This window comes from Biomphalaria glabrata, chromosome 3 (assembly GCF_947242115.1).
Source record: "Biomphalaria glabrata chromosome 3, xgBioGlab47.1, whole genome shotgun sequence".
NCBI classification, from domain to species: Eukaryota; Metazoa; Mollusca; class Gastropoda; family Planorbidae; genus Biomphalaria; species Biomphalaria glabrata.
The window spans coordinates 8837603-8909691 of NC_074713.1; the positions used below are offsets into that span (position 1 = coordinate 8837603).

General features: G+C 35.2%; 2 protein-coding genes across 2 annotated transcripts in view; both read left to right on the top strand.

Annotated features, from left to right (window-relative positions):
* Positions 1-459, top strand: part of LOC106065045 (EH domain-containing protein 3-like) — a 15331-nt gene extending 14872 nt beyond the window's left edge. Inside the window, exon 3 of the mRNA XM_013223800.2 lies at positions 1-459. This exon is cut by the window's left edge and continues 4766 nt beyond it. The gene's annotated coding sequence lies outside the window, so the exon portion shown is untranslated.
* A 3151-nt stretch (positions 460-3610) lies between these two features.
* On the top strand, positions 3611-35333 carry LOC106065049 (symplekin-like). The gene is made up of 33 exons (XM_056023243.1): positions 3611-3953; positions 4665-4733; positions 6661-6714; positions 6926-6999; positions 7569-7695; positions 7808-7914; positions 8535-8598; positions 9607-9758; positions 11689-11786; positions 12283-12437; positions 12874-12972; positions 13113-13274; positions 13874-14032; positions 14131-14212; positions 14942-14997; positions 15542-15662; positions 16048-16134; positions 16624-16822; positions 17058-17139; positions 17555-17668; positions 17808-17946; positions 18080-18170; positions 19002-19071; positions 19296-19404; positions 19765-19865; positions 20926-21013; positions 21218-21325; positions 26578-26765; positions 27677-27853; positions 27988-28074; positions 30141-30262; positions 31336-31531; positions 32293-35333. Exons 1-33 carry the CDS (start codon positions 3786-3788, stop codon positions 32404-32406), a joined length of 3819 nt encoding a protein of 1272 aa, XP_055879218.1. The 5' UTR covers positions 3611-3785; the 3' UTR covers positions 32407-35333.
* Positions 35334-72089: the final 36756 nt, after the last annotated feature.

Genomic DNA, 72089 nt, shown 5'->3' on the forward strand with positions numbered 1-72089 from the left:
TTTTTTTGTGTGCTCTAAAGAAGTATTTTCTTTCTTGTCTGAATACTTTAAGTCAAACTGTCATTAACTTCTGAAGATGCAGGACCCTTCAGGAACTATGTACTCTTTTTTTTTTGTTTGTGTGTGCCCCCAATTTTAAGACTTTTTTTTTTTTCTGTCTTAAAAACTGTCAAGCTGTTGACATAAATGGGAATACAACTATGTAGGATTTGGTCTATGCCAAAAGTCACTGGGAATTTTGTTAATTCATTACAGACATGTTTGTAGTGTGAGATGTACAATTCTAGATAGATCCTTATTAAATAATATCACATCTCCCCTGATTGGTGCCAACTTGAAATTCTACTGTAGCAATATTTCATTGCTTGTGCTTTCTTTGGTTATGACTGTTTATCATTGGATGGTAAACATTGCCTGTATATACTCATACAAATAATAAAATACAATAATAAAAAAAAAGTTTTGATTTCGTTGTATATTTGAATGTATTTTTAACAATAGATCAAGTCACATCGTTCAAACAATGAAACATGAAATACTGGTCTTTTCCCTTTGAAAAGGTTTTGGGAGTTAATCTCAAAAACCACTAAGACACTTGGATTCGAATGCAGTGCATTTCTATTTAGAGTAGAGAAAGAACCAAACAGAATTAAATACGACGATTACTTATAACGTTTTAGGAAAGTGACATGATACACTAATGGGCCTAGATGTTTGATTTCATTAGAAATGAAGTGGGTTGCCTGAATCAGCCAGGAAAACCAATGACTTTGCATAGCTTAAGGCTCATAAATTATCTTCTCTTCATAGAATATATTAGGCCTATTTGGTGCTGGATTTATAACGCCCCCGCCCCCTCCTGTGATATAGTAAGTGTATGTGTTTTGAGTGGCCGGTAGAGCAGTGTGTGTGCCTGTGTATGAGATGACCAGTTGATCTTCATTGTACATGGTTGAGTGAACAGCATGGAAAGTGTGTAAGTTAGGACTGTGTGTAAAATGGTGGGTGAGATTCATAACAAGATGGAGTGATGAGACCAACAAGAGACTAATAAAAATCAATGTGTTATTTGAGACTAATTGCTTTCCAATAGGCAACTTAATCTAGAGCTTAGGCCCCAAAGCGGCAAGCCCCCAAAAATGGTTCCAGTGATATTTTCAATCATTCTTAAAAAAGATCAAAGGAAAAATTACCTATATCGAAAAAAAAAAAAAAACTTAGGGCCTTATCAAGCCTAAAGCTGGTCCTGTGCCTATATTATAAGATACGATAAATCGAGAGCAACTTTAATGTGTTGATAAAACAATTCAACTTTAATGCCGGTTAGTTCCCATATGCTATATTTCTAAAGGCCTACTAAAGAAATATGGGAAAAAATGTTATCTAATTATAAGTCCTATAATATGTTTCTTCATTTCTTTGAAATTGCATTTTTGAACACATTTTGTCAATAGTAGAAGATACTTCAAGAGACTGATATTTTGTCCCGAATAAGCCTACTTTGTTGTATGGAATATTACAGCAATGTTGTGCACAAAATACAGGTATGATTCAGCACAAGGGTTTCGAAAGAAGTTTTTGATTGTTGTGGGGCGCTTCTCTTGAGATGAGAAATATGATTTCAAAGCAATATTCAATTAAGTAATATTTCCATTGCAAGATCCATATTTTACATCGACATATTCGCAAAATTATTTTAAAGATTCCACGCGAACGGTGTAGGAGCAGAAGCAATAATAAAATTTCACGGACATTGTCTCCAAATCTATCGGAAGACAATCTGCAGTATTTTTATGACATTGTGTACGAGCAGCACAGCCAATACTTATAGGTCTCTTGCCGAATATTGGCACATATAATTGTATCATTAGGGAAACAATTTCACGTCTTTGTGGCTCAAAACCTCCGTGAACATTGTCACAAACTATAAGCTATCACTAACCTGCTTCTTTACTTCGTTCATTATAAAACGGGCAAAAGACGTCTGTTACATTTCCCTCACATTTGGTTCTTACCATGTGAGTTTTGGGTCATTCATTTTTCGAAGCGATTTCAGCATATGCCTACAAAAAAAAAATTGATCTAAAACTGTGATTAGACCTATGGAAAACTGAGAAAAGCGATAAAAACTTCTGTGGCTGCTAGCTTGAACTTCTTTATCAGCTATTTCAATGTTGGAGAAGTAGGCCTACTTTGTGAAAGGCGTTAAAAGCTTCCAACTGCTAAGCGTTTTTATGACGATCTGCATTCAGGTGTTTGGTTCTATCTGCTCGTCCACCACGCATCAAAGGAGCACGAGAAGCGTCGAAATAAGGATCAAGACAGAGACACTGTAAGGCCTTAAATTTGAAGTTATAGTCATCAAAAGGCGATGCGCTAAATCAGATTTTTTGAAAATAAAAGCTTGAAATTGATCGACTTTTTAGCATTGACTGTTCCGCCCGGACATTTTCATTTATAAAAAGCGTGACATAAGCGGTCCGTCTTAATCGGGACATCTGTGTAGAATATTCGTATTACACAAATAACAATTTAACTAGTGTTTAAGATGGAAGACACCGCTTCTGTTTACCTAATAAATGGAGTTCCTAATATGTCTTACTAATTCCCTCTTAAACACTAGTTTGTTATTTGTGTAACACGAATATTCTACAATCTGGTCATGTGCACTTACGCTAACATTCGTGTGGAAGGCTCCCCAAAACACACGCGCATACTTTTCAACAGTAAATTTGAGTAGGCCTATATTATCACTTTTAAAATATTTTCCTCTTAAAATTCCCCCACCCTCGCCCTGATGCAAACAAATTTGATATCGATATCAAATATGTATGCTGCTTTTCGACGGGTACCCCCTACCGACCACCACTTTCACTTTTCCGGCCCTTTTTATTATACCTACAATGACAAAATTAACCCTTATCAAATATAATCATTACATATTAAACAGATAGAATTTTTTTTTCGAAACAGCATAGATCTTTATTTATTTTTTTCGTTCCATAAATGTGCTAGGACAAATGTGTACAAATGCTCCTTCTTCCATAGTGCTACTTGGAAAGGGTTGACTGAGCCAGCCAGGAAAACCAATTTTAATGACTTGGCAGAATTTCAGTTAATTTAGTTAATTATATATAGAACTAGCTCTAACTATAGATAATATAATATTGGCCTCGATCTACTAGGCCTACATCTAGTCTAAATCTATATCTTGATATAGGATAGATCTAATATGGATCTAGATATAAGTCGATTTGGGTTTTGCTAGCAGATCCAGGCAACAATTTAGATCTAAATCTATATATATCTATAGACCTTTATATCCCATCTAGAGATCTAGAATTGCGCGCTTTGTTAGTTATTGTATTTGTGTGTTATGATTTATAAATTAGGGCATGAATGGCAATTTATTTATTTTTTAAAATTATGCAGCGAATTTAAAAAAAATATGTATATATATATATATATATATATATCTTGGATCTAAATTTAAATGTCTCAAGAAGATTTAACAAAAATTTGTACTTATAAGAAAATATTTGTACATCGAGATAGTTATGTATCTTACATTTGGCCTTTCTTGTTTTTAATATGATTCTGTTTTGGAAGACAAATTAACTGGGTCAAAATTTCAAGATGGCTGAATAGCTAGATGTCTCACATCAGCATGGCAGTTGTTATTTTTATCTAAATGTCCCATGAGCAGTACCCTTGCCCCACATGTTAATAGATTAATTCGATGCCAATAGAGTTAAATCATACTGTAATCTATCTAGTTGTCTTAAATGGCGTTTACTAGTGGTAATTCTAGTTCTAAACCAGATCTCGATTCTGGTACATCTACATCGAAGTCTGTAGAAGCAAAACAAGATATGAAACGATCGACAGCAGCACAGTTCTTTAATAAAGATGACGAACAGGACAAGATGGCAAACACAAATACTTATGATATAGTGAGGATTTTATTTTCAAATTTTGACTTTTACATATAGAATGTTTATAAGTTTATAGATCTATGAGCTAAGTCTAAGTAGATTATTTATAAATCTATTTATAGATTCTGCTATGAATGAATGATGAATGAGAGTGTAGCTTCTAAAATGAGTGGCTTTTCATCTAGATTCTAGGTCTAGAGTCTAGATCCACTGATCATTGATGCAGATTTACTCTAGAATCTACTTTCAATATAATTTAATTAAAGAAAAAAATCTTAATTTTAATAATTTTATTTTTGAAATAATGTCAGTTTTGATTTGGAACTAATTTAGAATAGCTCTATGAGTCCATCTCTTCTAGATTTAGATGATGTAATATAGATATAGAGAGTCAGTCTAGTAATAGTTTAGAGATGACAGTATGTATATATATATATAAAATGCATAAATTCATTTAATTCATAAGTATTGATTTAATTGATTATAATACTGTTATAAATAAAAATAAAGCATTAATAGATCTACATCTAGATTTATTTACTATTATAATTTTTATATTTAAATCACATTTTTTTAGAAATCACCGGCCAAATAAAAAAAAAACTCAGTTCTAAAGTTTATCATAGACTTTTTATATAAATAAAATTATTTGATGTCTAAGACAAAATGTAGTTTATCCATTTTTATCTCATTAAGCTCTGTATTTAAAATTTTAATATCTTTTTCCAGGTGGTTGAATTGTTGAACAATGCTGCTGTTATGCAGAAGTCTGCAGATAAAATTGCTAATTTGCGCAAAGTAAGTCCATCAATTTAAAGCAGTAAATCCTAGATGGACTCTTTCAGTGGTGAAGCAACACAGGTCATCTCATAGAAACATAGAAATGAAATGAAAGCCTGGGCATTAGCTAATGTTGGAACAAAGTAGTCCACACCGCAGTTCCCCCTCTCTACAGCAGGTGCTGATACAATTTGGGATAAGAACCATCGCAGGTTCTGCCAGGGTGTATCACTGTGTGCTGCAAGCTGCCTAAGGGTCACCAACTCCTTATTTACCTCATAGTTAACGCTCCTGATTCCTTTCCCAGGTTTGGGTATAGCTGGAATGCAACAGAGGTTAAAGTTCAGATATTTTTTCTCTTGGGTGGTAACCAATGCTAACAATTCCGCTGCCCAATGCTTACTGATCCTTATCCTCGATAGTTGCCTGGTTGTGTGGTATGTGTGCTGGACTGTCGTTCGGTTGTCTCGATGGTCCCGAACTCATACCCTGCCCACTGCAATCCCCCAGGTTAGGAAGCAAATTATCTTAAACTCTGAAGGAACGTCCGAATTATGTAAAACAAACAAAATAGTGATAGCATTTACACTGGACAGAGCCAATATCTGAGCCACATGTGAAGGCTGGGAGTTTGTTCACTAGGGTTCTTATTGCCAGAAGTGGTAATAGATATAAGTACTCCACTATCTATAAAATGCTTCCAATTGCATGTGTCTCAATTAGCCCCTGACAAAAAAGTAATTAAAAAAAAATTGACACTAAAATATGTTTATATGCTACTTAAAAGGCCTAATAAATTATGATTTTCTTAAGTAAAAAATATTGAAATATTTTTACAAGCCTATTCCCCTTGATATAGCTGTACTTGCAAACAAACCGCATAGACTGCCATGTTTGCAAGTATGAAGGTAGATTGTCACACAAGAATGAAGTTTTATTGCTGAAAATTTACTGCTTCTAAGGATTTCTCATCTGGCTGTCTCAGTAGTCATGCAAGATTTCTCGTAGTTGTCTGTTTAAACATATTTGTGGACTCTCTGGAGTACATTTTCATTCATCAACAGTTCAATAACTACTGGAAAAAAACAAAAAAACAGAAATGTAGGTCATACTTCTTTAGCATTTCAACAAGTCAATCATATTTTGATTTCAAAAGGGCAAAATTTCTTTATAGTTGTTAGTAAGACTTGTTGCAACAATACCAGTTAAAAAAGTAATCTTTATTTGGGTCACCACTATATTCCAGTTCACGAAGTGGGTGTTGAAAATTTCTTGAAAGTCTTTTCTTATCATAGAACTAAAAATATTTTTTTTTTTAGGACACCAATTTGCTTTCATCACTAACACTATGGAATCAAACCACAGCATAACCAGTTGTTAGTTGATATTATTTTGTTTATTGGGCATACCTTTGTTCTTTACATAGCTTGGCCTGTGTTTCTATGACCTATACTTCTCTGTGGCTAAGTCTTGACTTGATAAAAAAGGGTTGCAGTTTCTCTAGTTGTTCCATTGAAAAATGCTCTAACTTTTACCCCTTTCACTTCTATTTTACATTGCTTGGATTGTCAACTGTTGCAATACAAATTCAATTAGAGTATGTCTTTAGATCCCCCTGTTCAGGTGCTCGCAGGAGTAATGAATAGCCACTTCTGCACAATGCCAACCCTTAATCTCCAGAATGTCTCAGAGATGCACATCTAAACCTGTAGCATCGCTTCTGCAGAATTCACTCAAAATCAAGAGGGGCTAAAATAATTATTGTAATAGGGAGGCCTGATAAATGTAGCATATGAGAATTAAAAATATATTGGACAAATTGGACTTGTACCATCTATTTCTATTGTTGTTGCAAATTTAAGGTATGTAACTTATGACAAGTCTTGGTTAACTTGAGAAGTAGGCTAATTAAAAATTATGTTGTTTGATTTTTCTTTTTTTTTAGGTTCAGGAACTGATATTGCATAAATCACCAGATCTACTTGACAACTTTCTGGATGTAAGCAAATTTTTTTTTCATTCAAAATATTTATTTTCTTTCTCCTTATTTAAGTTTAGACCTGTTTATGAAACTTTTTATTTTCTTCATGTGTACATTTGCTACTTTTCTACAAATATTTATTGGGCCAAAAGTTCATTTATCAATTTTACTTTCTGTTTTTGTTTCTTGTTTATGAATACTGTTGAAAGTTTTTCAATTATTTTTGCAGGAAATGTTGGCATTTCAATCGGATGTGTACAAAGATGTAAAAAAATTTGTTATTGGTTTCATGGAGGAAGCTTGGTAAAATTATTTTCTTTTTAAATGAGAATGAATCAAATATTATTAGATTGAGATGAACAAAAATTATGCTTGCAGTTTTATCTAATCCTTTGCATGATTTAAATTTTATGACAATTTAATTGTAATACTTGAATCAAAGTCTGGAGATGCGTGTCTGAGGGGTAAAGCTCTTGGCTTCTGAAGCAGTGTCATGAGTTTGAATCCTGATGAAGACTGGGATTTTTTATTTCGGGATCTTTAGGGCGCCTTTGAGTCCACACAAATCTAATGGGTACCTGACATTAGTTGAGGAAAAGTAAAGGCGTTTGGTCATTGTGCTGGCCATGACACCTTCGTTAACTAAACATGGGCCACAGAAACATGACCTTTACATCATCTGCCCTATAGATCGCAAGGTCTGAAAGGGGAACTTTACTTTTTACTAAACTTAAGTCTAAATCTTTGTTAGTGGCATATATATTGTTTAATACTGCTTGTTATTAGTTTTGTATTTTTGTATATTTGTACTTTTGATATTTAAAGAAGAGAAACTTTTAAGTTATTGAAATTATTTTAAAAATATTTTTCAGTAAAAAAGATTATGAATGTTTGCCAAAGGTTATGGCATGTATGTTAATGCTACTTGGTGACGACGATGTAAATGTTCAGAAGAAAGTTATTCTCACAGTCTCCAGCATGTTCAAATTCGCTTTAGCGGTAATATACAAATTAAAAAAAAAAAGTTATTTTTCTTTTATTAAATTTATAAATTTTTTTTTTCACTAAAAGATGTCATTGTGGGTAAAAATTCATGTCTACTTAATTGCAGTGGATTGGTAAAACAAGAAAAACCAGGCCAGAGATGAAAGCTGTTTGGCAACATTTGACTGAGCTGAAATCCTTACTCTTTGAGTCCCTAGAATCAACAAATGACGGGTGAATACATGCTACATTTTATTTTCTAATTATTGACTGAATATTGACTGTTGCTTTTTAAGATTATGTTACCATTATGAAGGTTGGGTTATATTTACATTATTCAACATGGACTCTGCCATCTGGGGGATGGAAGCAAATTATAGAGCCTTGTAACACTATGCTGTGAGAACTTAAAATCATTGAGGACAAGATAGAAGAAAAAGAAAAGCAGAAGAAAAGTGCCAGAGTAGAAAATCAAGGCAATTTTTAAAAGCACATAAGTGTCATGACTTTTGTTTCAGAGTTGTATTATTCGCACTAGCAGTTTCCTTCCTAATGTTTCCATTGACCTAACACACAAAAATTGACCAATATTTTGACCAGGCTCTACACACTCAGTTACCAAAATGTGCAGTTGAGCATTATTATGAGAAGACCAAAAACCACAGTACAAAGCCCTCAGCCCCCTTAATGACAATAGTAGTCATCATCATATTAGGATTGATGGATGAACTATGTTTATGTTTCTTCTTCATTTTCTGAAAAACAATTCTTCATTGATTTACTTCACATTTCTATTATTGACTGAATTGTTTTGTTGAAAAATAATAATCTTTTGTTTGTTGTTTATGTTATAGCATCAGAACTCATGTCGTCAAGTTTTTAGAAGGGCTGTGTCTTGTTTTCTCTAAAAAGACAATGGTAAGCTCATTTTTGTGTACATAACTTTCCAGCTTTGGCTACATTTCTGCTTATGTAAGCTTCTTCTTAACCAATGCAAGTTTTAAAAACTGTGCACACATACATACAGACACAAATTATTAATTGTTGAAATTCAAAAGATAATATTTGATATTATTAAATTATTATATTAAAAGACAGTGATGCACCCCGAGGAATTACTGGTGTTGGTTTCTTCTTTAATTGGTGCAGAATTTTCTCAGGCTAAACAAGCAGATACTAGAGCAGCCAACTTTGGTGCAGCTTATGCAAACAAATTCTACTTTTGAATAGGGCAGCCATTTCCTTTATCTAAGGTTGAGGCTCATAAAAGCTTGCACAGTCTGTATCCATGCTGTCCGATGTTGGGCAATATTCTATCACATACTTTCCTTGATATCTGTAGTTCTTTGATCTCTTAGCTGACATTTCTGAAGGCTAGTCTCCTGCATCCCTTGGGTCTGACTCCTTCAAAAGCTCAGCATCATTTAGGATTTTCTTCAGAATTCTTCCCTCTGGTATGCTGGTGATATGTCAGACAACATAGTTTCTTTGCAGGGTGCTTTCCTGGGCCTAAGATAGGTGGTCCATAATCATGCTAATAAAAAGATATTGTATTAACATTACTTGTAAATTTATTCAAATTTATAAAATTAATTTTGAAAAGTTTATCTAAAAAGCATTTGACCAATTCAATTTAGTATTTAATGAAGTTATGAAACAATTCTAGACCTCTCATTGCTGATTTGCTCACACATTGTTATACACACCTGATGAAATAAAGTGGTATTGTTTAGTTTACTAAACCTATACATTGTGCAACTCTTAAACCTTCATCTAACTTTCTGTTATATCATTGAATAAAGTAATTGATAAAAAATAATTTAGAGTAAATATTGAAATAATAAAAAATGTTATCCTTTTTTGTTTGGTTGATAATTCATTTTTTTTAAAATAATGTGAAGTATGTTGGTTTCATATTTTTTGTAGGATTCTGAAATACCAAAGAAAAATGAGGCTGATATGTCTTTAGATCAAGTGCCAGAGAGCAATGAAATTATTAAAATTGCAGATCTGGAAATAGAAGGAGTCAAAGCATTCAATAGTCTTTTACAGTTTCAAAGTTCCCCCCACATATCAAGGTGAGTTATAAATATCTCAGGAGTAGGGTCTGTTGACCTATCATAAAGCTTTGGTAAAATATTGTAATCAATATTGATAAAAAAAAAACAACCTGTTCTCTTGTAATGTTAATTTTTTTTTTTACAATTCATCTTATTAGCTTGCAAAATTTATCGGTGGGTCTACATAGATCTAAAAAATGGCTGTAACGATTTTCCTTGAAATTTTACAGTTTTGTATATCTTTAGGAAAAAAATTACTAGCTAATTGGCCTCAGAGTCTAGACTACTGTCTTTTAATGTTTCCAAGTCTGGATCTATACACACCTAACTAGAATTTTATATACTCTGAGTAGATTTATATATAGGCGTAACCTGAATTTTTTTGTTTGCGGGGAGGGTACAAAATGTTCCTTTTTTTGTTTCATCTAAAATTATTATTATTATTAGTCTATTGCAATCCATTTGTGTATGTTTGCTGACTTGATAAAAGTTTAAAGGGTCTAAGATGTGGAATGTGAGGCTGAGTGACATTAAACCTCTTGGCTATCTGAGGGGGCTTGAGTTAGAATGTCGATATTGACTAGGGATTTCTAATTTGGGATTTAAGTCAAGCATAGTTGTATTTGTTGAGTGTCTAAAGCCTGCAAGGAAAAATTCTTTCAGATCAGATACTACCCACATGTCCACAATAGAGGTTGGACCAGAGTGCACCGAGCTTACAGGAGAATGGAAGACATGCTATACAAAAGCAATAATATCATTGTTAATGAATCAAATTGGAGCATGTCTTTCCACCCAGAAAAATGTCAGTTGTTAAGAGTAACAAAAAAACTAAAACAAATTAATTCCACTTATCTTATTCATGGCAAACCAGTAACACAGACTAAAAACGCAAAATACCTAGGTGTTATAATAAATGAAAAACTGTCATGGAATCCACATATTGATGAAACTACAAAAAAATCAAACAAAGCATTAGGATTTATTAAAAGAAATTTCTATAAATCAAATAAGAACATAAAACTAAAATGTTATTTAACCTTGGTTAGGCCAATAATAGAATATGCATCCTCTGTTTGGGACCCCTCAACTCAAGAAAACATTAAGAAACTAGAACAGACACAAAATAGAGCACTGCGATTCAGAACAAACGAATATTCACATTTGACTAGAGTAACACCTTTAGTAAAATCACTAAATTTAGAAAGCCTTCAGGACAGAAGGCTCAAAAGTAAAGTAGCAATAATACATAAAACACTGAACCATAATCTTCAAATACAAAAACAAAATTTAATAAAATACTCTGAAAGACACAAAGATAAAGGCACATTCCTCGTCCCATATGCTAGGACAAATTTGTACAAATACTCCTTCTTCCCTAGTGCTATTAGAGCATGGAATGGGTTGCCTGAGCTAGCCAGGAAAACCAGTGACTTGGCAGAATTTAAGTCATTGGTTAATATGCATCACTAAATGCATGACGCGTAGGACGTAATCATCTTCTTTTTTGAAGTAACGTCTGTATTATATAAGATAAGATAAGAGAGGATCATTTTTCATCCAATAGTCAAAATTGACACATTGTGAAACTTCTGACATTCTAAAGCTACAAGTTACTGTGTCTTCATCTGAGTTCTAAAATCTAATATAGAAATGAGGAATAGCATGTGGTTAAAGTCAGATAATACTATAAGTCTTTATTAGAAGGTAAAAAGGACATATTTGTTACAAGAGGTTATTTTGTTTTGGACTCCTGAAATGAATCAGACCCCCCAAAAATGGGTTTATTAATGGGAAAGGCTAGTTCTTGTGTATATATGTATAGAAATAAAATGAATTATGGTAAAAATAAATGTAGAATTTGTTGCATTATAATATATAAATGAATACATCATTATGTGTGTGTGTGTGAAACTAAAATCTCTTGTATTTCTTCTTTTACTTTCAGTATCAATCTTATGACTGTGATGAATGCTTTATCCAACATTGCCAAACAAAGACCCGGTTTCTTTGATCAAGTTGTTCAGAGCTTTGAAGCTTTACATGGTAAATGTCATTATCTAAGCACTTCTATATAAACTCTTTGTATGAAGTGCCATATGAAACAGAACATTCACTAGAAATTCTGTAGAAATTAATAGATTTTCAAACTATTACAATCTGTAATAGTATTAATGATTAAAATATTATTATAATTATTACATTTTTTAAATTTATGTAATTAACTAAGCAAGGCAGTAGAATCATAGATCTAAATTAAATTGTCCATTTTTACCTTGTATATCTTTGATAGCCACTATATTCCCATTCATAATGTTGATATTATATTTTTTTATTATTTTTTTTTCTGATATTTATTTGCTCGATATTAAATCAAACTGGAATTCATAAAACCTTTACATATATATTTATATTTATAGTCTGTTTTGAGACCTGTAATTTCCTTTGATATTTATAATATACTTATTTCTTGAAAATAAAAAATTAAGAAGCATTTTATTTTCTTTTTGTCAAAATACTATTTTTTTACATTTTTCTTTAGTCAATCTTCCACCAACTTTGGCCAAATCCCAAGTTAGCAGTGTTAGGAAAAACTTAAAAACTCAAATGATGACCTTATTAAAGCATCCTGCCTCTGTAGACTTCATGCCACAAATCACAACTTTGTTGACAGATCTGGGCGCTACACAGTCAGAGGTAAGAGAGGAAGTATAGTTTTAATGTATACTTGATATTCTTATTCCTAATGTTTAAGTAAATCAATCTTCAGTTCTTTAAAACCAGTTTTGATGGTTTGATGACACACATTCACTTAGATTTTATCCACACCAACCAAGAACAAACTCTGGCATCTTACCTCTCTTTGCTGGTTAATTGAAATAATAATTTAATTCTCTCTATTTACTTTAAGACATGGATTGCCTGAGTTACATTTTTTTTTCCAATTCAGATAAATGCATACAAAATATTTTAAAAAAATGATACTTCAGATTGATTCAATATCTTCAATCAAAATTTTTCATTCTCTTTACAGCTTTAAAGATTCAACTTTTTTTTCCCATAATAGTTTTGGTTTACCTGCTACTTTGAGTGAATATCACTCTTCAGACTAACATGTCATGTTTATATCCAGATAATAAAGAGCACTCCAAGAGATGCTGAAAGCCGTAAAAGGAAAGCCTTGCCTGATGTTACTAGTGGTTCAGCCAGCAAAAAGTCCAAACTTTTAGAGGTCAGCTTATTGACACTGTACATCTTTAATTATTTGATCATATTTTAAAAATAAAATCATTCAGGAAATGGTTGTTTATAACAGAAAACTGTTTTAATAAACTTCAATTAATGAAGTGTCTTTATTTCTTCTTTTGCTAGGTGGATGATGATGATGATGGTCAAACACCCTGGGTTGACAGAAGCAGTAAGAAGCCTAAACCAGAACATTCACAGAAACAAACAGCTATAGATGTGACGGCTGAAGATATTCTCCCTCGTTTAACACCACAAAATGTGGCTGATTTGGTGCTTTTGAGTATGGTAAGATATTTAAAAATGAAAATCACATTTTAAATGTGTGAAACATGGAAAGGACTCAGCTTTTGACAATTTACCCAATTAATTTGCCAGAAGCTTCTATTTTTAAAAGTGGCATGTTTTCATCCCTTCGTCTGTCAATAATAACATATTTATCTGGCTTTTGTGTCTACGTCATATACGTAGGCCAGATGTTGAACTTAGTTATCAGAGGCTGTTGAGATGCATGCCTTTTAGGAGAATTTTATGGACAATGAGTGCTTGTCCCCAATGGCCTTTCTTGAAACTTAGTGTTTATTTACAATAAATATGTTTAGAATCTCAGGTTTATTAGTTACTTAATTCCTGATTTATTTTTTTTTTATTACTAAACTGTTAGATAAAATGATGATAATGAAAAAAAAAAAAACATTTCTTGATTGTGAAACATTTAAAAAATAAAAAATTCTTGAATCATCAAGTAATACAGAACAAGCACTGAAAACTTAGTGTTTTCAAAATATAATTTTTTTTGTTTTAATTTTGTGAATGGATTCAGGAGCTAGCAATCTTAGTGTTAAAGCATTAGGTTTTGATTTACCAATGTTGCTTGATCTCTTCAGGTGATGCTGCCAGATGCAATGCCAGCACTATTTCAGTCTACGTACACACCTATAGCTGCTGCTGGCACCCAGGCTCAGATAAGTCATATTGCTAGGTTGCTAGCTACGCAGTTGACTATGGCTGGCATGGGCAAAGGTCTAGGTGAACTTCAGTTGCAGGTAAACTTGAAACAATGAGTTCTGCTTTTAAGAGTTCTTTGTTTGTTATTCTGTTACAACATATTATGTTTCAACTACTGTTCATGTTCTTGTTGTAGGCACTAAAAGAGGAAGCAGCTGAAGCCAAAGCTAGTGATGATGAACCGGCCTCACCTAAACAGCTTATTCAAACTATAGTTGGTCAGTCTAGGACATTTCTATCTCTTATTCTTATTTGTCATGCTCACCTATAAGAATGGCAGTCTAAATCTGAATTATAGCTTGATTTAAAGTCATCATGAAGAGAGAAAAAAAACTGTCTTTTAGCAATACTATTTTACAAAATAAAAGTTAAGAAAAACAACAACACTGTAAGTAAATTAAGATATAAGTGACTTATGATCTACTTACTGGGTAAGATAGTAACTACTGTTCCTACCATTGGAAAAAAATCCCACTCAGTTATTAATTACAATTTACTTTAGAGAAATATTTTTTAAATTTTCAAACTTCATTTCCATTTAATCACATTTAAACAATCTTTTTTTAAATCTATAGTTAGATACTTTCTTTTATTAATGTAAGTGTATTAGTCTGAGCTATATAAAAAAAATGATTTATTCACTTCAAAAATTTGTCTTCTGGGATTGTTACTTTTCATTAATTAAATTAAAATGCAATATTTTATACAAATATAAATGTAATTATTTATGTATTTATAAAAGTGCTCTAAGAGGTTTCAATGTAAATGGGTAAAGTAAGCATTTTACTTTTTTTTTTAATTGTGGGACTCAATGTTAGGCATCACTCCCATTGTTTTTATATAATGTTTGTTGCTCAAGGAAGCTAGTTCATAATTAATTAAAGTTTTTGATTTATTCATGACATTTACTCAGTTTTTGAACAATTATTTATTTTTTCTCTGGTTAGGTCGACAGATTGATGAGGATACCATAACCAAAAAACCCAAAATCAACCAACTTCCTGTAAGTTATGGAGAAAGCTTAAACAATCTATTATCTCAGTAACGTCCAACCTTGTTTGGCCTGGCCATCTTATAAATTCCCTATTCATATGTCACAGACCATATCAGTGACAAATCCATTTATTCCAACAAAATTAATTCTCTTCCACTGCGGAAGTTTTTGGAGGCTGGGTAGCTCAGTGTCACAGGCATACTTTGGGCATCATTGCATTATCTGATTGTATATCAACCAGTTGTACATTGAATTACACTTGATCTTGTAGTTGTACATTGAATTACACTTGATCTTGTTTTTTTTTTTGGGGGGGAAAGCTTGTCATTTCAAATTAGTTTGAGACTTGTGCTCTTAAGCAAAGATAGTTATTAACAGCTACATTTGAGAGAATTCCTTTTTCTGTTCAAAACTTATTAAGATTAGTTTTCTATTTTAACTCTCATTTTTATGTTTCTTGTGTTCTCATAGTGGCTTGAACCTACATTATGTTTTTTAACAGCGCTATATAAAGTTAAGTATTATTATTATTTCTTTGTCAATTTATCAACAGCTCCCGCCAATGGTGAAAAAAATCAAACAATTTCAACTGTCTAGTATTACCAAAAAACTCAACGATAACACCACTTTAATTCTTATCACTCAAGCCATTGACAGAATTCTGCAGGCTGAGAGTAAGTGCAAATATATTATTAGTCTTATTGTGCAGTTGGAACCATAGTGTTTAGTGCCCCGCTTTATCCTTTTTATCTTTATTATCTAGCAACCTTTGTAGAAAAGTAACATTACTTTACCCTCTCATTTTGATGCAGTTTGAGTGAATGTTAAAGTGGATGTTTTAAAAAGTAGTATACTTCAAATAAAAACAACTGTTTCTGTTTAATATATTAAGCTGTTTGTTTATTTTCCATAAATAAAGATAAGCTTATTTCATAAATTGGTTTGTAATTTCAAAGTGTTTTCTTTTCTTTTTTTTTTATTGTAACACTTAAATTCCAGTCATAAATAGAATTCCATTGGATGAAGTTCTAACATTTATTTCATGTGTTTATATTACAGAGGTAGCACTGACAAATCATGTTGATCATCACAGAACTAAGTTACTGGCCACATTAACTACACTTCTAGGAGACAGCAGCAAAAACAGTCAGTCTTGATTTCATTCTAGTCATTGAACTATTGCCTCAATAATTTCATTGGAACAAAGACAGCTAGATAACATTTGTTATAATTCTCTTATTATTAAAGTTAATTAAAATAAAACTTTATATAATTATTTAAAGTTAAGAAATGGTTCAAAACCGTTCAGTAAAACTGTTACTTTTTATAACAGTTTATCAAAATAAATAAATAAAACTCTTTAAATATATGGTCCTATATAATTAAATTAAAAATTAAAAAAATATTAAATACAAAATTATTAAAATACTATTTAGAAAAAAATGAAATGTTTTTGAATAGATCAAAGAAGTATCTTGAATTTTTTGTTTGTGAAAATATTAATCTTCCGTAAATGTAAACTTGTAAAGTTTGTTTTGTTTAAATCGTCTGAGCTGAGAGTTATTTACAGTGAAGATATAACCATTTTATTAATTGGTTTGGTTTGCACTGGAGCCTGCTCATTTCTTTCAACAGATTTACTTGGCTATATTTTCAATGACCTGAGAATGCGTCAAGATCTGGCCTTTGCCTGGTTATATCAAGAATATGCTCATTGTCAAGGCTACAGTGCTAACCAAAGGACTACAAAGACCATTGCTAAGAGTGGTTATGATGATTGCTTGCTGAAGCTCCTTGACGGTTTGATAGAGCTGGAGGATCATCATGGAGACAGGTGAGAACATTTTGTCTTGTTAGTTTGACTTGTATTCTGCTGATGTTCTATATTGGTGTGTCTGTATGTGTTCTATTATTTTTACTAACACAAACAACAAAGAAAAAAATATACACACAGGTAACAACTAGTATTGCCTAAAAACATTTCATCTCTTCCCATGAAAGAACAAATGTAATTAATTTAAAAAAAAAAAATTATCTGTAAACTAACCATCAACTTGTTTGATTTTCAGCTTATTTCATAGGATACTATTGGAAGCCCCACTGATCACAGATAATGCTCTGGGCATTGTCAAGAAGTATTGCTCTATGCCTGTAAGTTTGTTAACCAATTGCAATAAAAAGGAAATGGATCCAGGCAATGATAATAGTTTATGTCGTAGTTCTTTGTTCGATTTTAACCTGTCAGTTTACATGTTTAGAGATGATTGAATGATATGGTCTGGATAAGCTATGAAACATTATATTACATTACATGTTCTTTTTGGTTTATAAATTAGATACTTTGGTTCACAATGGAAACATTCTTAAAACATTTCAACAGTCAATTCCAGTTAGTCAGTTGACATCATTTTGTTACTAGATGGTTTAGCAGTTTAAAGATTCAGTTCAGCTGGTTGGATTAAAGGAAGTTTACTGAAGGAACTAAAAATGAAATACCTATGTGATTGTGTGATTGAACTTTACAAATTTTAAATCAAAATATTTCTTTCAATTTTTTTAAAATTAGGCCCACACAGAGGCTGGCTTGAAGACATTATCTCAACTAATCATTCACAGACCAGCTCACAGACTCAAGTTTCTTGACCTTCTTCTAGACTTCACAGCCAGTGATAAATTAGAAGTAAAAATGATATCTTTACACAGCTAGCATAAACTTACTTATGAGAATACTAATTATATATCTCATTCAGTCCTTTTTTTTTTTAACTGTCAAACCTTGACAATATAAGAAATGTTTTTAAACTTTTTAAACTATCTAGGTGAGAAACATTGCAATCAAGTCAGCCCAAAAACTTCATGCCAGTGGTAGAATGCAGACAGAGATTGAGAGATACGCCAACTTCCAACTCAAGAGACTGTTGCAACCAAAGCCACCAGCCAATGCTTTAAAACAAGATGGTCAGTCAAATGTTTAGATTTGATGACAAACATTGTTCTTCCTTTATGTTACAACACTTGGTTATACTTTTTAATTGTTTGACATTTTGATTTGAATTCAATTGAAACATTACTGAACTGATTTTTCAACCAGATGTTCCTGACACTTGGACAGAGGAACTTATTAAAGCACACCTTTATTTACATTTGGGTCTTTTGCCATCCAATCACAAACTTATCCATGAGTAAGTAGCTCTTCAATGATACTTTCACACTTATTTGTCTCAATTGTATTTTGATTTAAGAAGACTTAAGGCTAAACTGTTCCTTTCTTAACATGTATTGCATTTGTACAAAGTAGAGTTGCTGCATTAAATTTGCTATAATTTGAAAAAAAAAAATACATTTAACAGTTCTGAAAATGGTTATGTAAAAATAATTAGATTTATGGCATTTCAAATTTCAAAGTATTAAGTTGATTTTGTGACCTTGAGAGCATTATCTCTGTACCAAGAATATTTACTGAATAGTGCACCACAGGCTTGTTTGATACTTACAACAAACTTTTAATTTAAAATAATCATGAGAATAACATCTTTTCTACCAAATTCATATCAGCTTTGACATATTTCAATACATTTACATTTATTTGCACCATTCAATTTCAAATGAAATTGTTTAGAACTATTCTGAATGAAGCTATAAATTAAAAATATAATTGAAGAAGTCAAGACCATATCTTGGACATTGGCATAACTAAGTATTAAAAATATAATTGAAGAAGTCTAGACCATACCTTGGACATTGACATAACTAAGTATTTTACACAGTTGCACTGGAAAGGGAAAAAAAAAGGATTGAAGAAATTTCTCTAATGGTTGTGCTTACCGCAATGAGAAGTGAAAGTTTTTGTTCCACTGGGAGGTGAAAAAAAAAGATGGATGTTTATAGTTTGTGCTTGAAGTGGTGAAGTTTTGTTTTCCACTGAGAGGTGATGAAAAGTCTGCTAAATTAAAGTATGTGCAATTTATTTTCTATCATCTTGAATTGAACTTTGTTATTCATTGTATATTTAGGTTAGCTAACATTTACACAGCTACTAGTGCAGATATCAAGCGGACCATACTGAGAGTACTGGAAGCACCAGTAAGTTGTTTTTCTTTTCAAAATGCTGCTTGCTACTTATAAATAAATCAATATCTTATCTGTACACAGCTAGCAAAAACTTTACTTAATCATGATAGTACAAATAGCCAGTGATCAAGTATAAGTGCCCAATGTTTCATTTTTTGTGTGTCTTGTAATCATTCATGTGAAATTCTGTGTCCATTATTGATTGCTGTTATTGAGTTTGTTTTCTCTCTCTCCAGGTGAAAGGAATGGGCATGGATTCGCCTGAATTACTGACTTTGGTAGAAAACTGTCCCAAAGGTTCTGAGACTCTAGTAATGAGGGTCATCCATATACTCACAGATAAAGGTTATTTTTTTAACTATAATTTATATATAAATATATATTAAACATAGACTAATAAACTGTGTTTTTTTTTTTATTTATTTATTTTGTGGCCAAAAGTGATAATTGTATATTTTCGTATATCCTATGATTTCACCTTTATAAATATTGCTATTGACTGGTATGAAAAAAGAAATTCCAATTCCAAACCTAATATAATATTCTCTATTTTTTTTTTTATGCAATTTTCAAATAATGAAGTTTAATAAAGTTTGTTATTTAAATTAATATAGTTTATTTGAACTATCATCTCAATAGCTGCAATTAAACTAAAGCTACACACATTTTAATGCCTTTCAATATGTCTATATTTTTCTCTTTTAGCTGTCCCATCTCCAGAACTTGTTGACAGGATTAGAGATCTCTATCACAAGAGAGTGCCAGATGTCAGATTTCTTATTCCAGTTCTGAATGGTCTGTCTAAGGTGAGTGGGGGCCTGACTGGTGCAGCACTTTACTTTCTGAACCCAGGGGTCTCGGGCTCAAGTCATAGGGAAGATTTTACATGCCCCTGAGTCCCCACCCAACTCCAACAGGTGCCTGACATTAGTTGGGGAGAGTAATGACACCTTATTAACTGTCAGCCATAGAAACAAATGACTTTTACATTGTGATCCCTATAGATTGCAATGTCTGAAAGAACAACTTACTTTTTAAATTTATTTTACTAAGGTGATTAATAACATCTAATGTAATCTATCAGGGATCCTTCCATTTATTTGGCTTTACTAGGATTTTGATTAGCTGCATCACACCCTTTTTTTTTCCTCATTTCATCTTGGTAATTTTATTGTAGGTTTGTCTTTACATTATGTATCCCTGTAAGTCTTGAGCTAGTCTTTACATTATGTATCCCTCTAAGTCTTGGGCTAGTCTTTACATTATGTATTCCTCTAAGTCTTGGGCTAATTTCCTCTAAGTCTTGGGCTAGTCTTTACATTATGTATCAAAGTCTTGCGCTAGTCTTTACATTATGTATCCCAAGTCTTGGGCTAGTCTTTACATTATGTATTCCTATAAGTCTTGGGCTAGTCTTTACATTATGTATCCCTTGAAGTCTTGGGCTAGTCTTTACATTATGTATCCCAAGTCTTGGGCTAGTCTTTACATTATGTATTCCTATAAGTCTTGGGCTAGTCTTTACATTATGTATCCCTTGAAGTCTTGGGCTAGTCTTTACATTATGTATTCCTCTAAGTCTTGGGCTAACTTTAAGCCATTTCCCTTTGGACTTTATGTAACTCAATAGCATATGTAAAAAATTAAAAAAAAATATTTTTCCTTGATGTACATGGTACAATGAATAATTTGTATGTTTATACAATTGAAAATAGGATTTATTATGGATTAAAATTAATGCCAACTTCAGATACAAATAAAGACTTTTTTTTATGGCAGTAATATTCTGTTTAAAATTCTATTGAAAACCCTTTCTTGGGGACTAATGTTTTGGATTGTTTTTACTGACTCTGCAATATTTCACAGAATGAAGTCATTGAGGCCCTGCCTAAATTGATCAAACTGAATCCAATGGTTGTCAAGGAAGTGTTTAACCGACTCATGGGTAGCCATGGTTAGTGCATTTAGGATGCTAATCATTTTACAAAATTAAAAAAAAATAAACATGTAACATTTAAAGATTAGTAAAGTAAAAATTATGACCTGTTAAGATCAAATACTTACTTAATGTGAGACATGTAAAAATATCCTACCTCTAGTAGTAAACATTGAGACATAGAGATGATATGCCTCACATTTTTGTTTTGTTCTTCTGAAGTTGTGAACAATGAGTCTGTGTATCATTCACCTCTTACACCTGTTGAACTTTTGGTGGCACTGCACAATATTGACCCTGCCAAGTGTGATATTAAAACTACTATTAAAGGTGATGCCTTTTTTTCTTTGTTTTGTTTTATGATGTACACAAATTTCAGGTTTAAACAATAATAGTGTCCAAGATGTAATCATTGTTGGTACTTAATTGGTAATTTTTTTCTGTGCCTAAAATAAAGGCATTACTACCAGCTTTATAATTGTGTCTTTTAATTGTTATATTTTTGACTATTTCTAGCTTTTAGTTTAATATGTCTACTTGTGTACATGATAGATACATCCTATTACAGTCTTGACTAACAAATAGTTTAATATGTCTACTAGTGTACATGATGGATACATCCTATTATAGTCTTGGATAGCAAATAGTTTAATATGTCTACTTGTGTACTTGATGGATACATCCTATTATAGTCTTGGATATCAAATAGTTTAATATGTCTACTTGTGTACATATTGGATACATCCTATTATAGTCTTGGATAACAAATAGTTTAATATGTCTACTCGTGTACATGATGGATACATCCTATTATAGTCTTGGATATCAAATAGTTTAATATGTCTACTTGTGTACATGATGGATACATCCTATTATAGTCTTGGATATCAAATAGTTTAATATGTCTACTTGTGTACATGATGGATACATCCTATTATAGTCTTGGATATCAAATAGTTTAATATGTCTACTTGTGAACATGATTGATACATCCTATTATAGTCTTGGATATCAAATAGTCTAATATGCCTACTTGTGTACATGATGGATACATCCTATTATAGTCTTGGATATCAAATAGTTTAATATGTCTACTTGTGAACATGATTGATACATCCTATTATAGTCTTGGATATCAAATAGTCTAATATGCCTACTTGTGTACATGATGGATACATCCTATTATAGTCTTGGATATCAAATAGTTTAATATGTCTACTTGTGTACATGATGGATACATCCTATTATAGTCTTGGATATCAAATAGTTTAATATGTCTACTTGTGAACATGATTGATACATCCTATTATAGTCTTGGATATCAAATAGTCTAATATGCCTACTTGTGTACATGATGGATACATCCTATTATAGTCTTGGATATCAAATAGTTTAATATGTCTACTTGTGTACATATTGGATACATCCTATTATAGTCTTGGATATCAAATAGTTTAATATGTCTACTTGTGTACATGATGGATACATCCTATTATAGTCTTGGATATCAAATAGTTTAATATGTCTACTTGTGAACATGATTGATACATCCTATTATAGTCTTGGATATCAAATAGTCTAATATGCCTACTTGTGTACATGATGGATACATCCTATTATAGTCTTGGATATCAAATAGTTTAATATGTCTACTTGTGTACATGATGGATACATCATATTATAGTCTTGGATATCAAATAGTCTAATATGCCTACTTGTGTACATGATGGATACATCCTATTATAGTCTTGGATATCAAATAGTTTAATATGTCTACTTGTGAACATGATTGATACATCCTATTATAGTCTTGGATATCAAATAGTCTAATATGCCTACTTGTGTACATGATGGATACATCCTATTATAGTCTTGGATATCAAATAGTTTAATATGTCTACTTGTGTACATGATGGATACATCCTATTATAGTCTTGGATATCAAATAGTTTAATATGTCTACTTGTGAACATGATTGATACATCCTATTATAGTCTTGGATATCAAATAGTCTAATATGTCTACTTGTGTACATATTGGATACATCCTATTATAGTCTTGGATATCAAATAGTTTAATATGTCTACTTGTGAACATGATGGATACATCCTATTATAGTCTTGGATATCAAATAGTTTAATATGTCTACTTGTGTACATGATGGATACATCCTATTATAGTCTTGGATATCAAATAGTTTAATATGTCTACTTGTGTACATGATGGATACATCCTATTATAGTCTTGGATAACAAATAGTTTAATATGTCTACTTGTGAACATGATTGATACATCCTATTATAGTCTTGGATATCAAATAGTCTAATATGCCTACTTGTGTACATGATGGATACATCCTATTAGAGTCTTGGATATCAAATAGTTTAATATGTCTACTTGTGAACATGATTGATACATCCTATTATAGTCTTGGATATCAAATAGTTTAATATGTCTACTTGTGTACATGATGGATACATCCTATTATAGTCTTGGATATCAAATAGTTTAATATGTCTACTTGTGAACATGATTGATACATCCTATTATAGTCTTGGATATCAAATAGTCTAATATGCCTACTTGTGTACATGATGGATACATCCTATTATAGTCTTGGATATCAAATAGTTTAATATGTCTACTTGTGTACATGATGGATACATCCTATTATAGTCTTGGATATCAAATAGTTTAATATGTCTACTTGTGAACATGATTGATACATCCTATTATAGTCTTGGATATCAAATAGTCTAATATGCCTACTTGTGTACATGATGGATACATCCTATTATAGTCTTGGATATCAAATAGTTTAATATGTCTACTTGTGTACATGATGGATACATCCTATTATAGTCTTGGATAACAAATCGTTTAATATGTCTACTTGTGTACTTGATAGATACATCCTATTATAGTCTTGGATATCAAATAGTTTAATATGTCTACTTGTGTACATATTGGATACATCCTATTATAGTCTTGGATAACAAATAGTTTAATATGTCTACTCGTGTACATGATGGATACATCCTATTATAGTCTTGGATATCAAATAGTTTAATATGTCTACTTGTGTACTTGACAGATACATCCTATTATAGTCTTGGATATCAAATAGTTTAATATGTCTACTTGTGTACATGATGGATACATCCTATTATAGTCTTGGATATCAAATAGTCTAATATGCCTACTTGTGTACATGATTGATACATCCTATTATAGTCTTGGATATCAAATAGTTTAATATGTCTACTTGTGAACATGATTGATACATCCTATTATAGTCTTGGATATCAAATAGTCTAATATGCCTACTTGTGTACATGATGGATACATCCTATTATAGTCTTGGATATCAAATAGTCTAATATGTCTACTTGTGTACATGATGGATACATCCTATTATAGTCTTGGATATCAAATAGTTTAATATGTCTACTTGTGTACATATTGGATACATCCTATTATAGTCTTGGATATCAAATAGTCTAATATGTCTACTTGTGTACATATTGGATACATCCTATTATAGTCTTGGATATCAAATAGTTTAATATGTCTACTTGTGAACATGATGGATACATCCTATTATAGTCTTGGATATCAAATAGTTTAATATGTCTACTTGTGTACATGATGGATACATCCTATTATAGTCTTGGATATCAAATAGTTTAATATGTCTACTTGTGTACATGATGGATACATCCTATTATAGTCTTGGATAACAAATAGTTTAATATGTCTACTTGTGAACATGATTGATACATCCTATTATAGTCTTGGATATCAAATAGTCTAATATGCCTACTTGTGTACATGATGGATACATCCTATTATAGTCTTGGATATCAAATAGTCTACTTGTGAACATGATTGATACATCCTATTATAGTCTTGGATATCAAATAGTCTAATATGCCTACTTGTGTACATGATGGATACATCCTATTATAGTCTTGGATATCAAATAGTTTAATATGTCTACTTGTGTACATGATGGATACATCCTATTATAGTCTTGGATAACAAATAGTTTAATATGTCTACTTGTGTACATGATAGATATATCCTATTATAGTCTTGGATATCAAATAGTTTAATATGTCTACTTGTGTACATGATGGATACATCCTATTATAGTCTTGGATAACAAATAGTTTAATATGTCTACTTGTGTACATGATGGATACATCCTATTATAGTCTTGGATAGCAAATAGTTTAATATGTCTACTTGTGTACATGATGGATACATCCTATTATAGTCTTGGATATCAAATAGTTTAATATGTCTACTTGTGTACTTGATAGATACATCCTATTATAGTCTTGGATATCAAATAGTTTAATATGTCTACTTGTGTACATGATAGATACATCCTATTATAGTCTTGGATATCAAATAGTTTAATGTGTCTACTTGTGTACTTGTTAGATACATCCTTTTATAGTCTTGGATATCAAATAGTTTAATATGTCTACTTGTGTACATGATAGATACATCCTATTATAGTCTTTGATAACAAATAGTTTAATATGTCTACTTGTGTACTTGATAGATACATCCTATTATAGTCTTGGATATCAAATAGTTTAATATGTCTACTTGTGTACTTGATAGATACATCCTATTATAGTCTTGGATATCAAATAGTTTAATATGTCTACTTGTGTACTTGATAGATACATCCTATTATAGTCTTGGATATCAAATAGTTTAATATGTCTACTTGTGTACTTGATAGATACATCCTATTATAGTCTTGGATATCAAATAGTTTAATATGTCTACTTGTGTACTTGATAGATACATCCTATTATAGTCTTGGATATCAAATAGTTTAATATGTCTACTTGTGTACATGATGGATACATCCTATTATAGTCTTGGATATCAAATAGTTTAATATGTCTACTTGTGTACATGATGGATACATCCTATTATAGTCTTGGATATCAAATAGTTTAATATGTCTACTTGTGTACTTGATAGATACATCCTATTATAGTCTTGGATATCAAAGTTTAATATGTCTACTTGTGTACATGATGGATACATCCTATTATAGTCTTGGATATCAAATAGTTTAATATGTCTACTTGTGTACTTGATAGATACATCCTATTATAGTCTTGGATATCAAATAGTTTAATATGTCTACTAGTGTACATGATGGATACATCCTATTATAGTCTTGTATATCAAATAGTTTAATTTCTACTAGTGTACATGATAGATACATCCTATTATAGTCTTGGATATCAAATAGTTTAATATGTCTACTTGTGTACATGATGGATACATCCTATTATAGTCTTGGATAGCAAATAGTTTAATGTGTCTACTTGTGTACATGATGGATACATCCTATTATAGTCTTGGATATCAAATAGTTTAATATGTCTACTTGTGTACCTGATGGATACATCCTATTATAGTCTTGGATATCAAATAGTTTAATATGTCTACTTGTGTACCTGATGGATACAGCCTATTATAGTCTTGGATAGCAAATACTTCTTATTATCATGCAGAATCCCTCAATGAACACCTTCTCTTCTTTTTAGCTGCCAGCTTGTGTTTTAGTGAAAGGAACATCTACACACAAGAGGTGCTGGCCATTGTCCTGCAACAGTTGATGGAGCAGGACCCTCTGCCAACATTGCTCATGAGAACTGTCATCCAGTCAATGTCCTTGTATCCCAGGCTGATGGGTTTTGTCCTCAACATCCTGCAGAGACTCATAGTCAAGAAGGTCAGTCGTGTTCCATGATACAATATTGTTCCAGAAATGTAGACCTTGTTCTCCCAAACTGTAGTGTAAAAAATTATGGTCTTAATAGAAAAGTATCTTGATTTGTCAGTTTTTATTTGACTAAATACAGAGATCTGTGAATGTTTGTAATTTAGAATCTACTTGAACTATATTTACTTGGACATTTTTATTCTCCATCCTTTATCAGTTTCTTAAGTTTTAGCATTGCTGGAAGTGGTGATGGAAATAAGCTTTCCACTACCTTTAAAAGGCTTCTAATGGCATGGGTCTCCAATAGCCTCTGACAGCCAGTCAAACTCTTGACCTTGTGGCTCAGATATTGGGTATGGCAGAACTGTTATTTTTAACAGGGGGAAGACAAGCAACTGGCACCTAAAACATTAAGCTCTAATAGGATGGGCTTGTTAGCCTTTACTCGCTACCCACCTAGGAGAAGGAAAACTGAATTAAAACCTCTGCTGCCTTGCAGCTATCTGTGAGTCAACCCTGAGAATAAATCCGAAGCCAGTGATCCTTAGGCAGCTTTGCAGCAGACAGTGCTACACCTGGCAGAGCCTGCTATTCTGCTGATCCCAAACTGGGTTGGTACTTACTGTTCCTTTAAATAGATCAGCTGCGTGGAGAGGGGGAACTGCTGTGTGGGCAACATTATTCCGACCACATCTAATGTCCAGACATTTATCTTATTTCCCTGATCCATAGTCATTTTGCAATTGAAGGAGGTTATATACATATAGACTTAATTGTATGTGAATAGAAATAATTTTTTTGTCTCGTAATGAAACAGACTTGGTTTTTTTTTTTTTTACTGTCTCGACCAAATCTAATTTTTAGCTATATGTATGTGAATGTAACTAATAAACTTTTCAACTTTTGTTATCCATTTCCAGGTGTGGAAGCAGAAGAAAGTCTGGGAAGGTTTTATCCGTTGCTGCCAGAGAGCCAAACCTCAGTCTTTTCAAGTTCTTCTCCAGCTCCCTGCTGCACAGCTGAAGGATGTATTTGAGGTTTGTCCAGACCTGAAAGAACCTCTGCTGCAACATGTTCAAACATTTACTGAGAATCAAGTAGGTCTTTTTGCTAAGATACATTGGAAACTACAGTTAATTAGTTTATTAGAAGGATGACTTAATAAAACATAAAAAAAAGTTATTTTGAAAACTCCTGATGACCCTAACTGACAATGCTCATTACTCTTCAGAAAGCTCACATTCCCAAATCAGTATTGGCTGTTTTAGAAGAAGAAACTGATCTGTTATCTGAAGGAGGGATAGACAGAGGAGACAAGGTAATAAACATTGTTCATTCTAGTGCTTACACCTGTTGTTCACTGGAAATGGTATTCCACTTTATTAGCCTATTATTAATATCTATATAATCTTAATGTATTTGAATAGATGTTTTCTTTTCTGGCTTAGCATTGCTACATTGCTAGCCCATCGTCTAGAAATCATATCTGTTGTTTAATTGGTGCCATTAGGAAGTTAAAGAAAATGTTTCCATCATTTTTACTTCCGTGGGTTGAACCACCACTGTAACCTTTGGCCAGACTTCAGACATTGTTATTTAAAAGAGTAGACGTAACAAAAGCTTGTGGACCAGACAAAATTAGTGGCAAGCTGATCAAGCTATGTGCGGAGCAAATTTCTTCTATCTTCTGTCATATCTTTAACCAGTCATTGCAAACGTGCGTAATTCCAAACATCTGGAAAACTTCAGAAATCATACCAGTGCCTAAGAAACCAAAAATAGATTGCTTAAATGATTTCCGCCCAGTAGCACTAACACCTATTGTTATGAAATGTTTTGAAAAATATATCCTTAAACAACTTGTAGCAAAAGTCAATAACAGCCTAGACCCTCACCAATTTGCATACAAAGCAGCTAGAGGAACTGAGGATGCCATTCTATTGCTTTTGGACCAGCTTTATAAGCATCTCGATATACCCAAAACATGCACGAGTCCTCTTCGTAGATTTCTCCTCGGCTTTCAATACCATACAGCCACATCTAATGATAAACAAACTGAGTAACTTAAATGTAAGCCCTTACTTGCAAGCATGGGTTCTAAACTTTTTAACCCAACGGCCCCAGTATGTTAAAGTCAACAACACCAAATCGTCAACTCGAGTACTATGTACGGGTGCTCCACAAGGTTGTGTACTTTCTCCTGTGCTATACACTCTTTACACTAATGACATAAGAAGCATCTATGACTCAGTTAAACTCATTAAATTCGCTGATGATACTGCCATAGTCGGTCTTATTTCAGGAGACGAAACTCAGTATCGAAGCTCGATAGAAGAGTTTACAAACTGGTGCACCGACAACTTTCTAGAACTGAATGTAACAAAAACTAAAGAACTTATAATAGATTTTAGAAAGAAAAAACAAACTATACGTGAACTGCAAATAAACACTACATCTATAGAACAAGTAAAGGCATATAAATATCTAGGCATTATCATCAACAACAAGCTTTCATGGGAAGACCACCTTGGAACTCTGACAAAGAAAACAGCCCAGCGACTCTTTTTTCTATACAAACTCAACAGTTTTAAATTAAATAAGAAGATCCTTGAGACATTTTACGGCGCGACTGTACAAAATCTGCTAACATACGGAATAAGTTGTTGGCAAGGCAACGCCTCATCTAAACTGTTGCAACGTCTAGAAAACATCATTAAAAAAGCATCAAAAATTACACTCACAACATTACCACATTTAAAGGAACTTTTTGAACAAACGTGCCTAAGAAAAAACGAAAAAATCTTGGAAGACAACGGCCACCCGCTCCATCAGAACTACGCCAGGTCGTCGCGAAGTGGGCGACTGCTGTCAATCAAAACAAGAACGGAGCAGTACAAAAACTCGTTCGTACCTCACTCGGTCAGACTCTATCACCGCCACTCATTGATCAGGGAACATGAAATGCACCAAGATACCTGTGTGTAGTCGCTGAATGAACTCTTTATGTTGTCTGTTGTATTTATGTGTATTTTTCTGTTGTGTTGTCTTTATATGAGAAACGAGTCCTTGTAATCACAACAAATTTCCGTAAGGATCAATAAAGCAGTCTTAGTCTTAGTCTTAGTCTTAGGATTTTATTTTATGTTGCTCCCAAATCACTAAGAAACCTCAAAGTGCTGAACAAGTTCTGTCCAATTGCAAATATTCCATTGGTAACATATTAACACCCAGTGCGAAACATCAAAAACAAAAATTCTGTTTCTTTGGAATGAGAAGACTCTTTACAAATCTGAATTTAAAAAAAAAAGATAAAGATAATTTGAGGATCAATGAAGTGAGATCTGATGATGTGTAAATTAAATATTGACCTTCAACCTCTTTCAGGTGAACAATGGTAATGAATCTGAATGTGATGTCCACAAAATTGAGACCACTTCGGACACGTCCTTGCAAGTGGTCAAATCTAATCTGACTGCTGTGAAAACAATAGAGGGTTCCCCACAGAGGTAATTCTAAAGTTGTTAATGTTGTCACTTTTTTTTAACACTAGATTATTGTTACACAGCAGCCATCAGATCTAAAAATAATTAGTTCTTAAATGTTTGGGGTAAGAAAATCACTATTAAATCTTCTACCATGGTCTTAGAAAAAAGAAACAACATGCCACTACAAATCTTGTTGAAGTCTTCGGAGTATTTTGTTTTAAGCAGTAAGCTGCATTAACTTAAGCTGCTTGATTTAGCAATAGGATTCAGATGTTTATTTACAATAATGAAAGTTTATCATTCTTGTAATGAAAAACAAAAAAGGAGACAATGGCAACAACATTCTGCTTACGTTGCATTTTGAATGTAGCTGTCACTGAAATTGTGAACCATTTGAAGAATTTAAAGTCTTCTCATTGTGCAACTTAAAAAAACAAACAATGGAGCAATTTGAGACCCTTTTAAATGTTTCATAAAAATGGTTCCTTTTTTGCTGCTGACTAGATGAAACTAGTTTCCCCCTCCTCTAACATATTCAGGAATAGATTTGTTAGAAAAATGTACAGGTAGCCATTTTAACTTTGACTGAGACAATAAAAGAGAAAAGAAAAGAGAACCTAAGTTGACTACTGGTGAACAGTGGTTATGTCTGCGCTTGATGTGACACAATATGTAAGCCACAGCTGGAACTGCATAGACATGTGATATACTGCACTCCTCATTAATCTTCGTCCTTGAAGACAAGATTTGCCTATAATTATATTTATTTTAAACATATGAATAAGTCAAATGGTCTACTGCCAACTTAAAACCAAAATATGAAATTGTTACTCAGATTTTTAAGATCTGTTAATTATTTTTCTTAAAAAGTGTTTCCACTGATCAACGCTCCAATAAAAAAAAAAAAGAATCTTTGAAGATTTATTGAGAGATATTTATCACACAAAGTCTAATTTGAAGACGCAGTTTAATAGTTCTAGGCCCGTTTGCAAGAAGGATAAACAACTACTACTAAGGGTTATGAGATTCTAACTTAGAGATATTATGGTATTGTTAAGCCATAATTGTAAATATTTGTCATATAATTGTTACAGTTCAGAAAAAAGTGCTCCTATCAAAATTTCTCTGCCAAGTTCTGTCAGACAAGAAGAAAACTCATTTCAAGCTTCTGGTGTTGGTGATGAGTTGGAGCTTGAAAAACCCAAGGTAGAGAAATCCAAGGAGTCAAAGAACAGTAATAAAGAGGACAGAGATGAAGCAGGGGAGCAGTACTCTAGGAGAAGTTCAAAGGTGCATGTTTAGACTTGTAGTCTTAAGCTCATTAGGTACTATATCTGGTTTTAAAAAGTCATGTCCAAGCCAAACTCTTAGGCAAAGAGGTAACTAAAAAAATATCTTAAAATTAACAGAATAAAAATAAAACTTACTTTTAAAGAATATGTCTAGTAAAAAACTATTATCTTAATAAAGAAGAAAAAACTCCCTACGCACTTATTTTCCTGGGTTGCCATATCAGCATTTTTCTTGAGAAAAAAAAAAAAAGGATATACACATGTGTTTTTTTTGCCACAACAATATTATTTTCTTGTTCTGAACATGACATAAAGATATAAACTGCTAGTAACTTTCTATCACACTATACCATATTAGCAGTCTACCATAATCACTACATTCTATCACTATAGTATCTATTGGATGGATCATTAGATATATTTTAAAGCTAAAATTATACTAATTATTTTGATCTTGAAAAGATAACCTCTCATCTCTACTATCTCACAACATTTAATAAATGATATTGGAAAGATAGAATTAAAAATAATTTCCAATAAACATCCAATTTTAAAAACTGAATTCACACATCTTCAAAAAATGTATTCATTAAATAAATCAAAAGAATAAGAATCTTAACTAAAAAAAGTTTTATGTGTCATTTTTACAACAAATATTTTTATTTATTTTAAATTTTAATGTTTCCATGACCTTTTTGAAACCAAATTTTCCATCTGCTGTTCTTAATACTGATCTTTTTTCTTTCTCATTGTCCCCAGAGCTCAAGAAGAGAGGATTCTGATGAAGAAGATTCAAAGAGTAAATCGTCCTCTAGTTCTAGAAGTAAACAATCATCTCGTCGTTCGTCTTCCAGCACTAGCAAGAGGAAATAGCTGACAGGATCAGGCATAATAGACTTGACTTTGGGGCCTCTTGTTCATTGGACCTAGAAATTACCAGGCCCAATATTGTTCTTACTGGATATTTTGTATACTGAGTTTTCATTCATTGGATCATCTTATAATTATTACAGAAGAATCAGTTTGTTTCCCTCTCTCATTATAAAGTTAAATGAGACACTGGAAGGATTTATTTGAAATGGAGAAAAGAATCCATGACTTTTCAGTTGATGCAAGTTAAAATATGCATTTGCCTTCCAACTGAAGCTTTAGACCTAATGAAAATAATAAATGTGATTGTTTGTGTTGTAACTGGGGACGCTACTTGTGTAAATATTTTGTTTTGTGCTAAACAATTGCCAAGCATTTTGTCATCTATTTAGCCATTGTGAGGGCCTGTAAATCCACTAGTCACACACCATTCATGTTGTCTCCCCTGGAAGCTGTGACCTGTTTTCACTGAGTGTTCTGTCTACAAATAATGTTGTCAAAGTAATCAAACAGTTCATCTATTTGGGTTTCATTAAAAAACTATGTTTTGAATATGTGAACATTTTTTAATTGAACTACAGCAGATTTCATGAGGATTTTTGGTCACAATTAAATGAAACAAGACACCAGAATGGAAATCTTAAGTTTAGTAATGTACAAATGATATGATTGTATGTGAGTGCCTAATGCATAGAATGAAGGATTGAGCATTCCAGTAGTAAAAACTCTGCTTATACTGCTTGGCTGCTAAGTCTTGAGTTCATGTCTTGGTGGAAACTTACATTCTTACCTAACCTTGAAGAGCATTCAGGTGTCATGTGTCTGTGAAATCATTTTGTAAATAGACAATAAAAAGGGTAGGTCCTTGCAGCTCCCACATGACACCATTGCTATCTGTTGGCCACAGTGTCAGCCTTATGTGGGACCAAAACTTTAATTTGTAGTTTCATCTATTAACTGCTACAGTAGATTCTTGACTCATCAGGATGTTCCAAGACAAGAAATGAGTTTTGTTCACGATGGTTCAGTGCATTTGTTAAAAATTCTACCTTTTGATTTTGTTTAGACATTATGTTGTATACATATAATATGTCTTGTTCCAAATCAGTGTAGTTTCACAATACCATTCACTGAATATGTCTGACATTCTTCATAAAGCCTACATGTGCACTAATACTCCTATCTTGCATCTTGATGCTGATCTAACAAGTGTTACATTTGAAAGGATGGTTAGTGAAATGATAGTTACACAAGGCATTACTGTTAGTACACTTAACATTGCAAGAGTACTTGCCATGGTATGGGGGGAGGGGGCAACTTAGGTGTTTGTTTGTACAAAATAATATTTTGTCTATTGACCCAACAGTTGTTGACTAAGTTGATGCCAGTTATGAAATGTGTTAACTTCATTATCCTATGACAGCCAGTATGACTGAATGTATTGTCAATGATAACAGAAAGCATGATAGCAACTGACAAAATGTAAATACGAAGCATGTCAAAGTGAAAGTTGGAACAAAAAATGGCTACATTCTGTTTGATAAAAGTCTATTCTGTTGCCCTACATTAGCTCTGGCTTGAAGTCTCTGAAGTTAAATGATGAAGGGCAAAAGTGACTAGGCTGGAAGTTTAGTTTGAAATGTACTAAATAGTGGTGTATGAAGGCTGTCTGCTACTGTCCAATATATGCAGCCTTATGCACTGGTTTGTCAACAACTGCAAGAGTTAGCACTTGTTTCAGATGACAGTCAGTACTAGTGTATCTGCACAAGTTGTTGACATTTTGCACTGTCTAATCAAACATTTTTTGTTTCATTTCTTTTCTATTTTTTTTTTGTTATTCATTCATTCATTTCAGTTTTAAAACTCACAAATTATTGACATTTTTTGTGTGTGCTGGTGGTGCTGGGAGGTGCTATACATTGGATTTTTTAAATTGTTTTTTTTTTCATATAATGACATTGAGGTTATTCTTAGAAAGTACCTGGCTAATTTTTATGAAGTCTGGCAATAATTAGGTTGTCTTTATTTGGTAGTAACATATTTTTGTTTGGCTAGTAGTAATTAAAAAAGAGCTGTAATGTAAAGGAGACAACTATTTAAAAAAAAGTCCTTTGCTACTAGATTATTGGATACTCCTAACACATTGCATTGGAAAGCTACATCTCAATCAGCTGTAGCAGGGTCCATCATTCGCAAACAGTTGACAAAATGGCTCATCTTGGTTCATCATTGAAGGTGAAATATAAATTTTGTTTCCTATTTTTGAAAGAATTTTTTTTGCTTATACATACAAGTTTGTCATTGTTTAATTTTCAAATTATTCAACAAATTTGTTTTAATACAATGATTAAGTCATAATAATTATTATATATGTTATGGCAATTCTAGGGTCAATGAAAGATGTTATTATATAATTTTTTTTCTTCTTGTGTGCCTCCTGTCCTTAAGAGTTGTCAAGAAATGAGTTAGCATTCTTCTGTATACTGAAGTAACGTCTGTATTATATAAGATAAGATACATTCACCTAGTGTTTTGAGGCTGATGTTTGGGACAGTGTCCATGAAAGAATGAATAAACTGGATCTGTACACTTGAATTGATTGGCTTTGACTTGTATTTTCTACATAATCTTTATCTTTGTTAAGGTGATGCTGAAGGCAGTGTTTCTCTTCCTTTCTGGAGGGGGGGGGGGACTTGCCAATGGACTTCATTCACCAATCGTAAACAAACAACATTTTGCCACCTGGTTATCTATCTCTTCTAAACAAATTACGCAATCCATAAAGGCTGTCACGTGATACATAATTTTCATTGTTTTATCAATATTGTCACGTGATTAAATATTTGTTTACGATTGGTGAATGAGGTCCATTGGGCAAGTCCAACAACAGAAATATTGTTGATGCTGGATGGTAAACTTAATGTGTCGGAAATAAAGAAATAAGCATTTAAATATAAGAAAAACTGAGAAAAATTCTTTTGAAGTGTTTTTTTTTTTTCGTAATGACTTGTTTGTGTGTATTATAAAGTGATGCACGTCTCATTGCTATCTCCAAGCCTTGATTGTGGTCCAGATTTTAAGCTTGTGCTTCCTAAATGTGTTTTCTAGAAAGAGAAAAAAAAAGCAAGGCCAATGACACTAGCTCAAGCTGGAATAACCTGCCCAGTGTGCAGCCGAACATTCCGGGCTCACATAGGTCTCACCAGCCACATGAGGAGGCACAAAACCCCAGTGCAAAGCTCTCAGTCTCCCTGGATGACAAAAGTGGTCATCATTGAAACACGATGGACGAATTAAATACAACCCTTGTGAATGCGCGTCTCCGTATCTAAGCTCCCTAGCCTGGATGATGGCATTGCAATCTTGCTGGTTTAGGATTGTCAGTCATAGTTTTAGATCTAGAGAGGCGCCTTGTTTAGAACAACAGATTTAGATCTAGAGAGGCGCCTTGTTTAGAACAACAGATTTAGATCTATAGAGGCGCCTTGTTTAGAACAACAGATTTAGATCTATAGAGGCGCCTTGTTTAGAACAACAGATTTAGATCTATATTATAGAGGCGCCTTGTTTAGAACAACAGATTTAGATCTATAGAGCCGCCTTGTTTAGAACAACCTATCCTCGAAAACTTTATTATTCGTTTCAATTCGTTGAACAATCATTTCCCTATGTTTATTTCTTTGATTCAATGTTATACTGGATTCATGGTGACGATTATAAATTGGAAGACTCAACTTTTTTTTCTTTTCTACATCTACCAACAAGAAATTTGTAGTTTTTTAGTGTTTATACTAATTGTACACTTGTTCCCCAACTTTTAACATCACAGCCACAAGTACTCACTCACAAATACAAACACACACATATATACATACACAAACGAACTCTCATGCAAACACACACACACAGTCAATACCCAACGATACTGAGTTTCATTTAAGTGTATTCACACATCGGTTGGACGGGGGAGGGCAATATGCTGGGTATGAACTAAAGACTATCGAGACGATCGAACGTCCAGCGCGCATACCGCACGACGAAGCAGCCATCTTTCTAGGGGAATTTTGGGGCCAGAGTCTTGTTCTAGCCTCTTGTAGAAGCATGCATCTTTAGAGAAATTGGTCAGCATTTTCTAATAATTGTATTCACAATCATATTCTATTTACCGAGGGCGGTAAATCTCTCTAACACCCCATAGCATCACAATAACATTTATGATTGACGCCACTATTATAACTTTTATACATGTTTGCAAGTAAAAGGTGAGAACCCTTGCAGCTAAACGGAGCGAGGTAAAGGAGTAATAAAAATGAAATGTTAATCTTTTAAAGATTCATTTCTACAATCATTGCTGGCCGAGATGGGACGATCACACGTCTTGTACAGAGTTCTGGTTCTTACAACTGATGACAAAACGGAAAGAAAACAACTCGCTTGCTTCATGTCATTACTGACAGGTCCAGAAGGCGGGAAGAAGAATGGGGAAGGGGGAAAACATTATTTTCTTGTGTTAAAACAGGATCAAATCAGGACAAGAAGAGGACATTTACTTAAACCAATTTGCTGTACTGAAACTAATCTCTTCATTATCGAAAGAACCCATTACGCTACTGCGCTTGCGAAATATTTTTTCAAGTTATGATTTCTAGGACTTGCTTAAAAATGTGTACGTGTTGTATGCTTAAAGAATATCCAGATAGCAGCTTCTACTATTCAGTAGGGTGAGGTTAATTTTTAAGAAATCTCCAACTGTTTCGTTAGCAAGCCGCCTGCATCCATGTGCCTTAATTGCAGTCGCCAGTTGTGAAGAAACAAGTCATTTTAAGTAAAAACTGCTTTTATTGTGAAGCATTCAAACATAACATATTTACAAGGCTAACATTATTTACGTCAGTTCAACCAAGTTTGCGCCTAGCTGATTTTTAAGGAGCGTTTTCTGGAGGCTTATTAATTTTTCATCTTGCAAAATTACCTTTGGCGCACTATCGTACCCAATACGGGATATGTGTCCTGTCTAGCGTAACTGTGGAACTATAAATATCTAACTACGCCACTGGCTAGGAAAGAATTCTTTCTTGCATCACTTCTATGGATATGTTATATAAGTCTTAAGTTGGGTTTAACTTAGATAAAGCTAATTGTTGGCAAGTTTACAAAATTCCTTCTTTTATTAAGCACAAATGTTAGAATGACACAAGGGGAGTAAATTAGCAAACTGTAAAACATTCCAACTTGTTGTTTAAAGTATATTCTTATAATTTTTTTTTGTTTTTGTTTTTGTTTTCAAAAAATATAATACACCCTACGTTTCATAAGGAAAACCCTAGTGTTCAAATTAATGATATAAAACTTGAAATAATTAAATTCAATAAAAAATTAAATATTTTTTAAATTTATTCTTTCCCAGTTTTTGCATATTTATCAAGACGATGTAAAACCTAATTATTATTAAAGTACATATATATAGCACTACTTTTATGTTCATAGCATGCCCAGAGCGCTTTGGTCCAATCTCATTTATGGATTAGTGGGGGGGGGGGGGGGGATGGGGTATCTAGGAGTTAGTTTTCCGTGCTGCCTTTAGGCGCTCAGTAAACACAATTCTGCCAGAGTCGGGTAATGAACCTCGATCCCCCTTCTAGTTGGCCAAGACAAGCTAAGTTCAAAATATTGGTTATAGACAGTGTCTTTGGGAGGTATGGAGAGAATGGATATGTTACTTTGATATTTTGGTATGTTAGTCATATCCCCTTGTGTAGGTTCCTTCAGGCTGTAAATGTGAATAGTCTTGCACGTGTTGTGAACTGAATGGTTAAGACTTCGTTGAATGTGCGAGAGAGTGTGTTAGTTAGTGGGGTCTTTCTCCCTGTTCAGGAAGGTTGGACGTTTCTTCCTGGACTGTTGTTTGTATTATTTCTTGAGAGTAATATACTTACTTACTTAGACTTAGGTCCTCCCGCGCCGTTCGGCGCATTGGGCGGCAAGCTGTCTCCATAATGATCTGTCACTGGCAATGTCTGAAGCCTCTTCCCAACTGGTGTCCACTGTTCTGAGGTCCTCCATGAAGGTGTGTCGCCAGGTAATATAATTGTGTGCTTTATTTGATATTAAAGAGTTTATGGTATTCATTGAGAGATGGAGTTAAGAGTTGAAGCTTATTGAGTATCAAATCAATGCTGAAAGCACTAGCGGATCCAGAACTTTGGAGTGGGGGGGGGGGGCGATTTTTTTCCAAACTCTAACCCTAACGCCAAGTAAACCCTAACCCTATGCATAAACGTGCGTACAGCGCGCGCACACACACACACATACATACATACATATATACATGCATACATATATATATTTATATATATATATATATATATATATATATATATATATATATATATATATATATATATATATATATATGAGAATAAAAAAAGCAGCATTTCTCAACCTTCGGCGAAAAACAAAACAACTGGGGCAGCGCTATAAGGTTGCCTAGTGGGGTTCGGGGCTAAGCCCCGACGACAAAAAGCGTTTTCTTGCTTTTTTCACTGCTGAAACGCATTCTCCTGACATCTACAGCTCATTATACTTCTATGGAGTTCGGGGCTAAGCCCCGACGACAAAAGCGTTTTCTTGCTTTTTTCATTGCTGAAACGCATTCTCCTGACAAGTACAGGTCATTATTCATTAGTGCAGTTCGGGGCGAAGCCCCGACTCCAAAAGCGTTTTCTTGCATTGTTCATTGCAGAAACGCATTCTCCTGACATCTACAGCTCATTATTCATCAATGGAGTTCGGGGCGAAGCCCCGACGACAAAAGCGTTTTCTTGCATTCTTCATTGCAGAAACGCATTCTCCTGACCTAAAGCTCATTATTCATACTATTAAAAAAGGACCTTTTGAATAATGTTGTACTTGAAAAATATTCTAATATGAGCTTATAGGCCCTAAATACATTGCAAATAAAACCGATTTGTTCCTTGAAAAGATAAGATACCACACATATTTAGATTTTGGCTTTGAGGATCGCAGCCGAAAAAAAAATTATTCGATAAATAGTATAAATTGTGACTTATAGTCCCAAATTTATTCAACTAGAAAAATATCAGATTGAGTAAAGGTTGGAAAAAGGCGACTAAGAAGATATTATTTGAGTTTAGAACTCATCTCAATCATGACTCTTATATTGAAAAATTTCGTTTAAATTCTAACTCTTCCAATGCAAAGTCTTTTTTAAAATAATTATGATAAATTCATGTGAAATTACATAAACTCTGTCTGGAAATGGGAGGGGCGGTAGAGTGACCTTTTTCATTTAAATTTACTAATGATACAATTTGAGATTAGAGTGTGGCCAGTGTGATATACAATGGGTCACATATCAATACGTAGTTTATATTATATATATATATATATATATATATTTAATTAATTTTGTTCACAAACTATGATTCTCCACAAAAATAGGACAGCACTCAGAGAGCTAGAGTGGGGAGGGCAGTACATGCAATCGCCCTCCCCCCAACCCCACCGAATCGGCCAAAATACCAGAAAGGGAGCGACATAATATAAAATTTATATATTAATTCAATTAATTTTGTTCACAAACTATGATTTCTCCATAAAAACGGCCCGCCCCCCCCTACTCAAAGGGTTTATGTGGGAAGGGCAGTAGAGGTATTCGCGCCCTCCCCCCCCCCCTCCAGCAATCGGCAAACAGGGAACGACATAATATACAGATCAGTTAAAATATCAATAACAAGTTTTAGTCATATGGATATTTAATTGATTCTGTTAGCAAGCTGTGATTTCTACAAATAAATTGAACCGCCCCCCCCCCCACTCGAAAGTTATGAGGGGGGGGGGGGGCGGCAATGATACCATCGCCCCCTCCCGACCCCACCAAATCGGCCAACATACTAGAGGGGGGGGGCGAAATAATCTAAAAATAGGTTGAAATAAAATAATTAGTATATATTTTTAACATAAGTAATAAATTCGTATACAAATTGTGTGAATTCTATAATAAAATTCGCCCCTACCGCCCCCCCCCCTGGATCCGCCAGTGGCTGAAAGATTATCTAAAATTGCTCGTCTGACATATTGTATATATTCGTTAGATATTTTCCTCATACGTTCAATGCAATGAGAAAGTTGTTCACTGTTAAAGGTGTATTTCTGAGGTGTTTTCTGTCATTTATTCTTAGCGTATATAGAGACCAAGGGACGTGACCGAAGAATTTCATAATTCCGCGAGTTTCTCTAATTCCTTCCCTTTGAAATTCTTTGCTTGTCCTGATTTTATTTCTATGTCGAAGTGTAGAATCAGTTGCTCATGTTATTCCATTATATTAAGACTTTTTCAAATTTTCCTGTTATTTTAGTCGATTGCGCTTTATTTAGTGCAAAGTCACATTATAAAATACTAAGTTTAAAATATAAAATATCTTAAGCCCATAGATTAAAATATGTTAAAATAAATGTCATCTCTCTCTCATCTCATTTTCTCCTTCCTTACAAATTGGTATAGCTAAGGGCAAGGCCAGCTTTACGAATTGCGGGGCCCAATTTAATTTTTCTAATTTATTCTTTTTTTTTTCACAATAACAACTATTTCTATTTATACTAATTAGGTCATTATATCAACATTTTAAAAAATACAACATGCATAGGAACCAACTCAAATGCAACAGGCGCCAGTGTGTTAATGTAAGCTACGTCAATCGTAGGATACACCAAGTATGTTAAAAATGTCTGTGACAAGAGCCATGACTGAGAGTTATATGCTTAGTGTAAATTGCTGCCCCCCCCCCCCCCCCGAGAAGGGCGAGGCCCAATTATGAGTAATTGGTCAGATCGACCTTTAAGCTGGCCCTGACTATAGGGTTCCAACTGTAATAAAATATTGTAACTATTTAAACTATTTAACTTTAGTTACTGTTGTACATTTTGGTTTATTCGTAATTTACTATTTTTTCCAATGACTACTTTGGATAACATATTTCTTTCTTTCTATTACATTATTTTTTTTTATGTTAATGAATAGTCTTAGATTTATTTACTTATTGCTAAATATTTCAACTTTGTATTCATTGATTTTCGTAAAATAAAAATAAACTTAATAGAATCCTAAATGCTGCTGGCAAAATCATTGGCAAAAAACAAACCCCATTTGGGCAGTTGTTTGAGACAAACATCTATAACAAAGCTAACAAGATCCTCGAAATAAAGAATCACCCTTTGTGTCAGGATTTTGTGATTTTACCATCACAAAAGAGATACAAGACACCGATAGCAAAGACAAACAGACACAAACACTCTTTTGTTCCCCTGGCAATCAAATCATTAAATAAGAAGAATCTGGTATAAATTTTGTCACATGTAAATTATGAGTGAGTCTGGTGTGAATGTACACTTTGGTTTCTTATAGTTATAATGTTTTTTGTTTGGTGTAATGCACAAATTGTAAGACAAATTTCCTTACGGATAATAAAGATTATTATTATTATTATTATTATTATTAAAATGTGACCTAATATACATTTATTGTAGGTTCTTTTATGGGAGACAATATATAAGTACCGGGTATTCCAATTAAGATTTCTATATTCTGATAAAATAATTACACTGATTTCTCTTTGTTTTTTGTTGTTTTTTTAGCCTTGGGAACTTTAGTAAGGGAAATAGCAGTTTTAACAGTTACACAGATCTGACTGAGTTAATAATATCTTCAAGAGTTTTAAAAAGAATTAGTCCACAATCTTACTAAATAGATGTATCTCTGGATTTGTGTTTTCCCTTTTACAAATATCTTATCTTCTTATCTGATGTTATATAATACAGACGTTACTTCAAAAAAGAAGATGATTACGTCCTACGCGTCATGCATTTAGTCATGCATATTAACCAATGACTTAAATTTTGCCAAGTCACTGGTTTTCCTGGCTAGCTCAGGCAACCCATTCCATGCTCTAATAGTACTAGGGAAGAAGGAGTATTTGTACAAATTTGTCCTAGCAAATGGAACGAGGAATGTACATTTATCTTTGTGTCTTTCTTAGTATTTTATTAAATTTTGTTTTTGTATTTGAAGATTATGGTTCAGAGTTTTATGTATAATCGCTACTTTACTTCATCTAAATTTAATGATTTTACTAAAGGTGTTACTATAGTCAAATGTGAATATTCGTTTGTTATGAATCTCACTGCTCTGTTTTGTGTCTGTTCCATATTACATATATACACTTACTTTGATATATTTGAAAGTTTTCTTTTTAACGGGGTCATGGTATCCTACTGTATGCCACCTCCCTTGATTTTGGTGCTATATTATTGTTGTGTAAGTGCGTGAATGTGTCTGTTAAGTTTGTTGTTTTAACCCCTAACTCCCTGCCCCACTAAATTCTAGCTTCTACGTTTTCTTTGAAATTTCTCTTGTAGTGTAGTGTATATTTGGTTTCTGCGTCGTGATGGGTTAAAGTTTCACTATAGTGATCTGTAGAGTGGACGCTTATTAGACTGCTTATAGATTTTGAGGTTTGTTCCAGTGTCTACGCTTATAACGCTGTTTATGAACTGCAAGTGTTGATCAAACATAAGCTTCTCTAAGTACGCTCCTAGAGTATTTCCCAATGTCATTTAGATCCATTTTAACGTATATTTAACTCTTTCCTGTCCACGTGCACTTGCAAAATTATTTTCTGGACTGGACTGTTATATAGAGGAACTTCATTGTGCAAAGTTCACTACTGAAGCATGGTGACTTTTTGAAGTGTTTTGTAATAGATGAAACGGGTTTACATGTTATTAGATTCATAAAGTAGAAATCTATTGAAACAAAGAAATTACTAGTTAAAGTTGTGCATAGTTCTACCAAGAATCAAAACCCATGTCGCTGTAGGTTTAAGTTCGTTCTTGTAATACTTTTATTTCATTGGGCTTTGAAAAACAGAAGCTGTAGAATGTAGATCATAGTAATGTATTTTGATTGCTTTAGTTGACTTATTCAGTGTTAACTTTTACAAGAGAGATAACTTTTGTTTGCTACAAAACTAAAACGATTACGTACATTACTTCCCTTTGAATTGTCAAACTATTTTTTTCCTTTGGCACTATAGTCCAAAGTCATGGCAATGAAAACAAAAATTTAATAAGATATTTATTTCACTTTCACCTATAACTTATTCTTTTGGACCGTTGGGGCACCACGCAAGATTTGTCTAGCGTCTTTCTCCATTCCTCCTAGTGTTTTGCCTTGGGTAGAACCTCTTTCAAAGGCAGCCCCGTCCATTATTGTGCGTTGTCTTCCCATCGCTTTCTCTGAGAGAGAGAGAGATTTATTTATAAAGGAACAAATAATGTACCGATGTAATAAAGACACCGCAGAGTTAGTTTCCCTTGCACAGGAAGTCACACACATACTCGCAAATCAATTTCATTTCACGAAATATATCTCCATTGAACACATTTGAATCATTATCAATTCCATTCAGTGCTAGCCAGTAAATATAGCCACAGTTATCTGGGAGTTTTGTGAAAAGTCATTTTTTTGACATTGTCTTGCCTAAAAAAATTACATAATAACGTTATGTGAATATAATGTTCATGCTTAATTTTTGAAACATTAAAGTCACGCTTCAGGATGACCATAAGTAACTCTAGCTCATATGAACATGAAACGGAAACTCCGATGGTTTTGACAATTTTTTTTCATATAATATGTGTTTTGATTTACATATGTGATATAATGAATATTGTTTTTTTTTTATTTGCAATAATAACTAATTGATGTTTTTCTGGCATAATTTTTCTGCGCATCCAAAAACTGTCAGATTTTCACAAGGTTTCCAGGTGACATCACACAAAACTACTTTAACCCTTAAGGTGCTGAGCTGTTTTACAATGAGTGCATTAAAAATCGAATTACTATTCTGATGTTTAGAGGCTAAACTACAACACACGTTTTGAGGGTTAATCCATACAAATGTATTGTAAAACATGACAAGCCAAACGCGAACTGAGATTTTCAATGCTGCGTACGACATGCTGTAAGCGTATTTACTTTTTAAAAAAAATGACAGACACACGGCACAAAAACAACAGCGGCTTTTTCCCTATGAGGGCCCCTAAAAAACCCAATAAAAACGTTATAAGGTCTGTAATCTCTAGGATATAAATAATTATTTGAACATGGGCCTAGGCCCCTATAGGCCTGTTAGTTTCATACAATCGTTTCTGTACCAGATTAAATACGTTTTCCCAAGTGTTCCATGCACACCGTGGCGTTTGAAAAATAGGACAGCACAGACACAGGTCGACCGTCATCGAGCCTTAAGTAGGAGATATTTTTGTTTGTTTCCATTGCAGGAGGAACGGTACGAACGCGGGACAGTGCGTATCTTACTTTGCCTTTGTTAACGACTGTTTGCCATTCTTCGGTAAGTAAGGCTCCAACGTTCCTATTTAAGAGACCAATGACATAATGGCTCTCAGTCATTTCACTAATGTCAAAAAAAAAAACAACAACAACGTATTATACAATTCTTTATATATTCACAACCTTTAAGTGACAACAACAAAAAATTGTCACCATAATGGCCGTCAACGTCTGCGTTATTGTCCAAAGTCATGCAGGTGCCTGCTTTAGACAAAAGCATAAATCAGAGTTTTCTAGGCTGCTAGCCCAACTATGTAATCTCCCCCACCCCCGTCGCCATTCTCTTAAAGTGATTGGATAATTAACCTCAATTATTAATGAGGAACACAATGACCCCGAGGAGTTTACTTTTACAGGCTGGACATCCCATCAAACACCTCGGTACTAGAGAAAGTAATTCATTTGGAAATACACACACACACAGACATGTAATCTTACACATACACACACAGTCAGCAGGTGCTCACAATCCCAAAACAATCAATACGTTTAAAAACAACAACAAAAAACTGAACACAAGAATCAATCGGAAACAATGATTTCATCTCAAAGTTAAAAAGTTTATTTTTAATGACACTTCACGGGAGAACACAAAAATATGTTCTTTGTTTTACTAGCCTTCATTTTTTTTTTAAATTTGTAAATACAATATTGTTTCCATTTCTACCCCCTATTTTTTGTTTTAAATCGAATTGGCGTTTAAGACCTCGCGAACAGCCCATTTCCTATATATGTAGTGCGAGTATTCAATTGTAGTGTTTTTCTTACGAATGTAGTGTATTTCTAACGAATGTAGTGTATTTCTAACGAATGTAGTGTATTTCTAACGAATGTAGTGTATTTCTAACTAATGTAGTGTATTTCTTACGAATGTAGTGTATTTTTAACGAATGTAGTGTATTTCTAACGAATGTAGTGTATTTCTAACGAATGTAGTGTATTTCTAACGAATGTAGTGTATTTCTAACGAATGTAGTGTATTTCTAACGAATGTAGTGTATTTCTTACGAAATTAGTGTATTTCTTACGATTATAATACATGTCTTGCAATTGTAGTTTATTTTTTACGAATGCAGTGTATTTCTTACGATTATAGTGTATTTCTTATGATTGCACTGTTTTTAAGAATGTAGTGTATTTCTTCTGATTGTAGTGAACCTTTTATGAAAAATCAGTTGATAATTTATAATTTTACTAACCCAAGAGAAAGACACGCACGTTGCAGCTAGTCTGAATCACATTTATGGTGTATCGTATCCAAACTTACCTTATCGTTTCGTATTATAAGAACGTATATGGCGATATAAATGATTTATTAATTTCATATCCCTTTCGTGAGTTGTGTGGGAGTGTGTGTTTGTGTGGGAGTGTGTGTTTGTGTGAGAGTGTGTGTTTGTGTGAGAGTGTGTGTTTGTGTGAGAGTGTGTGTTTGTTTGGGAGTGTGTTGTGTGGGAGTGTGTGTTGTGTGTGAGTGTGTGTTGTGTGGGAGTGTGTGTTTGAGTAGAAGTTTTTGTTGTGAGAATATTATTCTCTCCAAACGTCACTGGGGTACAAACAAATTGTTTGCAATCAGTTGTTAATGTCTATGTTAAGAAAAGAACATTGGGAGTCAAGAAAATATGGAATTTTGTATCCAGCTGTCTTTCTTTATAATCCATTGAATACCACTGCTCATCGCTAGATTTGATACAGATTTGGTATTAGAGCTTGAGCATACAATAATATTTAGTCTATCAGCTTGCCTCACTCCAATCCTTTATTTTTTTTTCTTTAGAGTTAACTTCCTTTTTCTAAAGTCGTTATATTTTTTTTTATTTTGTGTAAGAGGGATATCGCATATGCAGACGACAAGAAGAGAGCTATGCATTATGGGGCGCTTAAGACGTCATGGACAGCTCATTTCCGGTAATATACGACCAATCTCTATTCAGCATGGCTAAATCTGGACAGCTCATATTATCATAAAGCTGTCTCTTTTTAGTTTTTTTTTTTTTTTAAATAGACGTGGGGAAACCAACTGGAGAACAATACGTTTATTATTCTTGCCAGGGGAAAAAAAAAAAGCCGGACGTCTATTGTAAAACATAGCTCCCTCCCTTCTAGCCCCTCTCCCCTGTCTCCTGTGTCCAACCTTTAGAGTATGGGCAACAACAAAATTCCGGTAGAGGAGAACAAAGTAGGAGAGGAGCCTCTCTTTGGGTCGAATGTTGTGTCTAGCAGTCACGTGCACCAAAGAGATGTTTCCCAACAAAAAAAATATTAAAAAATTGGAATATGGACAGTCGAATGGGGAGAGGGGGGTATTCTAGAAAGATGTTAGGACTTTAATTTTATGCTCAAAAAGAAGAAATATAAACTTGGGGGGGGGGGGATGAAACGTCTATTGTAGTGCGCATGGCTCTCTACAGTTGAAACCTTTCTATTACTTTTTTTTTTTTAGAAACTCAACTTCAGGCGTAACTTTTAAACTCCAAATTTATGAAGAGCGAATTGTTGAAGTCAATAATGATAGTAATAATAATTAGCGTTTATGAAAGTTATTTAAAACAACAATATACCCCATTGTTAAATCAACCGAGGGGATAATAACAACTAATATCACAGATGCCTTCAAGGCCTTTGGAATTCCTAGGAACATTCTCGTTGCCTGTCAGAGGGCGGTACTGCTGCAGACCTGCCACATCACCAGAAAATTCCTCAGTGGAAACTGTTAAAGGAATTACGATGAATTTTGTTTCTCCTAAACGAAACTCGACCCTGGCAGTGCCAGAGAATGAATAGAATGAATACTCGTTCTTTTCTAACATAATCTGTGGCATTTTACGTCTCGAGAGACGATCTTTTCCCTTTGCAACTTCTTGTGTGACTAAAGAGGCCAATCCTTGATACACAGCTGCGATCGCAGGTTGGGCATATGTAATCACCAGGCGCAGTTGCATTTTCACCCTTCTTTCTGCTTCTGTTGTGTATGACATCTGCAATCCGTGACCCTTCCTTTATGCTCTCTCTCCATGTGGATCTATCCAATGCCACCTCTTCCCAGCTGCCAGTGTCGATTTTGAAGAGCTTGATGTCGCGTTTGCATACATCCGTATAACGTAAAAGTGGGCGACCAGCGGCTCTCCTGCCTTTTATTAGATCGCCATACAGAATGTCCTGTGGAAGTCGACCTACTGGCATTTTACGAACGTGGCCAAGCCAGCCAAGGCGTCTGCTGCTGATAACAGAGCGGATGTCCTGGCATCCTGCTCTTCGTAGCACTTCCTCATAATAATAATAATAATAATTGTCCAAAATAACAATATACCCCATTGTTATATCAACCGAGGGGATAATAACAACTGACCTCACAGACACCTTTAAGGCCCTTAACATTCCTAGGAACATCTTCGTTGCCTGTCAGAGGGCGGTACTGCTGCAGACCTGCCACATCACCAGAAAATTCCTCAGTGGAAACTGTTAAAGGGACTACGATGAATTTTGTTTCTCTTTGGCGAAACTCGACCCTGGCAGCGCCAGAGAATGACTACTCGTTCATTTCTAACATAATAATAATAATAATAATAATAATAATAATACACGTGAATAAGAAGGAGCCAAGCTACGTAATTTGTTCTTTGTGTTAGCCTGGTAGGGGCTCAGTCCACGTTGTTAGCCCTTCCTCCCCCCCCCGCCCCCACCCCACCCACCCAACGTATATCTTCCAGAAGTTTGTACTGTGATATAGACATACAGAAAATGATTAAAATAATATTAAACAATTAGACTAAGTTTGCAAGTTGATATGTGAGACTAATCGATAGAATAATGAGTTCAACGTATTGGATATGTTCACAATCAAATAATGTCAAGGACTCTAATTTGAACTGTAATTGGGTCAAACTTGTTTCACTATGACTGTAACTTGAAATACTATGCAAAACAAAACAAAAAGTTTACATTGGTGTTGAATATTTGAAAATGATGAAGTGAAAGCTGTTTTGTTTTACAAGTCTCGGATGCTCCTTCAGATTTTCAGATAGTTTTATCTTAGCTCTCAACCGCCAGCAGGACGTAGGTGGTGGCAGAGGGCAGAGTTTGAGCCCGGGCAATCGAGACCACCGAACAATAGTTAAGGACGATTGCCACAGGACCATCCAGTACTACTTGTCTTTGCACTTGTCCTTACCTAGGAGAGAGAAAAAAACAACTAACTCCAGCAGAAGTCTGCTTCTTACAAGTACCAGGTAGGCGGCTATGAGATTGACATCTTCACTTGAGTTGGATTAGACGTAGATTTAGGTCCAGACTGGTCGTTCTTTTTTTTCCCCCTTAAGACGTCGACTCTCTACAGCGTTGACAATTATCTTCGACAACAGATGGCGCTCGTTCAACTGATAACATTCTCTAAATTCTTGATCGCCTGCTACTAGAAGTGTGAAATGTCAAACCCAACAGAGTTACAGTTCATTGTGTTCCCATCCTTTGTGAGAATGTCTCGTATTGATGTAAGGAAAATGCTTTAAAAGATGTAGAATTCATAATCTAGTTGTCTGTCCATATTTTAGTTTCATGAAAAGAACAAATGTGTAACATTTCTTTTTTCAAAGTTTTTTCATTAATTTGAAGACATATTCTTTTCTCGCAGATTTGAATGTAGAGCGAGATAATATATCTACCTGTTATAGATTTTAAAAGAGTGTTAACCCTAATAGATTTTAATATAGAATTACCGATTATAGATTTTAATAGAGAGTTCTCTTAAAGATTATAATAGAGAGTTATCACCATAGACATGGTTATCACTAAAAGATTTTAATAAAGAGTTTGTTTAGATTTTATCTCTCAAAGCTATTTAATAGAGCATTGCCTCCCCCATTCTATGCGCATTGAGGCCTAACAATAACAGCTGCCTATGCCGAGGTGCAGTCGCGGAAATATAAAGCAAACTGTCCTTGGTTAGGTGTGAGGCCTGATGAAACGTGAGACTGTCTATAAATTCTTCTTTCACTCCATCAAGCATATCTTTTTCCTTTGCTGTCCCCCTCGTCAATGTACATAGTGTGTGGTAGCTTCCATGACAAGTTGATGCTTTAACATTTGCAGTCGTCGGAGCCTGTATCTACATTTGTTACATTGTAATTTTTTTTTGTATGTAAATAATGACAAACAAAGCACAAAAATATTCTTTCAATATCTATGAATATAAACATTGGTTGAAATAAATGTACAAAACATGCAGGCATGTTTCAGAAGAACTATTTTATGGAAGGTGCCTTTACAAAACAAAGATTCATAAACGCAATTAGCACCCATTAAACCACAGTTACATCAGAGCTGGACGAATTGGTCGGCTATTCTCCATTAAGGATTGAACAGAATGATTTATTCCACTCAGTGGTGTAGCTATTGTATATGATGCCACTTGCGGCTCGCACCAACCGCACATGACTAGCTACGCCTCTGATTGCACTTTACGTCAGGCTGGTTCAATGTCATTCGTCATCAGAACATAGAAGCCTAATTCATAAACCTGGTATGCAGGTTGTGTGTGTATGTGTTTCGAGCGTGACTGCTTTTCGTGTTTGTAATCAAACTGAATTTGTTTCGACCAAACATTATCTTATCTTAAGTTAACTTATCTTATTGTTATCTTGTTACTTTAATAAATGTTTGATTAAAACTATAACTAACCAAATACTCGCCCCAACGTCAACTGAAAATCACAACAATAACGATACAAGGTTAAATTTTTAAGACTGTGACTCTTGGTATCGTGTGGTTAGTACCATTCGATACTTGTAGAGGACAAGCCTGATAACACAATCACTTTCTTTTGTGACTTCTAATTCATTATTTGTTTCACAAAATGCAAGAACATTTTTTAATTTTTAATTTTTTTTTGCGAGGGAATCGCAGCCACTTTGTCGAAAGTACAAATATTCATTGGCCATCTTTAGTTTATCCGTTTTTTTTATATATTATAATACCCATCCTTTGACCGAAGTTCCTATATGGGATGAAAAAAAAGATATATATTTTTGTATGTGAAATGAAAAACTAAAAGAGTAAAAGAAAGTGAAAGAGAGGTAGAGAGTTAGAGGAATAGATAGACAGAAACAGACCGACAGACAGAGATAGAGCAACTTCTCTGTCTACCAATCAGTGTAGTCAGCTACTTAGTTTAACATCGCGTGCCATCAATGTATTTTCACTGTTTCTAACGTGGATTCATTTTTGTCGTGGTCACTCTTTTGAGCCGACAGTCCACCTGTAGACAGACCACTGCTCTCTGATGGCCAAGTGTCCACCTGGAAAGAAGACGGCGAAACGGTGTTCAAAACCTTGGATTCAAACCTCCGAACATCGGGGTCACGTTTTGATTCGCACACCTCTCGACTTCTACCGTCACTCTTAACAGAAATACCACTCCACTTAGGTCTTTTTTTTTTCTGTATGATAAAATCGGGTAAAAAAAACAACAACAAAATATAGAATGTATAAAAATACGTCTCCATCCAGCTGTCGTGTATTTTAATCTGAGTCTGCCATCTTCTGTTCCAAAGGACATTAACTCTGGACAATGCATATAATCTTATTTGATTCCTTGGAGGCCCACAAGGGATTTTCTCAGACATCTTGTACACTGGAGTGCTGCGCCCCTGTCAGCGCTTTACAATACAAGAAGTTCTTATCGTACCTATAATTTGAACCTAAGGGCCACAACCTCTGGTCAACCCCTGCCATTTTTGCTGTTTGGTATTGTTTTTTCGACCACTGGAAATGTGATCTCTGACCAGCAGGGGGGGGGGGGGGTGCACTATAGTTCCCCCCGCAGCCCTTCCCGTCGCATAACTAGCCGGAGTTTGAATACGGCGCGTTTCGCCAAATGAGCAGCCAAGCGACACACGATATGGTCTTCTTATCATGGTGAGTTCTTTCCCTCCCCCCCCCCCCCCCCTTTTCTCTTCTCACAGACCTCTGTCTTTCTCTTATGTTTGATATGGTCACTTCTTTGTTCTGGACCCTACCATTGTATTATCGGGTGCATCTGACCGCTGCCTTTACTCCTTAGCTCCCCCCTCCCCCCCCATTTTTTCCGTTCTTCTCACGTCCCTGATAGACAAAGGTTCGAGTAAGGTGGAACTTAATCTACGACATCCTTGGGTTAAATGGGTTGTAAAGAAAACAGTAAATTGGGAGTTGTTATAGCGGTGAGAACATTTCTTTCGGTTTCTTCCCGAGACACTCTCCATATACACCTCCCCCCCCCCCCACACACACACACACACATTGATGCCCTCGGCAGCCCACCCCCTCCCAATTTTCTTTATCATAGTCCTCGTATACAAAGTTCAAAAAGCACATTTTATATTATTTTTTTTTTATTAATTTTTCTTTCCTTCCACAATTTCTCTTTTATCCTACTGTGTTGTTTTTTAATCTGATGTCTCGTAAATACTTTTAAGAACCTGGGTTTTTTAAAGTAAAAGTGAGAAGAATTGGCAATACAGATCCGATTTATTGGTCGCAGTGAATGGGTTTACCTGGGTATTTTTTTTTGTCTAACATCTCGCTGTGTCTTATCTAATAGCATTCATAATTTTCTTTGTCCATTTAGGGAAGTATGAATACAACTTTTTACACTCGTTTTATTTGCTTTCTTTTAAAAGAGATATTCATCCGCTATTAGCATCTACAAAATGGGAAAGCGGATCTGGTTGTGTTAGATACCACGTGACCATCTTAGACATGTATTTACCTGTTGGCAACAGACTGGTATTTCAACAGATGTTATTAAAAAGAAGATAATTACGTCCTACGCATTTCACGTGTCAATCTAGTCATGCATGTTGATCAATGACTTAAACTCGGCGTTGTTTTTCCTGGCTGATTAGGCAACCTACTCCATTCTCTAATAGCACTAGGGAAGAAGGAGCACTTGTACGAATTTGTTCTAGAGTTTGGAACAAGAAATGTGCCTCTATCTTTGTGTCTTTCTGAGTATTTCATTAGGTTTCTATTTTTAAATTATGGTTCAATGTTGTATGTATAATAGCAACTTTACTTTTTATTCTTATGTGCTGAAGTGTCTCTAAATGTAGGCCTAGGGATTTTAACTAATGGTGTTACTCTAATCAAATTTGAATATTAGTTCGTTATAAATCTCACTGCCCTATTTTGTATTTGTTCTAGTTTCTTTATGTTTATAATGAGTCTTGTCTTTATGTTTATAATGAGTCTTGTCTTTATGTTTATAATGAGTCTTGTCTTTATGTTTATAATGAGTCTTGTCTCTATGTTTATAATGAGTCTTGTCTTTATGTTTATAATGAGTCTTGTCTTTGGCTCTGATGACTAGGGGAAGAGTGCACATCTGACGTTGGTACGTGGCTTTGATCAGGGCCGGACTCAGGTAATTTGAGGCCCTAGGGCCTAGGAGAAGCGAATAGGGAGGCCCAACGCGAAGCGAATATGGTGGTTCGAAATAAAATAGAAAAGCAAAAATTAAGACCGAAAAATACACAATGAATTCAGAAACGTCCTGTATTTATATCTAAATGAACAAATAAGTTCAATTCATATAACTCTCAGATAGCACGATATGTGCTTCTTGGACGATTCATGATCACGTGACTATAGAAATAACGTTTCGACATTTCACCAGAAAGAAAAAAATAATGCTCTTCTAACATATATAGTCTAACAAGCAAATCTAAACATTCGCGATAAAACCTTGAATCATAGTAAATACTTAGAGCTAGGCTGGTAGACATAGAGCTATTGAGTTTCGCTATGCTTATTTAACCTATGTTTAGCAATTCATTCTTTAAAAAAAAAATTAGATTTGACTCCTGTGCAAGGTCTCCACCAATCATAGGCCATAGGCGACTGCCTAGTTAGCCTATGCCTAAAGCCGGCTCTGCTTTGATCTACACATTTTGTCACACCCAATACATACAAAACTGTTAGCAGCCAGTGGTCGATTTAAATTCTATTTTCGCTTTCAATCCCTGTCTTAGGCATTCGGTTTCCTTTTGGTCTCAAATGTGTGAGGCTTTTGTAAGAGATCTTTGGCAATGCATGCACGTATAATAAAAAGATCGTATACAAAGAGTGAATATCTTGACAACTTCGACAATTAAAAATATTTGTGAAAGATGCTTTGTGTTGCCAACTTAGTCTTTTTGATGACTTCACATCAATGTCATTGCCAAAACTGTATTGAAGTTTGTTTCTAGCATTGGGGAGGCAAGATTTTTGTGGTGAGGGGGTGACTGGTTCGATGAAGGTCCCCGAGGGTGACAGGAATAAGTCCCCCCCCCCCTCCACCACAAAATACCCACGATGCTGACAATGACACGGCCCAACCACTGACTCACTTGACTCCCATTGTCGGCCCTGCGGTCACATTGGCGTCAGGCCAGCGCGCACTCAGCACGTGGCTTGGACTCGAGACTTGATGATATGATAACTGCTGATAAGACATCAAAGGGTTCCTGGGTCACACAAAGACTATTGGGCCGCGCCAAATGTCCGCTACGGTAAACTTTGAGTGCTGGTAAAGCCGCCATTTAAAGTTGATGTAGTACCTCCCCCACCCCCCATCCCGTTTCTCTATATCCACCGCCTCTGTCTCGCGCACGCGTACCGGTACTCTAGAATAGTAGTTAGTCATTTATCTCTTCACTTTGACTGTACAAATCTGTATTCAATCCTTCTATGTCTCAAGTACATGTGTGACCATTGGTTTGGTAATTAGAATGTTTCAAAATAGAAAATACTAGAATGTGTTGTCAAACTGTTTCTAATCCGACCATTGACATCCATAGAAACAGACGAGTAGATCAGGCTGACATCCTAAATGAAAGTATTTCATAAGCTCAAAGCGATGAGGCACTTTGTTTCCGAACCCAGGTTTCGTGAGTTCGGATCCCGAGGAAAGCAGGAATTTTGAACTTTGGGATTTCAAGGACGCTTCTGAGTCCAGCTAACTCTAAATAGGTGACTGACATGCGTTGAGGAGCTAAAGACGGTTGGTCGTTGTGCAGACCAATTGAATTTCTTGTTAACCGTCGACCATAGAAACACAGATGTGCTTTACATTATCTGCCCCCATAGATGGCTAAAGTTGAAAGGGTTACCTCAATCTACTTTTTTTTTTAACTTGAAGACCAAAGTCCACAAACAAAATGATTTCAGCACTTTCAGTTGATTTCTGAAGTGCTCCTTTAACTTGATTTACATCCATCCAATACCACGAGACATTTACATCCATCCAATACCACGAGACATTTACATCCAGCCAATACCACGAGACATTTACATCCATCCAATACCACGAGACATTTACATCCATCCAGTACCACGAGACATTTACATCCATCCAATACCACGAGACATTGACATCCATCCAATACCACGAGACATTTACATCCATCCAATACCACGAGACATTTACATCCATCCAATACCACGAGACATTTACATCCATCCAGTACCACGAGACATTTACATCCAGCCAATACCACGAGACATTTACATCCATCCAATACCACGAGACATTTACATCCAGCCAATACCACGAGACATTTACATCCATCCAATACCACGAGACATTTACATCCATCCAGTACCACGAGACATTTACATCCATCCAATACCACGAGACATTTACATCCATCCAATACCACGAGACATTGACATCCATCCAATACCACGAGACATTTACATCCATCAAGTACCACGAGACATTTACATCCATCCAGTACCACGAGACATTTACATCCATCCAATACCACGAGACATTTACATCCATCCAGTACCACGAGACATTTACATCCATCCAGTACCACGAGACATTTACATCCATCCAGTACCACGAGACATTTACATCCATCCAATACCACGAGACATTTACATCCATCCAATACCACGAGACATTTACATCCAGCCAATACCACGAGACATTTACATCCAGCCAATACCACGAGACATTGACATCCATCCAATACCACGAGACATTGACATCCATCCAATACCACGAGACATTTACATCCATCCAGTACCACGAGACATTTACATCCATCCAATACCACGAGACATTTACATCCATCCAGTACCACGAGACATTTACATCCATCCAATACCACGAGACATTTACATCCATCCAGTACCACGAGACATTTACATCCATCCAATACCACGAGACATTTACATCCATCCAATACCACGAGACATTTACATCCATCCAATACCACGAGACATTTACATCCATCCAATACCACGAGACATTTACATCCATCCAATACCACGAGACATTTACATCCATCCAATACCACGAGACATTTACATCCATCCAATACCACGAGACATTTACATCCATCCAATACCACGAGACATTTACATCCATCCAATACCACGAGACATTTACATCCATCCAGTACCACGAGACATTTACATCCATCCAATACCACGAGACATTTACATCCATCCAATACCACGAGACATTTACATCCATCCAATACCACGAGACATTTACATCCATCCAATACCACGAGACATTTACATCCATCCAATACCACGAGACATTTACATCCATCCAATACCACGAGACATTTACATCCATCCAATACCACGAGACATTTACATCCATCCAATACCACGAGACATTTACATCCATCCAATACCACGAGACATTTACATCCATCCAGTACCACGAGACATTTACATCCATCCAATACCACGAGACATTTACATCCATCCAATACCACGAGACATTTACATCCATCCAATACCACGAGACATTTACATCCATCCAATACCACGAGACATTTACATCCATCCAATACCACGAGACATTTACATCCATCCAATACCACGAGACATTTACATCCATCCAATACCACGAGACAATTACATCCATCCAGTACCACGAGACATTTACATCCATCCAGTACCACGAGACATTTACATCCATCCAATACCACGAGACATTTACATCCATCCAGTACCACAAGACATTTACATCCATCCAATACCACGAGACATTTACATCCATCCAATACCACGAGACATTTACATCCATCCAATACCACGAGACATTTACATCCATCCAATACCACGAGACATTTACATCCATCCAATACCACGAGACATTTACATCCATCCAATACCACGAGACATTTACATCCATCCAATACCACGAGACATTTACATCCATCCAATACCACGAGACATTTACATCCATCCAATACCACGAGACATTTACATCCATCCAATACCACGAGACATTTACATCCATCCAATACCACGAGACATTTACATCCATTCAATACCACGAGACATTTACATCCATCCAATACCACGAGACATTTACATCCATCCAGTACCACGAGACATTTACATCCATCAAATACCACGAGACATTTACATCCATCCAATACCACGAGACCATGGCAGAATTTTCCTAAAAGCAACAAAACTAAAGTTTAGGGCCCCCTAGTGCCCCCTCCCTTTCCAAAACAAATCATCCTAGAGAGTTTGCTATGAATGATTTTATGTTAAAAGTCTTATTATTATTGTTATTATGTAGAAAAAAAAGTTATATGTACAAATTGTAGGGTGATATTTGGAACCTGAAGAGCTACGTAAGTAAACATGGAAGAATGGAAGAGTATTGAAAACAAAAAGACAGTAACAACACTATCAAGGATATAGTATGGAAAGATTGAAGTTGTCAACTAAATCACACAAAAAAAAAAAGACCCAAATTGCTTTGTACTTTTAGAGATTTGATCCTGCAGTGGCTAAAAGTGCAAAGAATAAACTTTTCAAAATTCATAGCTTATCATTACTTCCGTATTCTGTACACCAGAAACGCCAACAAGTTAGTTATCCATGGATTGCTCTCTATTTATGGACACCCCCCCCCCATAAAAAAAAAAAAAAAGAAACAAGGGATATATCCTTTTTTGTTCTCCACTAAATGAAAGACCAGGGCGTAGGTAGCCTAAACATACACATAACGTTTGGCTGTTGATTTTTAATTTTAAATTTTCCGTGAGACAGAAAAAAAAAGTTTCGGTTATTTTATCAAATTAAAATAATTAAAAATAAAAAAATAAAGTATGTGACTAGGGAATAGATTCCTGTTTCGGCGAGTCTTGTTTTGTATTTTTTTGTTTTTAAACATACGCTCCAGATTTGAGTTTTTCAATATGGATGGCCCTTACTGTCTAGTCGCAGCATTCTCTCATGAGGAAGACTCTATTACTACTACTAGTCTAAAAAAAATATTTTTCTGCAATTTTTATCTAAGAAAAATAAAAGCATAATTGTTTGAAAGCTTGTCTATTTTTTTTTAAAATAATTTTGCCTGCCCAAATAGTTATTGCCATGTCTTGTCCGTACAAAGCTAGATGTGACAACGACTGGGAAACCCTTAATGACAGAAACTCAAAAGTAAAGTAGCAATTATACATAAAACACTTAACCATAATTTTCAAATACAAAAACAAAATTTAATAAAATATTCAGAAAGACACAAAGATAAAGGCACAATCCGCATTCCATATGCTAGGACAAAATTGTACAAATGCTCCTTCTTCCCAAGCGCTATTAGAGCATGGAATGGGTTGCCTGGCAGAATTTAAGTCATTGGTTAACATGCATGACTAGATGCATGACGCTTAGGACGTAATCATCTTTTCTGAAGTAACCTATATAAGATAAGATAAGATAAGACATCTTTGGTCATTACAAAGAGAGAGAGAGAGAGCGAGAGAGAGAGATAGACTGTACAAGTAAAAAGACACTAAATTGAAAGTGATTGCTGCCAACTAAACACAGACAAAGGAGCTTAAGAAATGTGATTCTGATGTGCTAATAAGTGCACAGAAGTTATCATTTCACTTTTGTTCCCCTGGCAATCAAATCATTAAATAAGAACAATCTGGTATAAACTTTGTCACATGTAAATTATGAGTGAGTCTGGTGTGAATGTACACTTTGGTTTCTTATAGTTATAATGTTTTTTGTTTGGTGTAATGCACAAATTGTAAGACAAATTTCCTTACGGATAATAAAGATTATTATTATTATTATTATTATTCTGTACACCGGATGCACTAAATAGAAAACAAACAAACTAGCTATTTATAGATTGGCCTCCATGTATGAAAATCTAAGAGTATTATAGTGTGTATGTGTGTTGCGTCTTTTTATGGCGACGGTGGGAAGAGGTTAGTGATTGGTTGTGAATGATGCAAGATAAGTAACATTGTCGTCAGCGGTCTTAGCTAGGGCAGACGACTCCAGAACGTGAGACTGAAAAGAAATGTTATTGTAGTGAGTTAAGATTTAGTTTAGAATGCCATTTTATATTATTACTCAACTACATTTATTTCAATTAATCTCAAGTTAAATTTGTTTCTATTGTAATAAAAACTCTAGAAAGTTTTAATTACGTAGAAGTTATTCCATTTATCTCAAGGTATTTTACGCCTTCAGCTGTTTAGCTGACTACCAGCAGTTAGGTGCTACAAACCAACGACCGCCAACAAGTCCAATAAACGCTGTTTTTGTAACGACCGTAAGGCCGCTTAGCCGTTTTCTACATTGCTTGCCTTGATCCCATTTGATTGTGTGGCTGAGATGAACTGAATGAGTGAACACTACATCTGCAAACATCAGCAAGAAACACTTCATAAGTTTGGCAGTTCACGCTATTTCAAAAGACTTCTGATTACAGGATTCTGATAAGGTTTAAAAGTAATATCGACTTAAAAAAATAAATATCAACTATAACGGAACAAAACAAACTGTGTGAAGAAGAGATGAGTTGGTCAGCAGGTGCAAGTCTCGCAAGGTTAGGCAAAGGAAAGATGTGGTTGACGACGTGTGTGTGTGTGCGCGTGTGTTTGTTAATATCTATGGCCAAGACCAAATATAGGAATTAACTCAGAGTTTGGACAAACACATACACCACGGCCGCGGGGCGCCGCGCGAGAGTGCTTTATGAGTAAGAAGCAGATGGCCAGATAGCGATCGCCGCGCTGTCTCCAAACTTAAAGAACACACGAACATAAGAATGTAGCCACACAACTTTTTAACAAATAATGCCACACAATTTTTTTTTAAATAATGCCACACATTTTTTTTTTCACGTGCTATTTTTTTTATTAGACAGGAGTTGGCGGAAAACGGGGGGGGGGGGGGTGTATTCAAATTTGTATTTGATCAATTCATTACATTTGACGCTAAAAATAGATTGATTTAATTAATGAGAAGACGGGGAAATAAGGTCATGTCCACATGTCTAAGATTACAGTTTGGAAAACAGGTCCGCGAGGTCAAGCGGACGGCAGTTGACGACTTAGGAACAAATGAATAAGGACAAGGGCCGGCAAGAAACAAAACGAGGCTAACAAAAGGGCTCGGCTCACTTCCAAACGACAGGAGGAAGCAACTGCCTCACGATTTTTTTTTCTAAACATTCTCTCCCCCTCTGGCTAAACAAGTTCCGGGACCTGACCTGACGACATTATTAAACTCCATTTTCCCTCCAAACGTTCATATCTTGTCGACAAACAACCAATCGTTAGCGAGATTTGGGCATGGCAGCGCGACTTTCATCACTAGTTTAAATGCCTTTTTAAAAAAAAAAAAGTTTTCTAAGCGTAACTCTCCACTAGCCAAAGTTGGCTGTCCCCCTCCCCCTCCTCCCTTGCGCGCGTGCCACATTGACAAACACTTGGGCAACTGGGAAGCAGCCGAGTCGCCATTGTTTAAATTTGAACCTGGAGAAAGTGGTGACGGACGAAAAAGGAAAAAGCTCGCGGATTTGAATAAGGACATACTGCATCCGCTTCTCTGGCATTTGTGACCTTTTGATATGTTTTGTTTTTTTTGGGGAGGGGGAGGGACTTCGAATTTTTTTTTTTTAAACTAGCTTTTTTTTCGACTCCATTACTTCCCCTTGCTTTTGAGGAGCCTCTGTATTAAGCTCGTGATTTTGTTAGGAGCTGTTAAACGAGCGCGGACAAGGGGCGGAGGGCGCTTTGTCACAGCGTGACCTCAAGACATGCTCGATTGTCATCAGCCAAGAAGGAAGACAAAACGTCAACAAGAAAAAAAAACCCACCAGGGGAGGCAGAGGACTGGGTGGTGACGTGAAGCGCCCTAAAATTGTAATCTGGTTGCCCTATTGTTTGTCCCTCACGGGTGTAGTTGATGACCTAACGTTAAACCTGGCGCCCCTGTACAGATGTGGACCGGAAGGAATGTTAGGAGGAAGGAGGAGAAGGGAAGAGGCTAATTGCCGTCGGAATTATAGGAAAATAGAGGAGAGTATAATTCACAATGAAAAGAGGGGGCTTTGAAGAGGGAGACATCGGCGGCCTCGATGAACATTGGAGATACGCCGCTGGGTTAATTTGTGTCATCTCCTCACTCCATTAGGCTTACGACACGCGTACGATACCAGGGGCGGCACAAAAGGGGTGGATGGAGATGGGTAAATGGGTCCTAAATATGAAATCAATGGATTGATAAGCATTTGAAGTCCATGTTAACTTGCATGCTCAATTATAGTGTATCTTTTCATCTTTGATCTAAGAACAAATTCAATTTTTTAAAATATGTAACGAAAAGTATGTATGTGTGTGTGTTCCAGACATCTAGTCCAACTAAACCAGGTTGTAGTTCCAGACATCTAGTCTAACTAAACCAGGTTGTAGTTCCAGACATCTAGTCTAACTAAACAGTTGTAGTCCCAGACATCTAGTCTAACTAAACAGTTGTAGTCCCAGACATCTAGTCTAACTAAACCAGGTTGTAGTCCCAGACATCTAGTCTAACTAAACAGTTGTAGTCCCAGACATCTAGTCCAACTAAACAGTTGTAGTTCCAGACATCTAGTCTAACTAAACAGTTGTAGTCCCAGACATCTAGTCTAACTAAACAGTTGTAGTCCCAGACATCTAGTCTAACTAAACAGTTGTAGTCCCAGACATCTAGTCTAACTAAACAGTTGTAGTCCCAGACATCTAGTCTAACTAAACAGTTGTAGTTCCAGACATCTAGTCCAACTAAACAGTTGTAGTCCCAGACATCTAGTCTAACTAAACAGTTGTAGTCCCAGACATCTAGTCCAACTAAACAGTTGTAGTCCCAGACATCTAATCTAACTAAACAGTTGTAGTCCCAGACATCTAGTCTAACTAAACAGTTGTAACCCAGACCTGCCCAGACATCTAGTCTAACTAAACAGGTGTAGTCCCAGACATCTAGTCTAACTAAACAGTTGTAGTCCCAGACATCTAGTCTAACTAAACAGTTGTAGTCCCAGACATCTAGTCTAACTAAACAGTTGTAGTCCCAGACATCTAGTCTAACTAAACAGTTGTAGTCCCAGACATCTAGTCTAACTAAACAGTTGTAGTCCCAGACATCTAGTCTAACTAAACAGTTGTAGTCCCAGACCTGCCCAGACATCTAGTCTAACTAAACAGTTGTAGTCCCAGACATCTAGTCTAACTAAACCAGGTTGTAGTTCCAGACCTGCCCAGACATCTAGTCCAACTAAACCAGGTTGTAGTTCCAGACATCTAGTCTAACTAAACAGTTGTAGTCCCAGACATCTAGTCTAACTAAACAGTTGTAGTCCCAGACATCTAGTCTAACTAAACAGTTGTAGTCCCAGACATCTAGTCTAACTAAACAGTTGTAGTCCCAGACATCTAGTCTAACTAAACAGTTGTAGTCCCAGACATCTAGTCTAACTAAACAGTTGTAGCCCAGACATCTAGTCTAACTAAACAGTTGTAGTCCCAGACATCTAGTCCAACTAAACAGTTGTAGTCCCAGACATCTAGTCTAACTAAACCAGGTTGTAGTTCCAGACCTGCCCAGACATCTAGTCTAACTAAACCAGGTTGTAGTTCCAGACATCTAGTCTAACTAAACAGTTGTAGTTCCAGACATCTAGTCTAACTAAACCAGGTTGTAGTTCCAGACATCTAGTCTAACTAAACCAGGTTGTAGTTCCAGACATCTAGTCTAACTAAACAGTTGTAGTTCCAGACATCTACTCTAACTAAACAGTTGTAGTTCCAGACAACTAGTCCAACTAAACCAGGTTGTAGTTCCAGACATCTAGTCCAACTAAACAGTTGTAGTCCCAGACATCTAGTCCAACTAAACAGTTGTAGTTCCAGACATCTAGTCTAACTAAACAGTTGTAGTCCCAGACATCTAGTCTAACTAAACAGTTGTAGTCCCAGACATCTAGTCTAACTAAACAGTTGTAGTCCCAGACATCTAGTCCAACTAAACCAGGTTGTAGTTCCAGACATCTAGTCCAACTAAACCAGGTTGTAGTTCCAGACATTTAGTTTAATTGAACCAGGTTGTTATATGTTATCAAGCTCCTTCTGTCTTGAAACACAATGGATGCACCCAGATGAGTCACTGGCTTTGGTTTCGTCTTGAGACGGGGCAGAATCTGGAGTGACTGATCAAGCCAATCCTGGAGCGGCAGTTTGCCACAGTTTGTGCATGTATATACATCTGTCCTAGGGCTAGCTGACAAGGCTGCTTTCTTTTTTTTTTCTCTTGAATGATGCAGCTTCGTTTCTTTTGATCTCGTCGAAGTTCATACCAGCACGCACAGTCTGTCTTCATGTTGAACGGTCTTAGTCTATTTCCTCCCACATACTTTCGTTGATGCCTCATGTCTCACTTGCAGACATTTCTACAGGTTAGTCTTGGGTGACCCTTGGGTCTGACTCCCTGTGCAAGCTCAGAGTATAAGATGTCTTTAGAGATTCTTCCATCTGGCATGTGAGTGACATGTCCAAGTCAGCGTCGTCTTCTCTGTCTCAGAAGATCATAGATACTGTGCATATTGGCCCGTTTCAAAATGTCCTGGTTGGAGACATGATCGCAGGCAGCGTAAGTGGAAGCTATTTAATCTATACTCTTGGCCAGGGCCGTTGCGAGGGCTGTGGCCGCCTGCGTGCGAAATGCTAAAATGCCTCCTCCTCCTTTTTTTTCTAGAAAAAAAAAAAAGACTGAGCTGGACCTTGTACCAAAAGTGCCATTTGATTTTAATCCATCTTGGAGACCATTCCTTCTCCATTTGTATCTGTAATTGGGCGAAACCCCAGAAAATTTAAATGTATATGTATATATGTGTGTGTGTGTGTGAGAGAGAGAGAGAGAGAAAATATTTGTGTACACAATTTCAATGATTTTATTTTCTATTTCACTAACGTATGTAATTCGTATGTACTACTTGATAAAAGTTATCTATTTATTTAGGTGTTAAAGAAACTATTCGTGGATCCTCTAAAAGCAAGACTCTGTCACTTATAATTCGTTTTATAACGGATGACTTGGGCCTCTTTTCAAATTCATATATCCTATAATGCGTTGTATAATTTTTATCTTTATATGATCTGCATTATTATCATTTATTCCTTTGTACACGTGATGTCGACTTTTTTTTATTTATTCCTAAAACAACCGACATGGAACATACAATACAGAATAAAGTGACTCGAAATACCTAAAGTCATTGACGGAGAAACATTCTCAACGCTCCCTAAACTTTGATAATGATTATCACGATTGAATTTTGGAGAGTTGTGCATTGTCTCCACAATCATCTTACAAACGCGGATTAGGAGATGCCTACACATTTATCCAACACACCACTAGGAAAAAAAAAATGAAGCAACTCAGGGCTGAATATTTTTCTTGAATTAATTTTAAAGTAACAATAAACTATAAGCTTTCTAATTATTTTGTTTTTAAAATTAAATAGATTCGTGATGAGCACGTAGGTCTGCCATCGTGGAGGCTCCAATTAATTAATTACGATGAACTGATTGGTTCAAATTTTTTTCATTGATTCTTGTGTTGTCATCGACAATAAATAATTATGCAAAGTTTCAACTTCATGCGTGAATGGGAACTGGGAGAAATGAGAGATTCCACCCAGACAGACAGACAGACAGACGAAGTTAGTAAATATAAGCTCTCCAATTATTTTTTACGCTTCACTATTCAAGTATTTTTGAACATTATGGACATTCCATTAAAGTCTTACAATTTACAAAAATAAATAAATAGATAAAAAAAAATGTTGTTCCAGCTAATGGACGACTTGTGTTACACTGACCGAACAAGAAATAAAATACAAATCCAAGGCTATAGTTTTACTTACATTCGCATGAACGACCAGAGAAGAAACAGGCGATGTCTAGGTCTTAATAAAACTTTTTTTTTAAACGAATGTCTGGAAGATACGATTTGTTCAAATACCATTAGACCAAAATAGTGCGTTTGGCTACCAAAAACATTTTATCGAGTTTTTTTTAAGGTTGGTTCATTATCTAGTTAAACTTGTTTGCCTATCTCACTTATAATTTACTAAGACATCACTAATATTTCACTAATAAACTAATAATGTAACAGCGATTCACCAATAGTTTAATAATGTCTCATTAATTCATCACTAATGATTTACAAAATACCTCGACTTGTTAGTTCCTTATTAAAATTTCCCCGATCCCTCAATAATATTTTACCAAAACCTCACAAATATTTCACCAAAATTTTTTTCTAATCTTTTAGTAATACTTCACTAATATTTTACCAAAACCGCTCTAATATTTTACCAAATCCTCACTAATATATTGCCAATACGTCATTAATATTTAATTGATATTTCACGAATATCTTACTAATAATTCACATTTGATAGTACTGATGTTTTATTTTCACTTATGTTTCACTAATAACTCAGCTAAAAATTAACTTTTGCACTAAGCTCTCCCCTGCACTAACCTCTCCCCTGCACTAAGCTCTCCCCTGCACTAACCTCTCCCCTGCACTAACCTCTCCCCTGCACTAACCTCTCCCCTGCACTAAGCTCTCCCCTGCACTAACCTCTCCCCTGCACTAACCTCTCCCCTGCACTAACCTCTCCCCTGCACTAAGCTCTCCCCTGCACTAAGCTCTCCCCTGCACTAACCTCTCCCCTGCACTAACCTCTCCCCTGCACTAACCTCTCCCCTGCACTAACCTCTCCCCTGCACTAACCTCTCCCCTGCACTAACCTGTCCCCTGTTAAGCTGCTAATTGGGTGTATTTTGTTTGTGTGTATGTGTGGGTTAGTCTGATGACTGTCAATGTTTAGATAAGGTAGGCCTTGCAGCACAACATAAAGCACGAACACAACAATAACAACAAACGAATGGCCATTAAACAAAATGTATGATGTACGGTATCTAAAAAAAAACAAATAATGAAACAAACTATTATTTGTTATCTTTAAGTAGGCAATTGTTTAGTGCAACAACGTAGCCAGCGAAATAGAACGCGTGCAGGCAACATGTGACTCTTTACAGAGACACTCGAATGAGGCGATGTAGAAACAGGTCTAGTCGACCATCTCATTCATCATAACCATAAGTACCATCAAGCCCTTATTCACCGGCAGTTCACCCCCCTCCCCCCCTTTAGTTTAGTACTGTCAATACGACCAGGTAACAGTTGTTTCAAAGTAGAGAGGCTAGAGACAAATTAAAAGTGGCTTCGGTACCAAACAATAGTGACTGCAACAGCTTTTTAAAAAATACTAGCAATACCCTTTCCACATCCTCCTCCTCTGTTTCTTGGTCCTTTTTTTTTTTCCTTGTTTTGTGTGCCGCCATTAAAAAAAAAATCAATTACTTGTTCTGATCCTATCCTTCTCTAAAAAAACGATACAACCGGAAGTGGAAGACTACTGCAGAACTGGGAGGTTATCGAGCGTCGCGCATGCGTTGTCTCCACGGTAAACATTCGCTGTGACTTTCTCGCCTCTGAATAGGTGGCGCGCGAGGGAAAGGGGCCAGGTGCTGTCAAGCACGTGCTGGGATGACAAGGAGGGCTATGCGCCATCTTGGCCAGAGGAGGCATCATACATGGGGCTTCTTCGCCCGTTTACTGTATCTGTGCATGTGTGTGTCTAAGCAATTTGGGGGGGGGGGGCGATTAAGGAGCGTATCTTTTTTAATTAGTCAAGCTGACAAGTGTTGACGACAGATGTCATCCGTAGAATGATGTCAGCCTAGATGTCAACAATAGCTACTACAGGTTAAGGTCGTTGAGCAGACGTTTAATTGTTTCATGCTACGATGGTCTTGGTGTAAGAGGCCACTACAGATGTAACATCTTTTAGAAATGACATACAAACTTATGATTGGTAAAGAATGAGGTGTTCTTCAGAAGTGGGGCGACAGGTTTGTCCTTTGCTGAGGGGCGTGTTTAGGCCAGCTATTCTTATACCCGTGGCGCATGCGCACCAGGGAAGGCACAAGGTCTTGATGAAAAGTGGGGGGAGGGGGAAGGGGCTAATGAAGGCGTAGCGAAGCCAAAAACTAGTGTATCAATTTCTAATTACTTGCTCTTATTTTGTAATGTACCACACAAGCAAGGTCAACCTGCTTTATGTTATGGAACTTCTGAAGTAATTTTACCTAATGCTTTATGTTATGGAACTTCTGAAGTAATTTTACCTAATGCTTTATGTTATGGAACTTCTGAAGTAATTTTACCTAATGCTTTATGTTATGGAACTTCTGAAGTAATTTTACCTAATGCTTTATGTTATGGAACTTCTGAAGTAATTTTACCTAATGCTTTATGTTATGGAACTTCTGAAGTAATTTTACCTAATGCTTTATGTTATGGAACTTCTGAAGTAATTTTACCTAATGCTTTATGTTATGGAACTTCTGAAGTAATTTTACCTAATGCTTTATGTTATGGAACTTCTGAAGTAATTTTACCTAATGCTTTATGTTATGGAACTTCTGAAGTAATTTTACCTAATGCTTTATGTTATGGAACTTCTGAAGTAATTTTACCTAATGCTTTATGTTATGGAACTTCTGAAGTAATTTTACCTAATGCTTTATGTTATGGAACTTCTGAAGTAATTTTACCTAATGCTTTATGTTATGGAACTTCTGAAGTAATTTTACCTAATGCTTTATGTTATGGAACTTCTGAAGTAATTTTACCTAATGCTTTATGTTATGGAACTTCTGAAGTAATTTTACCTAATGCTTTATGTTATGGAACTTCTGAAGTAATTTTACCTAATGCAACCCGGATTCTTGGCCGTTCCGTTGAGGCAGCTGTCTGTGGCAAAGAAAGAAATAGCATGTTTAGATAATTGAATTAAAAAAAAATCCAATTTCGTATTGTTTCCCTTTCAGACCTTACGATAATGTAAAGGTCATCTGTTTCTGTGGCTCACGGTTTACGAGGGTGTCATGTGGCCAGCACAACGACCGACCGACCCAACTAACGTCAGGTACCCATTAGACCTGGGTGGACTCCTATGTCCCGAAATTAAAAATCACAGGATTTGAACCAGGAACCCCTCGGTTCGGAAGCCAAGCCCTTTACCACTCTCAATGAAGCTGCATTTAAAATGAGACAAGCATACACTATGTGCTCTGTCATGGCAATAAGCTTCTTCAACATAGATAACGAAGACACATTTTAGGACAAGGTTGAAAATTGGAATATTTCTTCAATATTGGCTGATGTGTTTATTTCGAAAGACAATCAATTTTGTCGAGTGTTCTTATTAATTTATGTATTACAACAAGCACATTTATGCGCCACATTAAACAACGAAACAACAATTTTATGTTAAAAAGAACATACTTATATCTAGTGACACACTTCTGAATTGTTTCCCTTTTTCAGTTCTATTTATAATTATCTTATTGTATTTATAAATTACCTCTGTAGCTCACTTGGGTATTTAGTGGTACACTGTAGTTCCAATTTAAGAGTAACCTTCCTTTGCTAGACTTCATACTACTCTAAAGTAATAACGTGTACATCGACATTTTATGTCGCATTTTAGTTAAATGTATGCCGAAATTATAATTTAGTCGTGAGAACTTTATACGGGTTATTAAGATCATTGAGAACAATGATAGAAGAATCCTTTCGTTACGCCACCGTATATTGTTTGTTTGTTATATCCATAAGATAGCTTCTTTCTCTATTTAAAAGACAAGCTCTTTTCTCTGCTTAAATAACATGTTCTTTTCTCTGTTTAAAGGACATGTTCTTTTCTCTGTTTAAAGGACATGCTCTTTTCTCTGTTTAAAGGACATGCTCTTTTCTCTGTTTAAAGGACATGCTCTTTTCTCTGTTTAAAGGACATGCTCTTTTCTCTGTTTAAAGGACTTGCTCTTTTCTCTGTTTAAAGGACATGTTCTTTTCTCTGTTTAAAGGACATGCTCTTTTCTCTGTTTATAGGGCATGTTCTTTTCTCTGTTTAAAGGACATGCTCTTTTCTCTGTTTAAAGGACATGCTCTTTTCTCTGTTTAAAGGACATGCTCTTTTCTTTGTTTAAAGGACATGCTCTTTTCTCTGTTTATAGGGCATGTTCTTTTCTCTGTTTAAAGGACATGCTCTTTTCTCTGTTTAAAGGACATGCTCTTTTCTCTGTTTAAAGAACATGCTCTTTTCTCTGTTTAAAGGACATGCTCTTTTCTCTGTTTAAAGGACATGCTCTTTTCTCTGTTTAAAGGACATGCTCTTTTCTCTGTTTATAGGGCATGTTCTTTTCTCTGTTTAAAGGACATGCTCTTTTCTTTGTTTAAAGGACATGCTCTTTTCTCTGTTTAAAGAACATGCTCTTTTCTCTGTTTAAAGGACATGCTCTTTTCTCTGTTTAAAGGACATGCTCTTTTCTCTGTTTAAAGGACATGCTCTTTTCTCTGTTTATAGGGCATGTTCTTTTCTCTGTTTAAAGGACATGCTCTTTTCTCTGTTTATAGGGCATGTTCTTTTCTCTGTTTAAAGGACATGCTCTTTTGTCTGTTTAAAGGACTTGCTCTTTTCTCTGTTTAAAGGACATGCTCTTTTCTCGGTTTAAAGGACTTGCTCTTTTCTCTGTTTATAGGGCATGTTCTTTTCTCTGTTTAAAGGACATGCTCTTTTCTCTGTTTAAAGGACTTGCTCTCTTCTCTGTTTAAAGGACATGCTCTTTTCTCTGTTTAAAGGACATGCTCTTTTCTCTGTTTAAAGGACATGCTCTTTTCTCTGTTTAAAGGACATGCTTTTTTCTCTGTTTAAAGGACATGATCTTTTCTCTGTTTAAAGGACATGATCTTTACTCTGTTTAAAGGACATGCTCTTTTCTCTGTTTAAAGGAGATGTTTCGACAAACTTAGCCATAAAGTGTGTGCACTGCTTCATGACAGGATGTATCGCCGGACACTTCAAATTTTTTATGTTCTGAACAACAGGGAGATAACTTGCAATCAGCAATCTGTGTCTTAGAAGACAACATGGAATCAGAAATCTGTGTCTTCGAAGACACCATTGAATCAGAAATCTGTGTCTTTGAAGACACCATTGGATCAGCAATCTGTGTCTTTGAAGACACCATTGGATCAGCAATATGTGTCATAGAAGACACCATTGAATCAGCAATCTGTTTCTTAGAATACACCATTAAATCAGAAATCTGTGTCTTTGAAGACACCATTGAATCAGAAATCTGTGTCTTTGAAGACACTATTGGATCAGCAATATGTGTCTTTGAAGACACCATTGGATCAGCAATCTGTGTCTTTGAAGACACCATTGGATCAGCAATATGTGTCTTTGAAGTCACAATTGGATCAGCAATCTGTGTCTTTGAAGACACCATTGGATCAGCAATCTGTGTCTTTAAAGACACCATTGGATCAGCAATCTGTGTCTTTGAAGACACCATTGAATCAGCAATCTGTGTCTTGGAAGACACCATTGTATCGTTTCTATTTCTTGGAAAATTTCATTGAATCAGTTTTATTTCTATTAGAGGGAGGCTATTTAGTTTGTTTTTCTAATAGGAGACAGCAAAGAAATCAGTTTTATTTATGAGTATATTGAATGTTTCAGAGCTCGCTCGAGTCTCCACTATAACTATAGACTATGAGATAGAACAGACAGAAATGGTTTGAAATAGTCGAAGTCCGTAACTTTGTAACCATTGTCATAGGACATTAGTATTCAACCACAAACCCACTCGAACCAATCTCAATGTCTCGCCCCTTTGCCACCTCTTAACCTCCTGTTCCTGAGTTTTCCTTTGATCACAATCTCTTAGAGGGAAGTAATTTTGAGGGGGGCGAAAAGAGTTATCTGCTCTTGGGGCAGAAGACAAAACAGAGTTAAAGTGATGACACGCGACGAGGGCGTTGAAATCGGGTGGCGGAGGGGCGTGAGGTATGGAGAAGGGCGTATCTTCAGAACAAAGATTCCAGGAAGAAGTTCTGCCGGAGTTAACTATTACAGGTAATAAAGAAAAAAAAAGTACTCCCTTTAATAACTTTTTTAAATGTAATTATTCCCAAGGCGATCAGCAATTATGTCCGTCGCTTTCATCAATGTGACCTTGTTGGCAACTAGACCTTGACCTTATCTCTCTCTTGTCTTTTAAATACGTCTCCAGCCCCAAAACAATTATAGCCACGTGCCTTCCCCCCCTCCTCCTTACCAAGGTGCCGCCCCCGAATCTCATTTTCAACACGTAATCCAACTCACGCACTCTATTTCACACCCCTTCCATTTTTTTCATTTTTTTTTCTTTACGGCGCCCTTCTCAATTCCCTACTTGAACATTCTGGGGTGTATTGTAACGCCCCACACAATAGCATCAGCTGTATTTTTCTTAGATAGCTCAACGATAATTTAGAAAGGAACGGAGTGGCAAAGGAAAAAGGGTGCTTTGGGGAAGGGGGAGGCCGGGCTCAAGATGTTTCACGGTCAGATAAAACAGCCACTGGGGCGGGGGAGGGGGGAGAAGGAGAAGACGTTTGAAGGATCAAATTTATTGGGGCGCTTGAAATGTTAGCTCCCCCATGTCACTGGATTGTGGAGATGGATTCAGGGCGCGAGAAAACGCCGGCACAACTTCTGAAGAGAAGGCCAGTATGAAAGACACGTGCTAGAGAAAGATGGAAAGAGAGAAAGAAGGAAAGAGAGAAAGTGAGAGAGAGAGAGAAAGAAACAGAGAAAGAGGAACGGAGGTGATAGGGTATATTTACAAGGCTAGCTCGGGTCAAGTGATTTTCATTTCTTCCCATCTTGTGAAGTTTCCTGGTGTGGCCAAGAACTTGCGCTGTAAATTATGGATCTTAGTTCACCTTTCACCTCGTCTAACTTTGTTGACCTTATACAAGTGGGAAAGGGAGGGGGGTG

Bases quoted from the DNA above. Each gene is read 5' to 3' on its own strand.
- LOC106065049 (XM_056023243.1), top strand. From the start codon at position 3,786: ATGGCGTTTACTAGTGGTAATTCTAGTTCTAAACCAGATCTCGATTCT. The intron at 3,954-4,664 runs GTGAGGATTTTA...ATCTTTTTCCAG, and splicing joins ACACAAATACTTATGATATA to GTGGTTGAATTGTTGAACAA. The intron at 30,263-31,335 runs GTAATTCTAAAG...TAATTGTTACAG, and splicing joins ATAGAGGGTTCCCCACAGAG to TTCAGAAAAAAGTGCTCCTA.